The 72,089-nt window shown below is 35.7% G+C and overlaps 1 pseudogene; it reads right to left on the reverse strand.

Moving 5' to 3' along the window:
- Positions 1-15,472: 15,472 nt before the first annotated feature.
- LOC131036697 (proteasome subunit beta type-7-B-like) lies at positions 15,473-52,598 on the reverse strand (annotated as a pseudogene).
- Positions 52,599-72,089: the final 19,491 nt, after the last annotated feature.

Raw genomic sequence — 72,089 nt, forward strand, 5'->3', positions numbered from 1 at the left:
TCTTCTTTCTTCCTCATGAGGGTAGTCATAAACTCTGTGACCCTCTTCTCCACACTTAAAATAGGTTCCATAGAAGCCTCCTCTTCCGAATCCTCTACCCGATCTTCCTCTTCCTTTGAAATTTTGTTCTTTGGAATTGTAAAAAACATCGAACTTCTAATTTTTGTTGCTGCTATGATCTTCTTCAATTTGATTTTTCTGATTATTACCTTCATTCTTCTCTTAATATGATATACCCTTTCCTCTTTTCTTGTTTTCAAACCTTTTATTTAATCTTTCTTCAATTTTTAGAGAAAATTGGAATGCATCCTCCATGGTATAAATTCTTATTAAACCCAATTCTTCTTGGATGCTTGGTTTTATCCCATTGATGTAAAGGGCTATCTTCTCCTTATCAACTTCAAAATGGCTTGGTCTAATCATGATCTTGTGAAATTCTTCCATGTATTCTCTCATTGTTTTATTTCCTTGTTTCAAGCTCAACATTCTTTTTAATAAATCCAACTCATAATCAACAAGAATAAACCATCTCTTCATCTTTTGAACCATCTTATCTCACTTACAAATTTTACTTTTTCCTCTTCTCCCTCTTCCAATTTGGACTTCTTTCCACCAGATATTAGCATGTTTTAGTTTGGTTTTGGCAAACCTCACTTTGTCTAGATCTTCTATTTCTTCAAACTCGAAATACTCTTCCATATCATATATCCAGTCTATTATTTCTTTTGGATCCAATTTCTCATTGAAGAAAGGAACTTCAACCTTCAGTCTTTTCTCGATCCTTGTCAATGCTTTAACAAGAGGATCATTTAGAGTTGTTTTTTTTCCTTCATCTTTAGCATTTTCTTTTTCTTTTGAAGTTTCTTTAGTCTCATCATCTTCACTTTTCAGGTGCTCTCCTGCGAGAAAACCCTCTTTTGATTTCTTCTTGCAAGGCTTCAACTTGCCTATTGAGGGTGTTGGAATCATTTTCCATTGCACCAAAAGATCGAACTATTAACACCCGATACAAACACCAGATTTAATTCGACCCACGAGAGGTGGTTAAGCCATGTTATGAGTCCCCAAGGAGGTGTTGACCACCAAGTCAACAATCTCCCTCTTAGCATCGACTAAGGCTTCAGAACCTATTGAAGGGAGACTCAAACACATGACCCAAGGCTTTGATACCAATTGTTGGAATTGTTTTCCATTGTGCAAAAATCTCAAACTATCAACACCCGATACAAACACTAGATTTAACCCGATCCACGGGAGGTGGTTAAGCCATGTCATGAGTCCGCAATGAGGTGTTGACCACCAAGTCAACAGAGGGCTCTAAAATCATCAATTCAAGTAACATCTGGAGGATCTCTTCCTCCATTTCTATCTCCAGCTCTACCATAGGTACATGGGGCTCTTTTTGTATACATTTTCACGACACCCACAAGTTCGATCCTAGTGCAAATTGCCTCCCTTCAGCGAATCTGTTTGCACTATCATAATCTTCTAGCTTTGATACTATTGATGCAAGGTAGGAAACAATACCCAACCACACTCTTAAAGTCACACAACTAGCACCAATGAATACTCAAATAAATCAAGAAGACGCCACTAAAATCTGCATCAAAAGTTATTCTTCTATTCTGAATTCTCCAAATGAGTTTCATAAACTCTTACTAATCGGATTATAGAGATATTGCAGCATCATATGCTGACGAATACAACATGGATTCTAAAACCAAAATGATCAACAAAAAGAAAAAAAAAAAACAAGCAATAACAAGTACAAAATCTTGCTTCAACAAAACACCCTCATTCTCAAGCCTCCAGTCCTTGCAACTTGCAACAAAACTCTGCAAACTCCCAGCCAACTTTCTACTGCAAACTATTTCAAAAACTTGTTGATACATGCATTCCATCTCTCCCAACAAATAACTATGCCCATTTATCCATCCTTCCAAAGATCTAGAAGTTCCTTCTTTTCTTTCTCAAAAAACTCTTTTTCCCAACACCATCCCCTTTCTTACACTTGCAGACTATTTCTTTCCTTTCTAGTCTGCCAGCCCACTCCCTCATTGCCTGAATCGCTGCCACCTCTACTCCTAAAATTGTTGCAGAAAATGTTGCATACCACGACCCAAAAGCTCACCCAAAAAAAAGAAAAACTAAAATGCCCTCATCTACAATCATACGTTACTTTTAGAAGCATTACATATTTGCTAAAATTAGAGTCAACAAAGACTCCACTTCTCAAATAATTCAAATTTCTAACACCTACGTGTGAAGGGAAGTTTGAAAATTTAATTTGGGGTTCCCTCCACATGGATGCCCCTACATCAATACTCTCAAAGAACTTGCTCGATTGTTATGCTCCTAACTCTATAGTGTGTATTGTGTTATGAGTAGTCAACTTGTGGCTATCTTAACTCCTAAATAAGTTACAAAAGCATTATTATAATTATATATGTATCTAGATCATCCTAGGAGTTATACTTAAACATCTTAGTCAGCCTTAGTGGCATCCAAGGAATAAGTATGGTATATATAGGAGGTATAGGTTAGTTATTATCATCATGATGAGTATTGAGTTGTTATTGAAGACAATTCGACGTATCCCCTTCAAAGTGTATTAAGGGGTTTCCCCTCAAAGTGACATATTATTATCAAGTATTTACCACATATTTCTTATCATATTCTTTTATTGTGCAATGTATTTCACTACAAGTGGTATAAAGCATGATCTTGGCACTGTGAAGGCAAGACATTTCCATTTTGGAGGTCATTTTTGGGAAGTGCATAACTCTTAGATTTTGACAATTTTTTCCCAAATTTTAAAGGGTTTTGAAGAATCTATTGAAGCATCTTCATTCTAGATTTCAAAGGAATTGCAATAGAAATGAGTGAGTTATTGCAAACTTAGGGTTTCTGCCCAATATTTTTGGGGAAGGATATATCTCTCATATCTAAGCGAATTTCTTCCTAATTTTTAATGGGTTTTTCATGAAAATATTAATGAATATACAATAAATGTTTTAGAGAAATTGAAGCATAATTAAGTAATTTATTGATGAATTAGGGATTCCAAAAAATTCACTCCCAAAGTTGCAAATTAGCTAATTTATTGGATTTTTTCTAAGAAAGTGAGATATTAGCCATGGTAAGTTACAGAACAAAATTCAGATAATTTTAATTTGACTTGTGTGATTTTTTGCAAAATTAGCATGTTGGAACTTTACAACAAGAAATCGTAAAAGAAAAAAAAAAACAAGAACAAGAACAAGAACAAGAATAAGAAGAACAAGAACAAGAGGAAGATAAAGAGGAAGAGCAAAAAAAGAGCAATAACAAAAAGAGTAAGAGAATGAGAAAGAACAAGAGCAAGAACAAGAGCAAGAACAAGAACAAGAACAAGAACAAGAACAAGAACAAGAACAAGAACAAGAACAAGAACAAGAACAAGAGAAAGGGTAAGAACAAGAAACAATAGAAGAAGAAACAGAAACAAAAAAAGGAGATGAAGAAAAAGAAAAAGTTAGCATTGAGGACAATGCATTTGTAAAGGGGGGTGCAATGTTATGCTTCTAATCCTATAGCATGTATTGTGTTATGAGTAGTTGGCTTGTGGCTACCTTAATCTTAAATAAGTTATATAATAATTTATAATCATAAATATGTATTTGGATCATCCTAAGAGTTATACTTAAGTATCTAAGTCAACTTTGGAGGTATCCAACACATAAATATGGTATATAGAAGGTGTAGGTTAGCTACTATCATCATGTTAAGTATTGAGTTGTTATTGAGGACTATTAGAAATTTAGAGGTATCCCCCTCGAAATGGATTAGGAGGTTGCCCCTTGAAAGTGGCATTTATTTATCAAGTATTTGCAACATATTTCTTATTATTTTCTTCTATTGTGCAAGTTATTTCATTACATCAATCTCAAATGACAAACCAAGTAGAAAGGTACTAGTGGTCAAAGTTGTTCGCATTGAAACTTATTGTTTATTTTTAGCACAAGTAAATTCTTATTGACATAATAAGTTTTAGTACAAGGTTATGACTATGTACATGGCAAATTACAAGTGTATTTTGGTTCCTTGTATTGCCTTGTATACAATATTCATGGTTGGATGACAAGTGAATAATGTGTATTAATGATGTTAGAGCATTTGAGACGATATAGTTTTCATATTTGTATTGTAATGAATATTTGTCAAAATTAAGTGTAATAATTCTTAATATTTTATTACAAAAATAATTGTAATACCTTATTAAAAAACATGAGGACTATATTATTAAGTGGGTGCTTGTTTATGTATGTTGATTATTGAATTAGATTCCCCATGTGAATTTGTTCAAAAGCTCATTAAAGATTATCTATCGTAGCAAAAGGAGTGTACAAAAACTCAATACTAACGAGGGCTAGGTATTTTATTACATTTGATTTTTAAGTTTGGTGCCAAATCTAAACCATGAAGCTCATACAAACTCTAAGTTGTACTGAAACCATTTCTATTTTGTAGATGGGTCACAATAAAAAGAGAATCGAAAAGTCTTCAAGAAGTAAGAAGGCAATTAAAATCAAAACCACCAAGGCCTTGTAGTACCCATTGTGACCAATCCTAATATCAACATGGAGTCGACATCTAACTTTGAGACCTTGACAGTCAGCTTAAGTGACTGAAGCTTCAAAACAAACCAAAGGAAGTTGGAAACTCCAATGCAACTCAGCTAATAAAGGAGGGTCTTGACCAACACTAAAACCATTTATGTGTTGCAAATGGATCACAATAAAAAAGAACCAAAAACCCTTAAGGGAGAAAGAAGGTATTTCAAACCAAAAACACCAAATCCTTATAGGTCCCACAATACCAAGTCCAATGTCAAGATGTAGGTGATATTTGTATTTAAGACCTTGATAGTTGTCCTTAAGTGATTGAAACTTCAACAAGAATTGAGGGAAGATGGAACCTCCAATGCAATTCAGCCAATGAAGGAGGGTCTTAACCACATGACAAAGTATAAAGCCAACCCATAGGCCAACAAAGTCTTTTCTTTCAATTGTGGGCACAATGCACCCACCATGTCCAAGGAAGTAATCACAAAGTGTCTATGCATTCCTTCAAAAATAGATAACCAAAAAAACTTCTAAGCAAGAACCGAAAGAAATAAAAGAAGATTGTTACATGAAGAAATAGATTAAGATTATGAACACATATATATAAGCAATAACCCTAATAAATAGAAGAAAAATATAATTTAGTCCCAATCTTCCTCTATTTCTTCGAGTTCTTACTTAAAAACTTCCATATTTTCACTTAGAAAAGTGTAGATACTCCATGATTAATTCCTTGTAGATAGTATGTGCATTGCACCCAAAACCGAAGAGAAATACTTTGTTGTCTTAGACATACATTTGTATATGTAAGTATGTACGTGTGCGTGTGTGTGACTTCAATGACCTAGAACTAATAAGCCATCATCATATCAAATGTTATAAGTTGCTTTGATGGTGAATAAAATGTCTATTATATGGTTATGTCTTGTGTAGAACATGGATGCCTTTTACACTATATGAAACCCTTAATGACATTATTTATTTAGAAAATTATGGCCCTAAATAGAAACACAACTATCATCCAACTAGGTCTGAATTAGATAATGATGAACCAAGGAGACATGATGAGCAACCTATGTCTTCCTACATTGAGCAACAATCACTAGTTTTACTTGACAAGAAATAATCACAAGAGTTAATGACTCACATTAGGGCATCCCGATAAGTTTGAGATGGGTTTGGAGAGGACAGCTAAGAATTAATATATGACAATACTCTTTGTAGTGAAGCTACCTCATTGATGTTAATAAAGGCCTTCCACAAACAATGCATTGAACTTTGGAGATTAATAGAGATGCTCATTTCTTCCCTATATGTTAGAAATTAGAATCTTAGGATACTAATTTTTATAAACAAGATATAAAATAAATAAATTAAGAATCATACAACATAAATTAACACATTACACAAAATATACATGGAGAAAACCCTTTCGGGTAAAAAACCTCGTAAAGCATCATTTTATGAAAACACTTACAAATGTAGTCTATCATAACATAGACTAGAACCTAGGGATACTCCTCCAATACTTCCACATGGCCAATAATACCTCTTGTGAATAGTGATACAACTCACCATAAAGCTCCAAATTCACACACATCTCAAATGAGAGAGATCCTGCTTAAATATAGGAGGAATGGTTACTTCACTAGTCACTCCTTTTCAATAACCCCCATTCATAAATAATTAATAATCTAATAGTTATTAGATTACAATTATTTCAAATGGGATATGCTTATAAAGCATATAATATATAGAGTTTTATAACCTTAAATTAGAACATTATATATAAATGTTATAAGAATGTGACCCCTAATAACATTATGTTCTAACACTATATGATATGAATTATTTTGAATTCTAGTATAACTTCTAATATTTGGTTAAGCTAATTTATTGAGAATAGTTTTTTCTTTAAAAAAGAGAGTAAGAGTAAGAAGAATGAGAACATTTCGAACTGGAGGAGCAAAATCTAGTTTGGTTGAAATCCTTTGTGCCAATAGAAATACACTATTGATGTTAATAAAGGCCTCCCACAAACAATGTATTGACCTTTGGAGATTGATAGAGATGCTCGTTTCTTGCCTATATGATATGAAGTATTTTGAATTCTAGTATAACTTTATGTTAATTTAAGTGTTCTAGTATTTAGTTAAGCTAATTTATTGACTATAGTTTTTTCTTTAAAAAAGAGAGTAAGAGTAAGAAGAATGCGAACATTTCACATAGGAGGTGCAAAAACTAGTTTGGTTGAAATCCTTTGTGCCAATAGAAATACACCACTACCACCTCCAACAATACCCAAGAAGCTCCAAACAAAGATAAACACCCCTCAAGGAAAAACAATTTCTTAGGAACAATAAACTGAGGAGCTAATGAAGCAAAGATAGCAAAGGATTAACCACAATATTGGACTATGAACAAAGAACCACAAAATGGAGACAAATGATATCTAAGACCCAGATTTGGAGTTTAGCTCCAAAATACTAACCTACAATTCTTTGCCCTTTGTACAAAGTCCAAAAGTAAGAAAGGATCTCATGATTGAGAATTGGAGAATATAAAACCACCAAAGTATAATGGGACTAGTGAGGGACTAGTGAGGGTGATGTGGTGGAGGCACGGTTAATAGGAATGAATAATTTTTTTGAGTCAATGGACTTCACCTCTACACCAAGGCCTATGTTGTAGTATATCAATTAGAAAGGGCCACACTTCTTAGGAACAATAAATGAGGAGCTATTGAAGCAAAGAGAACAATGGATTAACCACAACATTGGACTATGAACAAAGAACCATATAATGTAGACAAACGACATCTAAGACCCAGATTATGAGTTTAGCACCAATACACCAACCTACAATTATTTTCCCTTCATACAATGTCAAGAAGTAAGAAAGAATCCCATGATTGAAAATTAGAGATGCACCCGCCAAAGTATAATGGGACTAGTGGGGGTAAAAGTGTCAGAGGCATGGCTAATACAAATGAACAATTTTTTTTGAGTTGATAGAGTTCAACTCTAACACCAAGGCTCGCATTACAGTTTATCAATTGGAAACGGATGTGTTTCTATGGTCGGATCATTTGTTAGAAGTAAATTTATGAGTGAGTTGAATCGGGAAAAGTTTGTGAAATGATTATGCAAGGAGTATTTATTACCTCTACACTATGATTAGAAGTTAACTAAATTTCATTCCCTATAGTGGGGAGCATTGTTTGCAGAAAAGTATAAAGCCAAGTTCATGGTTCTTCTTTTCTATGTCCACTACATGAAGGAGGAGGAAAATCATGTGGGATATGCTTTTGTTGGGTTTGTATAATGGCATTATCTGTGTGACTAAGCTCACATAGTCAAAAAAAACTCGAATCAAATAGTAACAGCAACTATCATCGTTGAAGAAAAATAGAAAAGCAAACATGAAAGAAGCCATAAGAGTTATGCTCTCACCCACATAGGAAGTAAGAAAGGAGATATCCAAAAGGTTCTACAAGCAAGAACAAATGTGAGGAAATTAAAAAGAAACAACTTCAAGAGGTACAATAGGATAACAAAACCAAGGACAATAGTACATCAAGGTCAAGGTGGCAATCACAAAATAAATTTGTTTTGCAAGCACCATCTCCTGAAGCAAGTGTCCTGTGAACCAAGATAGGACAACCAAGCCACCAACTAAGATCTATGCAATATTGATGAGTATGAAGCTGACAACCAAGCAACTCTAATAGAGCTTTACGGTATTTTCATGGACAATCTATTTCCATTTTGGCAGACTAGGAGCTACTGCTAATTTTATTTCTCTTGATGTTTTAAGCAGATGCAATGCTAAGCTCAAAATTTTAAATCAAGAATAGAGGGAGGTAGAGGTTGTGTCTGGTACGAATCAAAAGGCAATCTCTAGTTTGAATAAGCTAAGATAGACCTACATATTTTCAAAACCCATGTAAACTTGTTGGTCGCTGAGCTAGGATCTTATGATATAATTTTGGAAATGGACTGGTTTAAGCAGCATGGGACCACTTTTGATTACTGCAACAAGATGATAGACTGCTTAGATGATCAAAAGAATACAACAGTTTTCTATGGAATTTAAAGGCCAACAATTGTTAAAGCAATGTCTACCATGCAAGCCAGGAAACCACTAAGGAAGTGAAGTATGAAAAAGGAAAAAACAGTCAAGTTGGGACATGAAAGTGAAGATCCAATGCCCAATATAGAAGACCACCTACAAGAATTTGAAGATATGTTTCTTGACAAATTGTTGGGATTACAGCCTAAACAACAATTCAATTCTTCCATCGACCTTGTTTTGAGAGCTAAGCCTATTTCAAAGGCTCCATAATGTGTGAATATTGCAGAATTGTAAAAATTGAAACTAAGGTTACATGATCTAATAGAGAAAAGATTGATTCATCTCAATGTGTCATGTCTGGGAGCATTAAAATGGTTTAATGGAAGAGAGATGGAACCTTAAGGTTTTGTATTGACTATTGATTGTTGAATGAGGTTACCATCAAGAATAATTACTCCCTCCCTAAAATAGATCGCATGCCTGATCAAATGAAAGATGTCACAAAATTCTTCAAAATAGACTGAAGACCATAATACCTCCAATTAAGAATCAAGGATAGCATTCCTAAGACTGCATTTAGAACCAAGTAGGGACACTCTGAGTTCTTAGTCATACCTTTTGGTTTAACAAATGCGCCATTGACTTTCATGAGCCTTATGAACCATGTGTTCCATGATTTTCTATATAAATTTGTTCTAGTATTCCTAAGATGAAATCTTAATTTATTCCAGGAATCCATAGGAGCACAAAGAACATTTGAGACTTGTATCATAGAGACTAAGGAAACACAAGCTATGTGGTAAGTTGTCTAAATGCTCATTCATCCAACCCCAAATACACTATCTAGAACATCTAACTACAAACTAGGAATTTCAAAAGACCTCTCTAAGATCCATACAATCATTTAATGGCCTGCTACCAAAATATGTCAAAAGTAAGAAGCTTCATGGGCTGGTAAGATATTACTGCAGATTTATGGAGAATTTTTCTAGAATAGTCAACCCCATAACTTCACTTTAGCGGAAAGGGAAAAGGTTTGAATGGACAGATAAGTGCAGGTTTCCTTTCTAACTGAAGCATGCCCTCACCACTGCATTGGTCTTGCAAGTACCCAATTCAGAGAAGGAATTGGTAGTATGGATGAATGCCTCACTAGATGGATTAGAAGGTGATCTGAGATGCAAGACAAACGTGTGATCACCTTTAATTCATAAAAATTTAAGGACCATGAGCTCTATTATCATACTCATAATTTATGTCTTGCAGCAATTGTTCATGCAATAAATGTTGGCAGCAACCTTATGGGAAGACCATTCAATTAAACACAGATCATTATGAACTTAATATTTTCATATAACCTGATGTAAATGCATGATATAGGAGATGTTTAGAGTTTCGAAGCAATTAGAGATCAATATTTCCTATGTTTGAGAAGAAGATGCCCTGAATCATAGGGCCAGACTCGCAGTGGTTGCCAAAGTAAGCTTAATTTACAGGAAACCATCCAACAGATGCAGAAAAAGGATCCATTTTGCCAACAAATGAATAAAGAAATGCAACAAAGGCCAAACAATTCAGAATTTCATCTATGTTATGAAGGTATTGTATGCTTCCAAGGACAAATTTTGATGCCTAAGGAAAGGGAATTAACAATGAGGATTCTTCAAGAAAGCCATAATGTCCCCTATCAAGCACATCTTGTTGTACCTAAGATGTATGAAGATTTAAAGACCTTGTACTTCTGGCCAAGAATGAGAAAGGAGGTAGCTAATTTCATTGTCAAATGCTTGGAGTGTAGTGAATCAAGGTTGAACACTCTGCATGACTTGCTATGGTGCAAATGGTCAAACATTTTGATGAATTCTGTGACAAGCTTGCCTAAAACACATAATAAGTATGACAATATTCTAATGGTAGTAGACAAATTAACTTAAGTTGCCCACTTCATACCTAGTAATTTCAAAGAAAATGTGCAGATTTCAGAAATTAAAATTTGTAAAATATATAGTAAAGTTGCACAATATACCATAACTAAGTTCATTTTTCATCGGAACAAGGTATTAACCTCTATATTTGGACCTTTCTTTTTTAGCTGCTCTTGGTACCAAACTTAATTTTAGTAGAGCTTACCACCCAGAAATTGACAGTCAAACCAAAAAAGAGAATCAAATTTTACAAGATATTTTCAGGACATATGTGATGGACCAACCAGCTAAGTGGCATCAGTAGAGTTTTTTACAACTCCTACCATTCATCTATCAAGATGTCACCCATTGAAGTTCTTTATGGCTTGATGTAAAGAACATCGATTGGATGGGATGGTTTAAAATAAAAAAACGAAGTGACCATTGGACCAAATTTGCTTAACGAATATGACAAGCAAGTAAGATCATCCAAGAATGATTAAAGGAAGCACTACATCAATTTAAAAGTTATGCTGATTTCAAGAGAACACCCAATGGAATTTGTAGTTGATGATAAAATGTTATGTCATGTTTGACCACATAAGAGCTAAATAAGTTGGCGTCATAATAAGGGTGGTAGGAGCAGAGGAAAAGACAGATCCTCCAGGTGTGAATTCAGTTCCATATCTTGTGCCAGAAGCTTTCCCAGGGGTGGGTGGGAGGATATAGTACCTTGGTCAACTTAAAAAATATGGAAAAACGAGCCTCGGGGAATGGGCAGGCTAAACAAGTCCAAACCCTTCGAAATCCTAGAAAAAATCAGATGAGTAGCTTACAAACTAGCTCATCAACCATCTCTATCTCGCATACATAATGTGCTCAATGTGTCTTTGCTTAAGAAATATATTGTTGATCCAACAAATGTAATTGATTGCCGACTTCTATGCGTAGAAAGTGCTGGAGAAATCCAGCTCAATCAAAACAGTCTTTGATAGGTGCAGCACCTAGTTGTGCAACTAAAATATATGGCAGGTTAATGTCCTTTGGGGACCAATAATGAGCACGAGAAGCCACCTAGGAAGATGAAGAAACTATTAGGAAAGAATTTGCATGCTTGTATGGTGGCAGTGACGAGCCCGACACATCACCTACTACCAGACATTGAAGACTGGTAACACTTCCTAACAACCACTTGACACATCACCTACTACCATGACATTGAGGACTGGTAACACTTCCTAACAACCACAATTTTCTCTTTTTTCATGCAATGCAATAGAGCCTAAGAGGAAATGTAGGGTGACAAGTTCATCTCCCAACCTAATGGCAGAGATGTTTAACATGTAGATCAAAGATGAGGCAAATCATGCCATCAATTCTTCCTTTTCCAATGCCATACCATTTCATGTTGTTCCCTCTTTTCTTAAAGGATACAATGACTAAGGTAGAAAAAGCAAGGCCTTCATATGTGTCACCATGGGAGACAAAATTGAGGACCAATATCTTAGATAAAAACTATTCCAAAGTCAACATTCTTATGGAGGAAATGAAGGCCACATGAATCAAAAGCAAATGTAGCATTATCGTGGATAGGTGGACAAACATGAGGTCTCATCCACTTATCAATATAATGGCAACATGTGTAAAGGAGCCTTAATTCCTTATGAGTGTAAACTGTTTAGGGTATCACAAGGATGTGGAGTTTCAATTCCATATCCTCAAAGATGCTATGGAGGAGGTCAGCCCTAAGAATATGGTGTACACCATAACTAATGTGGCCAATGTGTGCAAGACAACAGAGAAATTAGTTGAAAATGACTACAAACATTTTTTGAACCCCTTGTGTGCATGTAATGAACAATGCACTAAAGGACATGGGGAAATTTGACTAGATCAAACAGGAGTATTTGATGCAAGAGGTGTGTGATGTTTATTTACAATCAACACACATCATATGAGCTATTCCATACCTACTCGAAGAGAGAGCTTCTGAAACCTATTGAGACCAAATATGCCCCATACTTTATTCTCTCAAAAAGGATGATTGAGTTGCAAAGGCCCTAGCAACTAATGATCATGACATGGGAATGGAATTGATGGACTGAGTTCATTTAAATGCAAGGGAAGACAACAAAAGAAGTGGTGAAGAGAAGCACTTGCTAGGTTGTTGTTCAAATACATCGTCTCCATCATATCTCCAAATTTCACAATAATCTGATCTAAGGACTCTAATGCTCCAGGCCTCAAGGGCGTATGAGTGCATTGAAAGCATTCTAGTCTAAATGAAGGCCATTGGACAAAAGAATGACCCCGCCTTTGTAGTTCTCCAATGAACAAATTCAGCTTATCATTCAAGAGAGGTGGAGAAATTGAACACTCCCTTGCACATGGTTGCCTATGCATTGAGCCCAAAATGACATATGCAAAAGCTTGACAAAGTTGTTCTTATAGTAAATACTAAGATGGAGAGAGGCTTCATGAAAGCAATTCAAAAGTTGTACAATGCCAAAGAAGTCACCATTGTCCATCATGAGTGGCCCAAGATTGCCACAATCAAGTGCTCTATAAAAGATGCAAAGTTGGATGAAGAGACTATTAGGATGATCCAATACTATCATCGAATATGCAAGGGCCTCATTCACTAACAATCAAACTCACCATTCACCTCTTGCCTCAAGCATCTAGTTCTTCTATTGCTGAGAGAAACTCATCTATATAAAGCCTCATCCACTCTATTAGAGGGAACAAGCTCACCTCTAGGAGAGCAAACATGCTTGTGGTTGTACATAGTGCCTTGTGTCTCATGCACTACAATACACTAATGCACAAGGAGAGTCCAGTAAAGCACAATGAGATGTCGAACTAGAGAAGCCAATTCGAATTGATGAGGATCAAGCTACACATGCAAGGTTGGTTGGGAAGATTCAGCTAAATGACTTCAATAGCTCCAAGCCTCCAACAATGAGGAGTTGGCCATAGCATTTGAGGAAGATCAAGCCATGGAGGCATTGGCCCATTGTACTTGAATGTAATCATAATCTTGAATATAATAATATATTAATCATAGATTAAAAATCACAAAAAAAAATTGCTGACTCACAAGTACTTGCAAGATAATTACATGGGTGACTCGCTTGTGATTTTACTCCCCAACAATTTTTTCTCTAGTTAACTCACAAAAAATCACAAATCCAAGCTAAAAATTTGCCCACCAATGCATAAATACATTCCACAACCAAGAAAGCATCACAATACTTTATTTTTTCACAATGTCTCCTTCCACCTCACACTACATTATATTAAAAATATTTGATACATTTGGAGTTGATTACGCAATGGTATGATTTGACAACTAACAAGTTTTTTGACAACATTTGCAAGATACATAACATTGTAACTTAACAATATCCCTGATTTTTTTTTGGTTTGTTTTCCCTCTCATTATGGAGTTTTATCGTTAATTTTTTATTTTCTCTGATATTTAGCAGCTAGCTATCTGCTAGGATTTACATTTTATAATTGTTAATTTTATTTATTTGTTCCATTATGCCAGGGTATCAAACTCAATTTCTTTTTCTTTTTAAGATATGGCATCTATGAACTAGGACTTTATTTTGAAGCATGGAACCGTGGAGGAAGAAATAGGAGAAGTAGTGTGTCATTATTGTCAAGGAAAGATCAAAGGTATCATTTGCCTCAAATATCACCGTGCATGGATCCCTAGAAGAGATGTTCCACTTTGTCTTAAGTAGAGACTGACACTGTTTGAGAAGTTATAGCTCTCATTTCTTCATATGAGAAGCGGCAGAAAATGTAGCAGCCACCAGCCAACATGATTTGTATTGAATCTTGATGCAATTCTAGCCATTGCGATCATACTGTTCGAAATTTATGATATATGACTATTGAACACTTGAACTTGACACTAATTAGTAATATCTGATACTTATAAATTTATGAAATATGCAGTATCATGAAATTATGAATGGTCAAAGGCATGTAACTATGTATTGAACTTTTTTGATATAAAATTATGAATGAATGAAAAACTACTAAGTAAGTTTGTACTTGTTAGTTATCACTTATGAGTTCTCTACAATCAATTTTAAGATTTATCATGATTTATTGTGCATGTTTTGTAAGATTATTGTGTAGTGTTTTTTTCTCTTCAAAAATACTGCTAGAGTTTTAGAAAGTTTTTACCAAGTTTTGGCAACATTTTGCCAAGTCGAGTCAAATTTGGGTCTGCCGAGTTCGTCTGAGTCATGAGTTTTTAAACTATAATATCGATATTTGGAATTTTCAATGCATTGTTTCATGTTGGTTCAACTGACACATTGTGTTTAGTAGTTTACAATTTAACTTTACATAAAACAGTAAAGACCAAAATAACCTGCATTGTCTAGAAAATTTTCTTTTATAACTAAATTTTCAAGTACTATATTGTATTTGAACAATTGTCCCCAGATTTGTGTTCATGGTTTCCTGTTTCCAAAACCCATGCCCACATCCCCCATTTCAAAACTCCATGGAACATTCCCTTAAAGTATAAAAATGAGCCAAAAAAGGAATATCTGAACCACTTCTTGAATGACTCAGTAAATCCAAACTCAAAACATGGCACAGCAAATGTGGCAGGTCATGATTACTCAAGATAAATTGCGATTATTTATAGTGTTATGCCATTATGCTCCTAACTAAATGTTGATATTTTATAAATGCCATTTACATTCTCAATCTTTTTAATTTGAATTTTTTCTATAAATTATATGATTTGTGTGCTTGAAACAAACTAAATAATAATTCCAAGTATTTAAAACTTTCAAGTATTGAATAGGCACAGTTATATGGTTAAGATTTTGTGAAGAATCAACATTAGTATTTTAAAAATTACAATCGGAAGCTGATCAATTGAAAAATTTGAACATAGACAACATATGTCCTATGAAAAACAGAAAAAGCTACTGAATAACCTCTTGAACTAACATATGTCCATGGATTTGGCAGCTGATGATTGTGGAGATATTCTGTTTGACCCTGTTTTTTAAACCACCAAAGTTTAGTAACACACAAATTCTGACAAATAAATTTTCCAAAATTAGCATAATTTCACTTTCAGAAAACTCCTTTTCTACCCAGGCTTTCATATCCCAACCTTTGTGATTACGCAAACATGCACATTACTGCCACTTCCTAAATCGTTGAAGATTCTAGAACGGATAACTTCACAAACCAACAATATTTCCTCCTCTCTCTGCAGAACAGCTCAACAGAAATGGATTATTATGCTTTACATCAATACACTTGTATATTTGAAAATAAAAACATCATCTAAACCCAAGTTCCATTAGCATTTGGACTATTTCTAATGTAATTGACAAATAACCGATTTCATTTCTAATGACTCCTATCCCTAAGACAAGAAAACTATATCCCTTATTGATATGAAAATCCTAGGCTATGTATGTATGTGCTCGGGAGGAAAATATGAATGCAAGAATTTGTCAACCAATACCTTTGAATCAGAATCTGTTCCTCCTAGAACTATACAAATTTGGGGTTTTGAATTACATTCAAGTCTCAAAATAATTTTTGAAGGAGCCATATTTGGTAGATATCATTACGTCTTGTGCCGAATGAGCAACAACATATCCCACAATGAAAATTTCCCAAGGGCATGGAAAATAAGTTGCTGGTTAAGAGATCCAAGGGTGGCTATGATATTGGGGGTATCAAGACTCTCTGGCGGGCAGTGCTACAGGTACTGTACTTATGCAGTATTTTTCCTTAGATGGCCACTTCACTAGAGTCTATGGCCACCACTTTGTGTTACTTAATCACTTCAGGCATAAAGTTAGGATTTCTTTTCCTTTCTACTTGCTTTCTTCCTTGAACGCTAGCATTAGGGGTCACAAAAAAAATCTTAACAATCCGGTGCTGCATGAAGGTCTCTTACTTCTTATCTTTGAACATTGTAAATCTCTTCCTTCATTGTCCAAACCCAAGGTCGGAAGCCCCCTGCCTCTTCCAAAGAGGCGGAGGATTTTGGGGAAGAGGAGTCTGATAGCCCTTACTCAGAGGGGGAGGATTGGCAAACGAAGGAGGATTTTGATCCTGTTTCCTTAGCTAGGGAGGGTAATGTGCCCAAAACTAAACATGTCAAATAGAAGTTGCCCTCCCCTGTTTTCAAGGATAAAGAAGTCACCGATCTGTCTATTCACAGCCTTTCTGTTGATTCTTTACTTGCTACCGATCAGGAAGGGAGATCCAATTTTCCTAGGGATTTGAATGTTGATTCTCGTCTTCTCCATTTAGACCAGGAAAGCCCCAATGATTTGCTGGGTATTGCTAGTAATGCAACGGTTGATAGCTGCAGAATGTATAAATGGATGTTCCATGAGATTAAGGATATCAACCTTAAGTTACGTGCTATCATCGGCAAACTGGATGATAGGAAGGAGGTGCCATGAGATGAAGATGAAGGTAAAAATCTAGTTGCATTCTTATAAAAGGCTGTTAAAGATGTGGAAACCATGAAGAATGATTATGAGGGGCGAGTTTGGGATCTTGAAATCAAAACTGAAAAACATTAATGACAGCCTCATTTCCCTGGTTACCATTAGCCACAAAGTTGTGAAAAACAGTGCTGACAGCATGAACACCATGATGGATAGACTAGAAAAAACCCATCTGAGCAGAAGCCAAGTGGTTGATTTGGAGGTTGGGGACAAAGGTAAACTGCTACAGAAGGAGGACAAGGGGTCATGCAAGCACACAAGGGCCAATTTGAAACGTGCTGCGGATCAGTCCACTCAGGAAATTTAGGAGTTTAAGAAGATTGCCTTGAGTATGTCTCAGTTGGAAGCTGAAGCTGCAGAAGCACTGAAGAAGCTTAAATAGTTCTTTTGATCTCTCCTATTGTTTTTTGCTGTCTTTTGTTCTTGTTTGGTATTTTGCTGATGGTAGGCTACCTGTTTTCTGGTTTTATGCTTTTGGCAGCATGATGTAAATTGGGTTTCGGGTCCCTTTAAAACCTGTTTGATCCTTAATTAAAAACAACATATCCCACAATACAATTACAAACTTAAAAATATAGAATGCCACATTACTTGTTAAAACATAAATTTGATTTTTTAAAATCATAAACAGACCCAATATTCTAGACTGAAAGGGAGAACATGAGAGACCCCACTGCCATCCTCCCTTCCACCCAATCCTCCCCGGTATTAGTCTCCAAAAGAGTCTAATGCATTAAACTACAATGTAATCAAGGGCAACCAAATGGGTGATGATCTATCATAAACCATAATGGAAACCAAATTTAATTCAAAATAGCATTCTGTTGTCTTGATACTGAGATTGATAAGCTGAAAATAGAAGGGCACATGATTTTACAAGCAGATCTATAGAGAGAGAAATTGTAAGACCTCACAGGTTAACACTCAGGTATACTCTAAAATTTAAGAAACCAATATGTTTTTGTTAAACGCAAGCAAAATTTTACCAACAACTATAAAGTAGTTCTTTTCAAGTTGGAACTGTAAAGAAGGATCTAATCAATTCTTAGAATTTGACATGATTGCCGATCACCCCTCAGAACTATGGTGCTTAAAAAAGGAATAATGTTGAATATAACTACAATTGCTCCTAGCCTCGTTATTGGTTGATAAAAATGGTAGTTTAAGCAAGTGGATACAAGGAGGGAAATATTAATCTATTTTATAAGGTTGCATTTCATTTCAAAAATTAGTACTTTATTCATTTCACCTTCTAATAAATGGATCCCTCCTCAAATCAACACCTAATAAGAGGGAAGAATTTGCCAACCTTGGCACTAAAACCAGGCTCCAGAGAAGCCAGATAGAAGGTGACCATGATAGAAAGTGCTGCACATGAGAAAAGGTGAAAGATAACAGAGAATATGGTGGACCTTTAGAGTTTCAGGCCATGAAAGAATGTTTTACCTAAGAATCCTATGATAAATGGTTGAACTTGAAGGACTATTATTCTAAAATTATAAAATTTATCTTTTACTTTCAGGTTTTTATCATAAGTAACAAGCACAATTATCCTTCAAGCGATAGTGTGGTTATGAATACCAGACTGGTAAAATGAATTTCGTTTTGGGTCTGACCCACTAGGAATTACTTGGTGCTACAGGTTCTTCTATGTATAAATTCATTCTTGATACCCTCTTGCTACTGTAAGCAGTTGTACTTTTGTGAACCATTGCCCTACTTGAATCATTTGTGGACATGGCTGCATTCTCCAGCAAAATGATATGTTATAATATCGCTATGTTTTCAGCACCGTAGGTGCAAGTGTTGAAACATCCTCAATCTAGTATGCAAAGATCCTCCAATAAAATGCATTCCAACACAGAGAGACTTCCAGCATATACATACATCTGTGAGTGTATTTAAGCTATGTTATTGGGTCATGTTTTGGGTACCATCATTATACCAAATACAATGGGTCTGGGTACAAGCACAGATCTCACGTAGGTTCACTCATGGCACAGTCCTGCTGTCCCAGGTACCCAGTGGTTAGTCTAGGTACCTAGAATCATAGCATACAAACTCACCAAGTACTCCCAAAAGAAACTAGTTGTCCCTGTTGGCCAAATTTGGTGAGTCACAGTCTCCAAACCCTGTCAGCACTTGCTAAAACTCAGTGAGTCCATGCAAAAAACTTTCTGAATGCAAAACAGATAACCATACACAGCAAAAAAGTGCCAAAAATGCAGAATAAACACTGAAAACGCATTATTTTCTCGCATTTGAGTATTCTAGTGAAAATGCAAATTTTTTATCCTTTTTAAAAATTATGAAAATGGCACATGCCATATGGTGTGTGGTTTCAAAGGTCTTCATTTGGGCTTGGTGGCTGGAGCTGGCCCCAGACCCTGCAAGGTGCACTGCCCTTGGACCCACAAGGGGCACTGCCCCTTGATCCTGCTAGGTGCATTGCCACCAAACCCCCACTATACTCATTTGATACATTTTATAGCCTTTTTTGCATAATTTTTACATTTTTTGCAAAAAAAAAAAGTATTTTTTAATTTGCTAAGTTCTTGCTGAGTTGAAAATTTTTAGTCTTCCAAGCTTGAGTCAAATCTGAGTTTGCAAAATATGCCCGGAACAGCAAGGTCATGCCCTGGGCAAATCTAGGCTAGACCTACCACATTTTTTTTTAGATGCCATGTTTCTTTTGCAATGCTATTTTGATGAATGCACGCGTTAATTGAGAGAACAAGGTTGTTCTCCTAGTGAACCTATGAGAATCCACGACTTTTAGACAAAGATATTACACTTCCTTTGCATTGCTATTTACCTCCGATATTCTCTTTTTGTATTCATGAACTTGCAATTATATCAATGCTTGCAAAGAAACCACCACCTCCAACATTTGATTGGATAAAAACTAGCCACGACTTTGAAAAAAACTATGAGATCACTATTTTATGCTCTCTTTACCTACCCAGGAAATATCTTTATTGTCCTCATACCCTTCTATCTTGACCCCACATTCTTTTTAAGTCCATCCAATGACCATTTATAGGAATCATCATACTCAAGTTGATTTTTACTTTGTAATGGATACATTGAGTCAATTCATGGTTGAGTTGATGCATATTCACTGGACTACTGCAAATCATGTGCTTTGATACTTGAAGTGCACACTTCATTATGAGTTGTGTTTTGTCAAAGATAGAGAGTTGATGTCACATGGTTTTTTTGAATCAGACTAGGCAGGTGATTCTAGTGCAAGGAAGAGGACCTCACATTTTTGTTTTAACTTGGGATTAGGTATGATATCCCGATTCAGCAAGAAGCAAGTAGCAATGGCATTGAGTTCAGCAGAGGCAAGCTGCATGACAGCCTCTTGCCTGCTAGTTGTGAGCCAAGAGTTGTGTATAGTGACAATCAAAGTACTATTGAGTTCTCTAAGAGTCCAATGTTTCACAATTGTTCTAAGCATATAGACATTTAGTACCATTTACTCAATGACAAAGTTCAGAAGGGAGAAGTTGTACTTGAGCATGTTCCCTTGGATTCACAGGTTGTAGATATTTTGATGAAGCCCTTGGCTAAGGGGATGTTTGAGATGTTGTGAGAGAGACTTGGATTGGTGGAGAACAATTTCCTTGAAACTAGGAATCGATATAGTTTTTACCTTGAGTTACTCAGCTAGTGTTCTCATGGTGATGTCACAATAGTGATAGCAGCAGCTACAGACCTATGCAAAACAGAGAGATCGGCATACAGAGGATGTAGTTGTATAGGAGAACAAGGCCCAGCTATGTAGGGAGTCTTCTTTGAGATAAGTACATAGTTAACTATTTGAGACTTGAGTGATTTGTGGATGTAAGTTAGTTTCAACTACTTTGATTAGGTGTTACAAGTTGTTAGACTAGGTTGATTGTGTAATGTCTCCTTTTGGGATATACTTGATTTTTCCCCAAAAATAACAATTCCAACAATACAACTTATTTACAAAGAGTATTCTATAAATAAATTACATAATTGCAATTAAACTTAGAGAAGATTGTAATTAATTCACATCAAGTAAATAATCCCCTATTGAAAACACAATATCCTAAATGCATTTGGATCCATTTAATAGCTTATTTTCAACAGCCAACCATATTAGGAATTCGATGTGAAAGTATGATAGGGTGCCGGGAGATTGTCCTCCTCAATCAAGCCCAAGGGCACAAAATGTGCCTCCGAGTCATTCAGCCCCTTGGCCCACAGGCATGGCACATCCAGCTTGGGGTTGGCATACTTGATGAGGGAACCGGTACTGCTGCATCTCCTATCACACATTTCACATTGATTCCAGATATGACAGCTTGTTGGAAATCAAATAAATAATTACTAATATTTCTTGATGAATTGGTAATTTAGTTTAATAAATAAATTAAAGCTACTTAACAGATTTATAGACAATACAATTTAACCATATTGCATACCAATCACCTTTCAAAATATCATAGATGACTGCACTTTTTCTGAATTAAACTCAGAATCAGAATTCTTATTCCAAATCCACTTGATCCTTTCCTTGCAAACTGTGGTGTGCTATTACGTATCCCTTAGTGGGGTAAGAATTTTTCTCTTGTGAACCACAATTATTTTTGTTTTGTCTTTAAGTCTTTCTGCAAGGTTTTGCACTATTTTTGCATTTATTGCTTTGTATGACCTTTGTAAAATCAAAGACACTTTCCATGTCCTGTCTGTCAATTTCTAATTTCGATCTAGCCTTGTTAAATTTCTTTTCTTCTACCCTTAACATATATGGTATAAGTTGACAGTATTATGACTTCTACAAAGTCATATTTTGGAATTTGTTCATGATTTAGATTCATTATATTCTGTCGGTTTCTATTTTCAGTCCGGATTTGTCCAGCTTGTTAAGATGCAATAGATATTGTGATCATATTGATTCTTGTGAATACTCTAGTGATTAAATTCTTTTGAAAAATATGATTCCAGTTTGAAATATTGACTCTTTAAACTTAACATAAATTTTTTGAGTATGTTTCAAGGTTTTATGTCTTTCTGCATATGGTAAGAGGATTAATGTTATTGATATAAACTACCTTAGAATCTTGATGAATGGTTATAACAATTACACTTTGAAAGGATTCATGGGTATTTGGGAGCATATAGAGCCTAGATCAATTTGGCATTTTCATGATGTTAAGTAATCATAAACGCATATGGAGTAAACATGCTGAAAACACATCAGGCATGAAGCAAACACATAAATACACATATGATACGAAGCCTACACATAAATACATGTAAATTGTAAAACACAAAGCATGCACATAAATACACATAAGACATGAAGCATGCACGTAAATACATGTAAGACAGAAAGCATATTGTAAAACACAAAGCATGCACATAAATACACATAAGACATGAAGCATGCACGTAAATACATGTAAGACAGAAAGCATGCACATAAATACATGTAAGACATGAAGCATGCACATAAATATACGTAAGACACAAAGCATGCACATAAATATACATAAGACACGAAGCATACATGCAAAAGGCGAACACATATAGAAGTGCATTGCTGGCCTACTTTATTATTTTTAATTTTTTTACTGCTGACTAATTAATCCTAATTGAATGGCAGTTAAAGTAGGTTTGTCCCTTCAGGCAGGCAGGATTAAAGCTCTGATACCAATTGTAATGTACCCCTTTGGGATATACCTGATTTTTGCCCACAAGTAACAATTCCTACAATACAACTTATTTGCAAAGAGTATTCTATAAATAGATGACCAATTCATCAAGAAATATTAGTAATTATTTATTTGATTTCCAACTAGCGATCATATCTGGAATCAATGTGAAACGTGTGATAGAAAGATGCAGCAATACCAGCTCCCTCATCAAGTATGCCAACCCCAAGTTGGATGTGCCATGCCTGTGCGCCAAGGGGCCGAATGACTTAGAGGCTCATTCCATGCCCTTGGGCTTGATTGAGGAGGACAGTCTCCTGATGCCTTATCATGCTTTCCCATCGAATTCCTAATATGGTTGGCTGTTGGAAATAATCTATGAGATGGATCCAAATGCATTTAGGATATTGTGTTTTCAATAGGGGATTATTTACTTGATGTTAATTAATTACAATCTTCTCTAAGTTTAATTGAAGTTATGTAATTTATTTAAAGAATACTCTTTGTAAATAAGTTGTATTGTTGGAATTGTTATTTTTGGGAAAAAATCAGGTATATCCCCAAAGGGGACATTGCAGATTGATTAGTCAGACTAGTTGATTGTTTAGTCAAACTAAGTGTCAATCCAATGAGTTATAAGCTTAACTTGGAGCTTTACTGGAAATCTCATGTAGCTTCTCCTAACTAAATTTATAGTACACTTGACTATTAGATGGGTGCTTTTTCTAATTTTAATCATGATGCATATAGAGTCTCTTTTCTAAAATTTCATTCCAATGAAGTATTTCTTTTCAGTTTTAAGAGAAGATAGATATAGTATTGAGAGTTCAGATCTGTGAACATTCAGAGTTCATATTTTCGGCAATATGTGTTTGTAGATTAGCATGCTCAAATCTGATTTCATTGGAATTTTTTCTTTTTAAGCTATTTGCAATTAGGACAAGATTTTGTGTGTAGAATCTGCTTACCATAGTCTGAAAACTAACAAGAGATAAGATACTATCAGAATAGATGAAGAACACAGTTTGTGCTTCAATGTGGAGAATGCATGTGAGTGATATTTTGTCCACTGAAAAGAGACATCGGTCTCCATCAATTGATGCAAACACAAAGCAATATCTAAATGACCAAAGATAAGATTGCAGTAGATGTTCACACAGCTAAGAAAGTTTTGCAACCATGTGATTGTAGGAGGTGGCCATTTGAAAAGAAATTTCACCATTGCAGGATCTACCTGAATGCCATGATCATTTATGAAAAATCCGCAACAGGCAATGGATATTTGACCAAAAGAACATTTGGGCAGGATTGCATACATTTGTTTTTTGAACTATGCCTAGAACATGTTCCAAGTGTTGCAGATGTGCATTCTAAGTGTTAGAGAAAATAAGAAATTTATCTAAATGGATTATTACAAACTCATCATAATAATAAATACAACATTAATTAGTCATATAAAAGTGGCTAGTGTATTTGTGAGGCCAAAAGACCCATCTTGGTCTTGAAAGTTGTCTTCCATATGCTCTCAACTTGAACTCAATCTGATGATATCTACTCAATTAATTAATTTGAGAGAACTAGTTGACTCAGAATTGAAATAGTATGTCATCAATTCTTGACATGGATAGTAAAACTTATTGTGATTTTGTTTTATGTCTGGAAAGCAATGCATAGACATCAAATTCCATCTTTCTTAAGGAAATGAGAAATTGGACATGCGAGATGAATTAGGTTGCAAGAAACCTTTATCTAACAAGTGTAAAATTTGCCATTTAATTTGATCACTCTGTAGCATAAACTATTGATACAACAGCACACTAGAAAGAGGAACAGCTGGAAGAAGATTAATTGTTATATAAGGAGGTAGTGTCTTATGTTCTTGATGTAGTTAAATTAAATTGTGGGCTGATAAATACTAATGCAGTTTCTGGTGTTTGATTCACTACTATACATGCTTGCTTGCAATTTGGTAGTAGATTTGTTATTCTTGTTGTTTTTGTGCACCTGATTAGATAAATGTTGTTATCATTACGTATGTACAAGAGTTGTAGGCATCATAGCATACTTGCCTATCATAATGATAGGGCTTACCAAGCAAAAGACCACAACAATCCATAGAGGTCAAATCACAAGTGACCCTGTCCACAAGCTTAGGACCAAAAGCAAAAGGTATGCTGCATGTGAGTGTAATCTTTGAGGATAAACCACCATCCTGGATGAGGGTCTATGGGCAAATGTAATTTGTCAATTATAGATCTCACAAATAAATGCTTCTCCCAGCCATTCTCGATGTTACAATTGACTGAAAAGTCATATGTGAGATATGCCCTAGTAACAAACAAATTGTTATGATCTGCTTGAGTTGTTTGATAATAATGCATCAAGGCCACCTTGTTAAGGCAACCGTTCAACTCAAGAATAGGTGTTATCATCATTTGAAGTCTCCATGGAAACACAGTTAGCTCCTCATTAGAAAACTGTGCAATCAATGCCTTCTTTACCTGAAAACGTTCAAACTTATCATGCTTCCTTTTTTAACAATAATTACAAAATTTGCCGAATTTGCAATCATGAGAAGAAAAATGATGAGCATGAAAAGAAGTTAAAGAAATCGATTATCCTATTGATGAAGACGAATGAGACTGTGAAGGTATTGATTTGGAGTTGTTAGAAGATGTTAAAGTATGGGACACTTTGAACTATGCAGCAATCTTTCCATTGGCTAGTTGAGCTTGATTAAAATCAGCATCTAAAGTCTCAATATGTGTGCTTGTAGACTGCTCTTCAATTTGAGAATGAGAGGTGCACCTTTTTCTTGCATATTGAACATTATCCTTAAACGGTTGAACTGATAAATGTATTCTTGGACTAATATTTGAGTTAAATAATAATGTAGTACACTAATAACTATTTCAATATCATAATTAAAGTAATATTATTAAATTAGATTTGTATTCTTCATTTCTAATCACAAAAAAAATTTCAAATTGTATCATTCATGAATTTGATCTGAATTTTTGCCAATAGTGACATGTTGTGATGGTTAAGTTGTTGTGTTGTTGTTCTTGCCATCAAAGTTCAAACCCCACCGGTTCATAGCTCCAGATTAAAAGCGTTTACCCCTTAAATAAAAAATAAAAAATAAAAAAATTCATCTGAATTTTTTCCTTGCCAAACTCGAAAATGAACACAAATCCAATTATACACACGCATGCATTTACCTATCCAGCACCAATTCTGAGTGGACAATAAAAACAAATGCAGATTTACAAAGGAAGACTTGCTAAGCAAGCACTTCCATAACATAAATTACAATCTAAATTGAAAACTTGAACACCAAAAATGTGCAACAAAGTTCACTAGAAGCAGTTTAGGCCAAGCTGCTGCAAATGAATAAAGTTAGCTGCAGTGCAGAGATGTAAATGCAAATAAACTTTGAACTTATATTTAGCCCTTCTTTGTATCGTGATTCAAACATTGCCATAGCAGCAAGAGATCCAGAACCAATTGTGGCAAAAGGTATAGTGTCGGTTGATCCACGAGGATATACCTGCATCCCAAAGAGAGAATATCTCTTAAACTGATGCTCACAATGAAAATGAAAATTGAAACAAATTAAAGAAAAGTAATTACAAATTTTGATTGTGTATAAGCTGCTTACCGCATGTAAGTGTGGTTCAGTAATATCCTTCCCACGAAGTACTAAGCCTGCACTGATGTAGCCTTCATAACTGTAATACCTGATCTAAACCATGGGCCTCTAATCTCGACAACATCACCAAGGTCCTAACCAAAGGCAATTAAATCAACTTTGACCACACAATTAATTAATTCTTCAATCATTAAATGTCACATGACAAGTGAATTATTTTATATTAATTAAATCATTCCAAGAAAATCAATTTGACCAATTATCCTATTTAATTTATTAAATATCCTAGCATATTTAATTAATTAATAAATTTGCTATTTAATCATAAGAAAATGAATTAATTTATTACAAAAGAGGAATTAATCACAAAGCAAGAGTTAAATTGAAAATAAAATAAAAGAATTGAATTGAAAGAGAAATCAAACTTGAGATATTATTTCTTTCTTCTAAATTGAGAATTTGAAATCAGAAAAACAATTAAAAAGAATTTAATCATTCTCTAAAATTGGAACTCAAAGCTTTTGAGAAAAGAAGTTCAGTTGCATTAAAAAAACTCTTTTCTTGAATAAATAAAAAAATTACCTATTTTTTATCTCAAGTGCATGGAATTAATTGAATTGTATTTCTAATGCAAACTCAAACTTCTTTTCTGAATGCACATTTCAATTAAACTATAATTGGAATCTATCTCAAGGTTAACTGGATCTGATTTCTCAATTATTTCAATTATCTTAAATTGTGTTTTTTTTTTTTATCTCTCTTGTGATTCTCTATAAATTCAGTCTTCATCTCTCATTCAAAACACCCTAGAGATTTATTGTTATTATGCAGTTTTTGCTCTGAAGTCATTGAAGATATTGTGCTTGCTTTTTGAGATTGTTGCATCTTAGTTTAATTTATTTTTGCATATTTAGTTCAATTATGATTGCTTGAATTCATATAGCTTACTATTCATCCATCTAGCATAATCTTGAATCCATTTAGCTTAATATCATGCTCATATAGATTAAATCTTTTGTTTTGGTGTAGTCTAGTCACTGGTATTGTTTATAAAAATCTGAGAGCAATCTTATACTCGCATCTTTTAGAAGGCAATTAGTCGATTTGTTATGGTTTTATTATTCATGCTTATATCTGTCTAACCATACATGTAATGACTTAATTGAAGTGTTGTGTCTTGCAACTTACAGATACTTATTCCACTTTTTCACACACACATTTATGGCGCCCACCATGGGGCAGAAGACTACATTTTTTGGCCTCGGAGACTAACATTTTTTTTTTCTTATTTTTTAGATTTTTATTTTTTCGGATTTTTGTCCATACAGTTTCTACAAATTATCGTATGAGTTTTCCCATAGTGTCGGATGACAAACTACGAGTATCATACGAATCGGTGAGATTGTCATACGGATCTGTATTTTTTGGTAAAAAAAGCAGATTTCATTCTTCAGGCTCTCTATTCAATTTTGATTATATTGACGCTAACCCTGGCTTGTTATCTATCTATCTGAGAAATTTTTACAGCCTAATCAGTTTTTGCAGAATACTTGTCGAAAAGTATGCTTGTCGCACAAAAACAATATGACTACTGATTCGTTGTCTTTGCAGGTTGCCTGAGGAGAATCAACCAAACATCGTGTATTCTTTAAATTCATTTTTAGGCACCTAAATTGCTATCTAGTTAAAGAACAAATCTGTATTTTGTGTTTTAAGAAAATTCTGAGAGGTAGGAGAGTATGCTCTTGTCTTTATAGATAATCAGAAATCCAGACCCTTGAGGTGTTTTCTTTAAGTTTGAGATTTGTATATCTTTAGCAGGCCTACCCTCCTGAGGAGCTAATAACTCTATCACCATTACAGTTGGTGAGAGGGGAATGGCCCAAGTGGGAACGACTAAACGCCAAGTACTCTAACCTAGTATAAAACAAATGTGATTTGATAAAAATCAAGTCAATGGCAGTGCTCAAGAATAGCTCTCCTCTATACCTTCGGGTATATTAAACCTTGGTTTTCAAGGCTAGGAGACCTCTTAATTGAGTTTATATCTCAACGCGCTGAACAGGTCCCTTACTAGTTCCAATTAAAATTAGAAGCTACTCGGTTCACCTCCAAAAGGGGGGATAATCTTTGTGCAAGAGAGATAGTAACTCTCCCAAGATACTTGTCATTTCGTACCCCCATTAGCGTTTGGAGTCGGCTAATACGGCATTGCGTGAGACTCAATGATCGTATTTTGATTAGCTATTGGGTGTGTACCTGAGTCTACAAGCAAAGGTTTTCTTCTCTCACCAATTTCCATAGGGTTTGCATGCTGTGATTGGAGTTATTATTCATATTACGTGTTTTTTGTGTTTTCATCCCTAAAACTAAAACTGGAATACCAAAACTGGAGAAAACAAGAAACAAACTCAGTGATCAAAACTTTGTCCGTGTCAAAACTAGTCTATCTTAGTCAAAACTTTGTCCGTGTCAAAACCAGTCTATCCTAGTCAAAACTATGTTCGTGTCAAAACTAGTCTATCCTAGTCAAAACTATGTCCATGTCAAAACTAGTCTATCCTAGTCAAAACTCAGTCCACCTCAAAACTGGTCATACTTAGTCAATGGAAACTCATAATTTTGCCTATGTCTAATAAACAGTCGTACGAGTCTTCTGATTTATCATCCCATTACATATCTGTGTTGTACGAAATTCCATCAATCCTTACAGTCTATCGTTTGAACCTGCATTCTATATCATACGAGACCTTATTATCTGTTGTCATGTTTAGGAAACTATCATTTGAGCCCACATCCTGTGCCATACAATAAACCATTGCATTGATCAGTTTGTCATTTCAGACTTATCCATCTGTCGTACGGTCTTAGGAAGCAACTCGTACAAAACACTATTGTCATCGTCATAAAGCTATTAAACTGTTATTTGGTCCTGTAAAACCTGTTGTACAAATCTTTGATTTTGTTAGTCTAGAATAGTCAAACATGCTTAAAACAGTCTACAATGAGCGTAAAACTGGTTATCATCATTCTGAGCATAAACAGATCAAAACAGTGCATTCCTACCTCAGTGTTGCACGATTTTGTCAATCATCTTTCAGCTAGTTCAATCAACCATTTATCAAATTTAAGTCACTTAGATAACGTCTTACACATGATAGATCGTTCCTAAAACCAGACTAAGTTTTAGTCACTTCTCTTAAATCAAACTAGGTAACTTAGATAAATGTCTTACACAGGATAGATCTTTTCTGAAACCAGACTAAATCTTAGTTGTTTCTCTCAATAGGTACATTAAATGAACAACTAGCTCCAAATTTGATCTTGACTTCTGCATCACAAACAACTTTAGGTCACATAAGTCAGAAAAATGCCTATTCAAACCAGAAGTTCTCATAAGAAGGTTGCCGAGGGCAAAGGACAGTCTTTTTCATATCAAAATAATCAATTTTACTTAAAGGATCCTCTCACTGATAAACCTTCAACATCAGATAGGCCAGTTTATGACCAGTCCTTGTCTCCCACTATATCTGGAACAAAACAAGAAAGACAAGTTGCTAAACATAAAACTTATGACCATATCAGTATCCATGATACCGACAGTGATTCCTCATCAAGTGAATCTGAAGCCTCTGAACCTCTAGAAATCAATATACATAAATGTCAAAAGGATAAAGACTTCTGAAAAATGATGAAGGTTATCATGGCTAGAGAAAAAGAAGACTATTTTCTAGAACTAGCAAAACAAGGCACTAAACTTCCTACTGGTTATGACGTGGAGACCCTCATCACTAAAGAGGAAGAGACGCCATTAGCAATGGTAAACAAACAATTACAAGTGTTATGAACTGAGATCATAGAATTGAAAAACAAGGATAAATCACCAAAACAATATTCTCTGGACACAATATGCCCATTTCCATTTGACAAAAACATTTACATGCCTCCATTTCCTTCATGAGTGGAGATCCCAAAATTTGACAAATATGATGGCAACTCAAATCCCCAAGACCATATTAGAGAATTGTGTTCCTTATGTATGGAGTTCATGCATGACCAAACGTATCTCAAGCGCATTTTCCCGAGAAGTTTAGGGGGGGCAAGCTATGGAATGGTTCTCAAGCCTACCTATGGGAATAAAAACTTTTCAAGAATTAATTCAATCATTCCTACAACAATACTCCTATAACATTCAACGCCACATTACTATGATAGAGCTTTGCAATACCAAACAAAAAACAGGAGAGTCCTTTCTCACTTTTCTCCAATGATGGAGAAAGATGTTCTCTAGATATTCATGGCCTATTCCAGATTCTAAAAAGATGGATATCTTCGTCAACAACTTAATCCCTGAATTGAAATACAGTATCCAAATGCAAGTGCATCCTTCATTCAAAAAAATGGTAGATAATGCCCTCAGGATGGAAGATGTGCTTATAAAGAAGGGAGATATCTCACTTTGGAAAGAAACACAACCGGGATTTAGTTCCAAAGAAAAGAACAAATATTGGAATATGGCAAAGACAACAACAAAAACGTTGTTAATGATGGAGTGGTAGACACTGTTAAAGCAAAAACAAAATTCACGATATTTAACTTGGCTAGTGGCACGCAAGCACTCAAAGCAACTGAAACTGCAGAAGAAAATCTTCCGAAGAAAGTAAAAGAGTGGTTCAAAGAGAAACCTTGGCTTTCGAAACATAGATGTGAATTAACTCCTCTGGAAGAATCATACGAATCCACTTTCAAAACTTTATTGGCAAATGATCTGATAACCTTACCAGATAATTCTAGGCCATATGATCCCAAAGTCAAACCAAAATGGTGGAGAGAAAATGAATACTGTGACTACCATCGAAACAAAGGTCATAACACAAACAACTGCATGAAGCTCAAGCATGAGATTCAAGATCTCATAGACGCTGGTAAAATTGTTATCAAGAATCACCCGACAAATGATGATCACAAAGCTTTTAAGGACCTTTTACCTATTTACGAACAAGGTGATTCCTAAAAGACAAAAGGAGGTGCCAAAGTAAATTACACTTATACTAGCAATGACAATGTGATCAACATGATTGAGTCTTCCCAACCTAAATATTGCAATGTGATTATAATCAAAGACAAACAACATGAATCATAGCATGCAAATGCTATGACCCATACTCAAAAGAAAGCCACTCTCCAAGGAACTATTTCTTCAACTCCAGCTCAAACAACATCAAACCTACCAGCCTTGTTAAACAAACAAAAAGATACAACATTTCATAGATTTAAACAACTTACTTCATCATCATCTTCTAGATATAGCATTGTCGAACAACTGAAAAGAACGAATGCTCAAATCTCCATCTTTGAATTGCTTAAAATCTCTTCTGCTCATAAAGAGATCCTAGACAAAGCGTTGCTCACAACTAATGTTCCAAAAGATTTAGATATTGATCGATTTCAGTCTATGGTGGGTCATCTGACTTCACCTCACTATCTGACCTTCTTTGAAGAAGATGACAACTCGCTAAATCATCCACATAACCAACCATTGCACATTGAAACTATGATCCATAAACTTGTTTGATAGATGGAGGCGTAGGGTTGAATATTTGTACTTACAATCTGCTTACACAACTAGGATTTTTTGAAAATGTCATTGATCCGGCCAAGAAAATAACAATTAAAGCCTATGATGAAGAAGAAAGGACCTCTAAAGGTATGGTATTATTACCAATCAAGGTGGGACCTGTAGAAAGAGATGTCATTTTTCAGGTACTTGATCTTGCTCTGTCATACAATATCTTACTGGGCAGGCTGTGGATTCATGAAATGAAGGCAGTTACATCTACATACCATCAATGCTTAAAATTTCCTTATAACAGAGTTGAAGTCAGTATTGATACAAATCTCCCCTGTAATGCATTGACAAAAGGTGTTGATACCTTTGTGCCTCATAATAGAGAAGCCTCTACAAATGAAAGTCCAAAAGCTCTGATGAAGGACTTAGAAAAGAAATTGAAGATTACAAATACTGGCATGGATGGCTACAATATAGAACCAGTACTTTCATTAGTCTCTTTCCCTCCATCACCAAAACAGTTGGGCAAACCATCAGAGGCTATGAGAACATAGACTTTAGCTTCAAATATCATATATGATGGTCTTTTTGTATAGTCTTCTACTTCCCTGGCAGATGAAATAGAAGAGGATGTTGTTCTTAAGTGGCTTTTCAAGGAAGATAGTCAAAATGAGGAAGTACGACATTGTGAGATTTCTCCAACACAGTATGGTCCAGGGTATAAAATGATCCAACGTATATGATATTCAGGTACCGGTCCTCTGGGCAAAAATCAAGAAGGTATTATTGAACCCATTTATCTACAAACAAATTCTGCAAATGACAAAGCGGGATTGGGATACAATCCAGGAAAGACATCAGACCAAAAACATGCTTCTAAGTCCAAGTGGAAGAAAAAGACATTGCATTCAACATCATAGGAAGTTAACACTCAACAAACTCAAGCAAAGTGTGGAAAAGAAAAAGAGAAACTAGCAATCAAGAGAGAAGAAACAGTCAGTACTCAAGTTCTGATGGTGCCAGCTACAACAATACAAGGAGTTGAAGTTCTAGAAGATATGAGAGACGAAGTAGAAAGAATCAAAGAATTGTTTGCACCACTAAAAGTTCCAGTCACATACACTGGTAGGCAACAAGTAGATGATTCAGAAACTGACTCAAATAAGTATGAATGGGGTCTAGACCACCTCTCTGATACATCCATCACAGAAACTCCAGAAGAGTCCAGTGATATCATAGATGACACTCAAGAGTTGATGCGCTTAAAGCTAGAAAAGGAGATACAGGAAATAAGACTAAAAAGACAAGAAGACTATGAACAAAGGCTGAAAGAAGGAAGAATACCAGAAATTTTTTCATCTATTATATACCCCTCTAATAAGACAGAACAAATCATGTATGGGACTACACAAGAAGAATTGGAAGCTATAGAAGTAGAAATTAGTTTAGAGGAAGTTGAATGGAGTAGATGACAGGGACTCACAAAACCATCAAGGTTATGTCAACAGGTATGTCAGATACAAATGATAAATGAGCCAAATCTTGAAGGAACTTGCAGCATTAAAGATGTAGGTGTTGACACCATACATACATTCGCTCAATCACTTGAAGAAGACTCGAAAAATTTATCTGATGACTCTGATGACTCTGACAATAGTCCTATTTATGACAATATCTACTCAGCATCAAACTATGAATCCTCTGATGTAGATGATGAGAATCTGTCTACTGATTTGTTACTGTCGAACCACGATATGAAGTCTAGTCTAGCATAGAGAACAATGCTACAAGTAGGTCTATTGGATTAGGTCAACTAAATATTAACGTGCACTTTAATAATCATGTTCTGACTCTTCCTGGTCTCGAGACATTTACACAAGGTAGTCTTCTAGAACTCAACTTTTTGATTCGTAGTTGTGATGACAATACTATGAACTCCCTCGAACCTGTCCACACTCTATCCTTGGTACATCCTGAATTAATTGACTGTAGTCTACAAGACCAACCCATGAATGTACCTACTTTTGCTAATGACTACACGCTAGCCTATTACATCAACACAGTTGAACACATGGCCTCTTCCACAAGCGAACAGAGTGAGAATGTGACTGAAATAGATATCAAGTATCTTAGTCACAAAAATCAGAAAAATAAAAATAAAAGATCTGATGGCGAAAACCACATTGTCGCAGTATCAGAATCAAAAAAAAGAGAAAATAAAAGATGTACCTAAGGGTGAAAACCTCTCTGAAGCGCCTGAAGGTGAGATACTTGATATACTACCAAGTCATTTTCAGGAAAGGTCTTCTATATTGATTGAGCCAACTCAACCAGTGAACATTGGGAGTCAAGAGACACCACACATCATTCACTTAGCTCAATCACTATCAACAGAAGAATTGAAAGATTTCACTCATCTCTTTTTAGAAAAGAAGATCAATTTTGCATGGACGTACTTTGATATGCCAGGCCTGGATCCTGATATTATCATGCACCATCTTTCTATCACACCAAGAGTTAAACTAGTCAAGCAAAGAATCTGTAAGATGCACCCTCACATGGCACTACTAGTCAAGGCTAAGCTAGAAAAATTGCTAAAAGATGGATTTATCAGAGCTATAGACTATGTTGAATGGATTTCAAACATAGTACCTGTATCAAAGGCAGACAAATCTATTAGGGTTTGCACAGACTTCAGAGATCTCAACAAAGCTTGTCCAAAGGATGACTTTCCATTGCCAAACATTGATATGATAGTCAATATAACTGTTGGGTATGAGATGTACTCACTAATGGATGTATTCTCCAATTATAACTAGATCAAATAGCTCTTGGGGATCAAGAAAAGACAGCTTTCACCTGTGCATGGGGAACCTTTTGCTGGAATGTCATGCCATTTGGGCTAAAGAACATAGGAGCAACTTAGCAAAGAGCGGTAACTACTATATTTCATGATATCATGCATAAGAATATGGAAGAATATGTTGATGAAACTTTAGTGAAGACTATGAAGAAATCCACGCATATTCAAGAGCTAGGCCTTATACTAGACAAAATGGAAAAATTCAAACTCCGGCTCAATCCAAAAAAGTGTGCATTCGGGGTAACATCAAGGAAATTACTTGGCTCATCATTTAAAAGAAGGGAATCGAGGTTGATCCTGAGAAGGTCCAAGCTATAATGGAAATGCCACCTCCGAAGAACATCAGTCAAATGAGAAGTTTATAGGGATGTCTCCAATCAATTAGACACTTTATTTCTCAACAGACAAAGCTCAACCTTTCACAAAAGTATCGAGGAAAGGAGTAATATACAACTGGGAACGAGAATGTGAACAACACCTTCAGCAAATCAAAGAATACCTGTCTAATTCACCAATATTGATGCCACCAATTTAGGGTAAACCATTGATCTTATACATATCAGCTATTGTTTCATCATTGGGGGCACTTCTAGCACAACAGGATGAAAATAAAAAAGAAAGAGCTATATATTACATCAGTAGAACAGTGGCGTCTTATGAAATGAACTACACTATAATAGAAAAAGCATGCTTGGCATTGGTCTTTGCATCACAAAAATTGAGACACTACATGTTAGCACATTCCATCAAGCTAGTAGCTAAGATTGATCCGCTCAAATATCTTCTCAACAAAGCAACACTTACAGGAAGATTGGCTAAATGGGTCATGGTTCTTACAGAGTTTGATATTGAATATGTAGACCGCAAAGCCATCAAAGGACAGGTGATTGCAGATCAACTTGTTGATGCTCCACTTGAAGACAGTCAACCGCTGCATATAGAATTTTCAGATGAATCAACAATGCACCTTACTCAACAATCATGGAAGATGTTCTTTCATGGGTCTTTCACTCAAAATGGTTCTGGTGCTGGAATACTTTTTATTACTCATCAAAAGTATTCAATCCCGAAGGCTTACAAGATTCTTTTCCCTTGCACAAACAACATTACAGAGTATGAAGCTCTTGTAAACGGGATCAAGCTGGCTATCGAATGGAAGGTTCTAGAATTACACATCTATGGAGATTCTCAGCTAATCATCAATCAAATTAATGATACATATCAGACTCGAGATGAGAAAATGATGCCTTATAAGAGAATGGTGGATGATCTCAAGAAATATTTTACTTTTGTATCATTCCAACAGATTCCCAGATCCACAAATAAAGTAGCAAATGCTATGGCCACCTTGGCATCCATACCAGAGTTACAAGAGTCTAATTTTTGCTTTGAATTCATGGTGGAAGAGTTACATTACCCTTCTTATGATTCTCCTGAGTCCCAGATGGTTTTTTCTATTATTGGACATGACTCATCTCGCTATAGCCATATTTACTCTTATCTACGAGACCAAATCGTCCCAAAAAATCCTACCCATAATGAGAAAAGGAACCTAACTCGAAATGTTTCACGGTATGTCATCATCGCTAACGATCTATTTAGGCGAGGGTTGGATAGTACTTTGCTTAGGTGTCTAGAAACTGAAGAGTCCCAACGTGCATTATTGGAATTCTATGAAGGTATTTGTGGATCTCATTCGAATGGTCTTACTTTAGCTCGGAAACTACTAAGGGCTGGCTACTACTGGCCAGACATGGAGAAAGACGCTATAAAGTTTTCTAAAACTTGTGAGAAGTGTCAGCTATATTGGAATCTCATACATGATCCAACAAGGGATCTCATACCCTTCATTACACATTGGCCTTTTCAGCAATGGGTGTTTGACCTCATTGGTCAAATATATCTTGCATCATCCAACAGACACAAGTTTATCATAACTGCCACTAAGTATTTCACTAAGTGGGTAGAAGTGGTTCCGCTCATCAAAGCAACCGATAAACAAGTAGCTCTATTCATCCTAAACCATATCATTTGCAGGTATGGGATACCTTTGTCCATCGTGATTGACAATGGAGGACAATTCAAGAATAAAGATCTAGATGAGCTCTGTGAGAAATTCAAAATAAAACAACACTAGTCATCCATATATTACCCTCAAGGAAATGGACAAGTTGAGGCATCTGACAAAAACCTGTTGACTATCTTACACAGAATAGTAAAAAAATCTGGGAAGGATTGGCATGTGCAGCTCAATCCTGCATTATGGGCTTATAGAACAAGTATCAGAACACCTACTGGGGCTACACCTTTTTCTTTGGTGTATGGATCCAAAGCAGTATTACCTATTGAAGTGGAAATACCATCTCTAAGATTTTCTTTACAAGTTTTTGTTACTGATGAAGACTATAAAATATCTAGATTGTAAGAACTTGAATTGCTGGATGAACGTTGGCAAGTGGCGTTTGATCATCTGAGAGTGTATCAAAAGAGAATGTCCAGAGGTTATAACAAGAAGGTTTGACAACAAGAATTTCAGGTTGGTGACCTTGTTCTGAGAGAAAATCCTTAAAATTGATAGTTTTGAGACAACAAGGGGAAGTTTGAACCCAACTGGCTAGGTCCCTACATCGTCACTGTAGTCTTTGGCTCTGGTGCCTATCAGCTCTCAACATCAGAAGGAGAACAACTCCGTGAACTGATCAACACCATCCACTTGAAGAAATTCTTCACTTAGTATTCTCTGCTCCACCAACCTGTACAACTAAAAAGTCCTCAAAAGAAAAAAAAAATCAGAAAAAATCTTGGAAAGAAAAAAAAGTCCAGAAAAAGTCTTGAAAAAGAAAAAGAAAAATCAGAAGAAATCCTGAAAAAAAAAGAGAGAAAAAGAAAAAAAAAGAAAAAAAAGGAAAAAGAGAGAAAATGCCTTGGTGAAAACTTGGTATACAAGCACCTTGGTTTAAAAAAAAAAGATCTTTGCCAAGAAGGTGAAAACCTAGCAAACATGTGCCTCTTGTACTCAAGCACTCCATCTATCAACGCAACATTGGCATTCCCGCTTTCATGCATCTTTGCTATCACTTGTACATATATTTTAGTCGCTTTTGTGACATCCTAGTTCTTTTAGAACCCTCATGGCTTGAAATTGATCAATGTCCTAGTCTTAGGGTAATCGACTAAACATTTTATTGATGGTCTGATGAAAGAATAAGTATATGGTAGAATACTGAGAGGCGGGGGGGTGAATTAGTATATTGAAAAACTGATACAAAGTTCCCAAATTCAAACTCAGTCAAACAATGTAAGCATATCTCAGTCAAGATCAATATTCATAGGAATAATTGACATTAACCAGTTTAACTATTATGACAACTTTAACAGTAAACACCTTCAATATTGTAAACATCAACAATGCTTAATCATAACTCAACATATTCATCTCTCAATGCTTATACTTAATATGCCTTATCAAAAGTTAATCAAATCAACAAATAAGATCACAGCCACAAAAACATTCACCACTTGACACAAATGTTTATATGTGAACAACCCAAATAGGTAAAAACCACAGTGAGATAGGACTCACAAGGATAAATATTTGAACTCTTTCGAAGTTCGCCTTGTTAGGAGCCAAAGCCTGTTAGAGCTTTACAATAAGTCCTAATAAGAACTAATTCTGGTTAGGAATCACCCGGTTAAGGGATTTACAAATATGCCTTGTTAGAAGCACAATACCTTGTTAGGATTAACCTCGCTGGAGGATTTAAGAATCCAAGCTAATGGACCACCTTGTTAGAGGATTTAATGAGTAACCAAGCTTGTTAGAGCTTACTTGGTTAAGGGATTTTACTTCTGCTGTAATTGTTAGAAAACAACAGGTTTTCTTGATCTGTTTGAGTAGCACTATCTTTGCTTGATCAGATCCTTCTAAGATTTAATTTGCCTTCACTCAAAGTGCAGATCCATTCACTGGTTGGGCAACCACACACTCAACAGGTTTTCCATCAACCTTGCCAACAACCTTTTCAAACAACTTCATCGACCTTAAATACAAATCAATTAGGCCGATAATACAACAAAAACCTAATTCTCATCATTGAGATTACAAACCAATCTTGACCGTTAGAAATCATAACAATCTCTTCACATTCTTCAAGACAATTCCAACCGCTACATGATCACCTCTCCATTGGATTTTGTAACCCATCACATGTTGTGCATTAAATGCAATCAACTTTGCTCCTTCCCTAGACAATAAGCAAACATACCAACCAATTTGAATTTCTCCTCATACAGTGATCACACGTGTCTCCATCATTATCACTCATCAGATAATAAACCAACAAACTTGATCGGTTAGGGTTTAACAGCTGATAGGGTTTACCAGTTACATTACATAGAAAGGTTTAACCCTTCACACCGGTTCAACTCACAAACTTTACATACATCGGTTACAACATCTTGTACAACTCTCTTCTTACCGGTTACAAGCCAATATAAAAAAAACAACAATATCAACAATAACATGAATACCTTTTACCGGTTCAATTGACATCAATGACAACATATCATTAATGCAATCTCTTATGCAAAATGCCAAACAAACTCAAAATGCCAACAATCTCCCTCTTTGACATTGATGGAAATACAAATATCAACGCCTTTGATTGCTGCTGAGATTGGTGAATAGGAATCCTGGTTTACATTACCAAGTATTCACCTTGTCAGACACATAATTCTTCTCCTTAATCACATAATTCTTCTCCCCCTTTGACAACAATGCCAAAGTGAAAGTAAAACATGTAATTCTGTTCTCACTATGTATCTACATCATTCTGCAACTTGATGCTCCCCCTGTGGAATACATCCACTCCTTCATCAATCCATATAATATTCTACAAGTGATTCAGGGACTGATGAAATCAGCATCATGTTCAACCGACTTCATGAAGAGGGACAACCCCCAATTGACTTCTAAGATACTCAAAAGTGGTCTTAGGTAGAGGTTTGGTAAAGATATTTGCAAGCTGCTCCTTGGTAGAAACATGCTCCAAGATAACATCTTTACTTTGAACTTTTTCCCTCAAGAAGTGATATTTCAATTCAATGTGCTTAGTCCTTGCGTGCGAAACAAGATTTTTAGAAATGTTTATTGCACTTGTAAAATCACACAACATCTTTATAGGTTCTGAGATTTTCATCTTCAAACCTTCCAAAATGTGCCTCATCCACATAGCTTGTGTGCAATTCATATAAGCTGCTACATATTTAGCTTCAACAATAGATTGTGAAGTGCAGCTCTATTTTTTACTACTCCAAGAGACTAGCCTTCCTCCTAGAAAGAATGCTCCACCGGTAGTATTCTTCTGGTCATCAATATTTCCTGCCCAATCAACATCTATGTATGCCTCCAAGTCAAAATCTCCACCATATGGATACCATAATCCATAATCAATAGTACCTTTCAGTTATCTAAAGATTCTCTTAGTTGCCATCATATGTGCCTCCTTTGGATTCTTCTGAAATCTAGCCACAATACCAACTGCATGGGCAATATCTGGTCGACTCTGAACAACATAGTGTAGTTTGCCAATCATTGACCTAAATTCCTTTTCATCTACAGACTTAGATGCATCTTCCTTGGACAATTTACAACCTGTAACCATTGGGGTTCCAACAGGTTTACAGTCACTCATACCAAAAGTCTGCAAAACATCCTTCACATACTTGGATTGAGTAATGAAAATACCATTCTTCATCTACTGTATCTATATGCCTATGAAATTTCTTATTTCCCCTACTAATGACATCTCAAATTCCTTCTTCATTTCATCTGCAAAATAATTACTCATGTCATCATTTCCTCCAAATATAATGTCATCTACAAATACTTCATTGACCAGTATATCATCTCCTTCAGACTTGAGATGAATGTTGTTGTCATCACTGGTTCTAGCAAAGCCTATCTTCATCAGATGAGTATGAAGTCATTCATACCATGCTATGGGAGCCTACTTTAGTCCATACAGATCTTAATGCAGTTTGCATACTATGTATTCCTTATTTGTCAATGCATAACCATCAGGCCGCTCTATATAAACCTCTTATTCTAGTATCCCATTCAAGAATGCAGACTTGGCATCCATCTGGTATACTTTTAACTTCTTATGAGCTGCAAATGCAAGTAGATTTCTAACACCTTCTAGTCTTGCTATTGGTGCAAAAGTTTCTCCATAGTCTTCTCCTTCTTCTTGTGCATAACCTTTGCATACTAATCTTGCCCTATTGCGAACTACAACACCATCTTCATTTAACTTGTTTCTAAATACCCATTTAGTACTTATAACATTCTTGTTTACCGGTCAGGGTACCAGGGTCCAAGTGTTGTTCCTCTCAATTTGTTCCAACTCCTCTTCCATAGCTTTCACCCAATGATCATCACCAAATGCCTCTTTAACATTTCTTGGTTCAAAGGTGGATATCATGCAAGAGTTCTCTCTTATTCTCCTTCTAGTTAGTACTCCAACATCCTTATCACCAATTATCTATTCAAGATTGTGATTCAGTCTCACATACCTAGGAATAACATGATCATTCTCTTCAAGTTCAACTTCTTCATTGTCATCTTCCTCTGAATTTATTTGTTCTAGTTGAACAAGTACATCAAGATTTGCTTTACTGGTTTCTGATTTAATAGTTTCAGGTTCTAAAAGCAAAATGCAAGGATCTTCATCCTTCTTCTCAGAACTGGTTCCTTCTGATATTTCAGGACATTCATCTACACGAACATCAGCACTCTCAACAATTTTTTGTGTCTGGTTGTTGAAGCATTTATAGGCCTTACTCTTGGTGGAATAGCCAAGAAATATGCCTTCATCACTCTTAGCTTCAAACTTGCTTATGTATTCACCTCTTTTAATAAAACATTTGCTACCAAATATTTTAAAATAGCTAACATCGGGTGATCTCCCATACTAGTACTCACATGGGGTTTTGTATTTACCTCTTTTTACCAGAACTCGGTTCATTGTGTAGATAGTTGTACTTACAACTTCTTTCCAAAAGTTTTTTGATACACCTCCTTGTATCAACATAGTTCTAGCAGGTTCAACCACTGACCGGTTGTTTCTCTTTGCTATACCATTCTACTGTGGTGTCCTTGGTGCAAAAAGTTGTTGCTTGATACCATTATCATTACAATATTTAGTGAACTCTGCAGAAGTGAATTCATCACCTTGATCTGTTCTTAGACATTTTATCTTTTTGCCACTCTCTTTCTCTACTAAGGCTTTGAATGCCTTGAATTTGTCAAAAGCTTCATTCTTATCCTTCAAGAATGTGACCCACGTCATCCTTGAACAATCATCAGTGAAGATCATAAAGTATCTACCACCTTGAATGCTTCTTGTTCTTATTGGTCCATATAGGTCTGTATGAACCAAATCTAACAAGTTCTCTGCTGAGAAGGACTTGCTCTTGAAAGTTGAAGAAGTCATCTTTCCTAGTTGACATTCTTTACAAAGAGCATTAACTGGTTTGTCTAGCTGAGGCAGACCTCTTACTATCTTAGACTTGCTTGCTTTAATAATATTGTCAAAAATTATATGAAAAAATATCCTATGCCAAAGCCAACTATCATCTATTTTTGCAATCAAACAGTTGCTTACTTTAGGATTGAGATGAAATAGATTACCTTTAGTATGTTTGCCAGTTGCAATCAATTCACCTTTGTTGTCAAAGATTTTGCATATACCATTTTTAAACTTCAGTGGGTAGCCTCTGTCATTAAGTTGTGCCACACTTAACAGATTGTGCTTTAGGCCTTCAACCCAATAGACATCATCAACATTGCTCTTCCCATTAAGAGAAATAACTCCCTTACCTTTTACCATATAGGGTGAGTCATTGCCAAATCTGACAACACCGCCATCAAATTCCTTCAGGGAAAGAAATTTGCTCCGATCACCGATCATGTGATGTGAACAACCACTATCAATGATCCAATCATCAGAGTTATCCATTCTGGATACTAGTGCCTTCTGAACTGATACTTCTTCCTTAATTGCTACAAACATAATATCTTCACTAGCATCATCATCAAATTCATCATCAGTAATACCGCTGTCAATAGCTACAAGACAATCCCTCTTGCCTTTACCCTTGTACTTCTTATATTTGTCTCTCTTGTAATCATTTTCACCATTATGGTATTTTGCTTCTATATGACCAATCTTGTTGCATGCAAAACATTTTAAAGGTAGCTTACCTCTATATTTACCAGTGCCTCTAGGAAGACGTTTTGCCAACAATGCTTCAAGTTCCACTAAGTTGTCTTGATCATCAACATTTCTGCTGGATCTAGATTCATAACTATGGCCGGTATCTCTACTTCTTCTCACAGATGGGTTAGAGACAGAAGCTCTAAATGCAAATTTTGATTTCTATACACTACCATCATAGCCATTTAGTTCAAAAGCAGTAAGTTTGCCAATAATAGAGTCAAGAGTTACCTTTGTCTTGTTAATGGATTTCAGCTCCTGAATAGCTACAACTTGGATATCATAGGCCGGTAGCAGGGTTCTCAGTACCTTACTAATTATGGTGGCATCTTCCACTTTCCCTCTTGCACTCTTCATCTCTTCAACTATCTCTTTGATCCTTTGACCATACTGCTGGATGTTCTCACCTTCAGACATTCTCATGTCATCAAACTTGCCTCTTAAACTCTCTTCTTTAGCAATCTTGACATGCTCATCACGGCTATAGATATCTTCAATTTTCTTCCATACTTCATATGCAGTTTCAAGACCATGAACATCTACATATTCAACATCAGACAAAGAACTAATAATAGCTTCTAATGCCTAGTGATTTTCTTGTTGTTCTTTCTTCTGATCATCAATCAGGGGACCAGTAGGTGTAGTATACTTATGTTCTATATGATCCCAATACTGACTATCAAGACTCTTAATGTAAATCTTCATTTTGTCACTCCAAATTCTGTAGTTATCTCTGTTAAACTTCAAACCTTCTTTCTTCATCATGGTCTACAAGATCTTTTCCTCAAGTTGTTAGGCTTTTAGATTAAGAGGACCTGAGATGCTCTTATACCAATTGATGGTATGATGAAAGAATAAGTATCCGGTAGAATATATTAAGAGGGGGGGGGGGTGAATCAGTATATTGAAAAAGTGATACAAAGTTCCCAAACTCAAACTCTATCAAACATATCTCAGTCAAGATTAGTATTCATAGGAATACTTGACATTAACCAGTTTAACTGTTATGAGAACTTTAACAGTAAACACCTTCAATATTGTAAACATCAATGATGCTTAATCATAACTCAACATATTTATCTCTCAATGCTTATACTTAATATGCCTTATCAGAAGTTAATCAAATCAACAAATAAGATCACAACCACAAAAGCATTCACCAATTGACACAAATGTTTATATGTGGAAAACCCAAATAGGAAAAAACCATGGTGAGATGGGACTCACAAGGATAGCTATCTGAACTCTTTCGAAGTTTACCCTCTTAGGAGCCAAAGCCTGTTAGAGCTTTACAATAAGTCCTGTTAAGAACTAATTCTGGTGAGGAATCACCCGGTTAAGGGATTTACAAATATGCCTTGTTAGAAGCACAATACCCTATTAGGAGTAACCTCGCTAGAGGATTTAAGAATCCAAGCTAATGGACCACCTTGTTAGAGGGTTTAATGAGTAACAAAGCTTGTTAGAGCTTACTTGGTTAAGGGATTTTACTTATGCTATAATTGTTAGAAAACAACAGGTTTTCTTGATCTGTCTGAGTAGCACTATCTTTGTTTGATCAAATCCTTCTAAGCTTTAATCTGCCTTCACTCAAAGTGTAGATCCATTCACTGGTTGGGCAACCACACACTCAATAGGTTTTCTATCAACCTAGCCAACAACCTTTTCAAACAACTTCATCGACCTTAAATACAAATCAATTAGGTCGGTAACACAACAAAAACCTAATTCTCATCATTGAGATTACAAACAAGTCGGTTCAATTTTGACTGTTAGAAATCATAACAATCTCTTCACATTCTTCAAGACAATTCCAACTACTACATGATCACCGCTCCATTGGATTTTGTAACCCATCACACGTTATGTATTAAATACAATCCACTTTGCTCCTTCCCTAGACAATAAGCAAACGTGCCAACCAATTTGAATTTCTCCTCATACAGTGATCACACGTGTCTCCATCATTACCGCTCATCTGATAATAAACCAACAAACTTGATCGGTTAGGGTTTAACAACTGATAAGGTTTACCGGTTACATTACATAGAAAGGTTTAACCCTTCACACAGGTTCACCGGTTCAATTCACAAACTTTACATACACCGGTTACAACATCTTGTACAACTCTCTTCTTACCGGTTACAAGCCAATATAAAAAAAACAATAATATCAGCAATAACATGAATACCTTTTACCGGTTCAATTGACATCAATGCAATCTTTTATGCAAAATGCCAAACAAACTCAAAATACCAACATTTACATGTCCTAAGCAGTATCAACCAAGTCAAATTTCTATCAGTGATACCTGATCATCCACTCTGAGTCAGTCACCTGTCTCCTACCTACTAAAGAGTTTTATCACTGAGTACACAAGTAGACCAACATTATTGAAAACAATCACTAAACAGTTTGAGCTATGCATGACATTTTCTTTGTGTGTTGTCTTTTATATTGATTTTCGATTATTATCCCTCTGAGTAACTCGAGGAAGCCTATCTTGAATAAGAGGAGCAAGGTTTAGAGGCATAATATTTTCTTTATTTTCTGCTTGTAGGAATAATTTTGATGATCTGGAAACATCTAATCAGCTGGGTGTCTATGATAAGTACCTTCACATCAAGGTGAAATTGCCACACATACCTCAACTCTGCTTATTTGTATGCTACGGGGAGGTTCTCATCATTTCTTTGTCTGTTTTGAGCAAATTTCTTTAAATGTGCAATCTAGGTCCATGCATAATCTGTCCAAGGATATGAACGAAAAAAGGGTCATTGCGGATAAGATAATTAATATTTCACATGGAAAGGAAGGAACTCTAATCTGTTTACTATGTTTGTAAACGCTCAGTGATGAACATTAAGCATTTCAAATCCAGTGACTAGTTTTAGTTTGCATTCATTCTGCATTTTGTGAATTTAGAGTGATTTCGGTATGATAACAATGATCTCTTTATCTTCTGAATGAGAGTTTGAAGTTTCATCATTTCTAAGCTAAGTGGTCTCTCTTTTTCATCATTTCTCCAATCGAGTACTTGTGTATTGAGATGTTAGCTACATACATAAGCATTTTATACGGATTCATACATTCATTTGCATTCATCTTATTGCATAGAAAAAAAACAAAACGAAATTGCATTACTCATTACTCATTTTCATCATTTATTTGAATATGAAAAGAAACAAAAACAAACATCCATATTCATTTGCATTACATCCATACTGAAAAGATATGCGTACATATAGAATAAAGCATATAGAAAGACATCGCATAAATCGATCGACACAAATACAATGAAATCAAATCAAGATCTCATAAATATAATGATAAAGTCTCAGGGTACAAAATAATGTCCATTGACATATACAAACTCCCATCAGAGGAAGAATCATAAGGGCTACAAAAAATGGGCGTGTCTACACAAAATCTAAGAGCTATAAGAAATCTAGCTCTCTACCTTTCTCTCATCGCCAAGTGGTGGAGGAGGTGGAGCCTACTGACCAGGATCCCGATGAGGTTCTTGAGCTCCCTCAGACCGTGCCATGTACTGCGAGTAGGGTACAACCTCTTGTGCTAATGGAACTGCTACACTATAAGCCGCAACATAATAAGTCGCCCGACTGGTTTGGTGCAAAACCTCTTGCTGAAGAGTGTCTCGCTCTACCCTCATCTCTGCGACCTGACGATCGCACTCTGCTCTGAGCTACACCAGCTGACAATCACACTTAGCTTTGACCTCAGCTAACTAATGATCTCACTCATCCCTAAGCTCTGCTAGCTGTCAGTCTCACTCCACCAGATGTGTCTGTGCCACTGTAAACTATGACTGCAGACCTGCGAAACATACTCTCATCGACCGTGCTGCATGTGCCCCCTGCTCCCTCACATGCTCTCCACCTCTATTGCTGCCTAAATCTCCACCTCCAACTCCCCCTGCTCATCTCTCTTATGTCTTATCTGCCTGGAAGCTACTCGCTCCTCCTTACCTACACCCTCCACTACCCTAATACCACTCCTCCTCACACCAACAACCCCTAGAGATCCACCCTCTCCTCTCTACTATTATCTCCCCTCAACTGGTACCTTGTTGCTGCTAGCACTAAGATCACCAGCTGGCTACCTCAGAGCCTCGACTCTCTATCCCTATCCCTGTGCCTATGTAGGGGCATCATCCTCAATCTCCTCTATCAGAGGTGCCTGGTCCACCAGATCTATGAATCTAGGGAATGGATGATGCTGGAACCAATCCCTGTACTAGGGCAATACCCCCGCATCTGCAATATCCTCTAAATAGTCCCACCTGAGCCACTGCAACCCAGTCAACTCCTGCATTCCCAAGGCGTATGATAACCTAGGTCCCCACCCCTGTCTCTCCTCCTCGACATAATGCACGTATGCAGTAAACTCTTGCGAGATCCCCTAAGGTCTACCATACTACCTCATCACTCAAGTAACCACAAACCACTTGACCACTGTCACTGATCTGCCAATGAGAGGCCGAGTCATAAACAGGTCTCTACGCACAACTCTCTGGTCATCCCAAGGCTCAAGACCCCTGTAAGGTTTCCTTATGACAACTATAAGATCATCTAGCTATCATCTCCAGTACTCTATCTTTCCCAAATGGGGTTGAGTAACATATCCAGAGTATCTATATATGATGGTTTGTTGTGGATCTCTGGCATCATTCACAATCGGTCTACAAACTGGGAGGTGCTCCCAGGCCCATACTTGTAATATCAAAACCCCTGTAGCCATACTCTTCCCCTCCTGGTAAACCACCTCATGCATCTCATGATACATGTGCGCTAGAATACAAGAACCCCGTCCTAATCTCTGAGGGTGCTCCACAAGCCTCTCTAGCATCCTGCCCTAGCCGCATAAGAAACACTGATGTCCCTTGTCTAGCATAAGGAAACAACCGATGAATCTTGCTAGGATGCATGCTAGTGGAAACTTCTCACTATACTTGGCCATCATGTCATCCCAACTGATATATTATGTCAGAATGTCTACATCATGAAATACCTACCTCAGAGCTAGTAGGCCAGGACATTGTGCTGAATCATAATCCACCTTATCCCCAGTGAATGGAATCCTGAGAATCCTATATACATCCTCGGGATTGATAGTCATCTCCCCAACTATCAAATGAAATGTGTTATGCTCAGAATGGAATATCTCTACAAGCGCAGTGAGCATCCCATGGTTTACACGGATATCAGGCATGTCAAGAAGATGAGTAAACCTGCATAAATCAATATGTGCCCTATCCACATTAGATAACTCGTGAACTAGTCTCATAGTCGGTGGATAGACACATCTGAAAAGAACATGAGGTAGTCGAACCTGCAAGAATCAAACAAAAGATCATCAGAAAACATTTCAAATTATGCTATAAGACAAGTAAAACATCATGCAAATCCAAAACAATCAATTGCAAAATCAAATTTTCAAGTTTGCACCCTTAAAAATGCTCACTATTTTTCAAATGATATAATACAGTAGAGGCAGAAACTCGTATGAGTCAGGACTGGGTATAGGACGACAAAAGACTCTGATATGACACAAAACAAGCCTTCGAATGACAAAATGGTCTCTTTTGAACAAGCTCATACGATACAAGGGTAGGTGTAAAACGACAAAACTAATGGACTTAAACAACAAAAGAATACTAAGCAGTTTGTCATACAACACAAGATGTCGTCTCACATGACAAATCGACAACACCCGAGTTTTACAAAGCTAAAAATTAAAAAAAATCAACAAAAAAATTCAAAATTGATGAAATAAAAGGATTAAGATCGATCACTTACCGCTGACTCATAGTTCTGAGGTCGATTATGTCATCTCTGGCACTCGAATAGATGCTCTTGTGTGGGAACCACCATTTTTCTTCGCAGAAGGCTTTTCAAATTTCAAGCTTAGAGGGTTAAAATGAATTGAAAATGACACTTTGACCCCTTATATAGCCAAAACCTAATTTTTCAACTTGCTCTGATGGACATGAAAATTGTACCCTTAGCTAATTTTCCCGTCCTGATTCCATTTTCGGGATCGAAATCAAAATTTGAGATCATTCTCCTAGTCAATTTCAATACAATTTGAACCACTTAGTGCTTTTCATTAAAAGCTCATTCTTTCTTCAAATCACACTCATTTTCTAATGAATCAACGCTCAATCTCAATTTTATTCTACAAATCAACTTTGTGCTCAATTTCTCATAATTCAACAACAAATCTTCAAATATTCCTCTGAATCACTTTTCACGCTCAAATTATTATCATTGCCAAAAATTGCCTATAATCATCATGTACCCTCGCTATCTTTCGATTTTGCTCCTGAGGGGGCATAGTCATGACCTCATGACCTCACATCTTCAATGTCGAGATTTTTTTTCAAATCTTCATCAAAAGTCGAGCAAAAATATTTTCAACTAAAGAAAGTCAAACAAAACCTTATCGCATCTCAGCTTCATCGCTTCATATCAAGTTGAGATCTCTCGATCATCTGAATCAAATCAATCACTAGGGGCATATCAGTTTCATCGCTTCAAATCAAGATGATATTTGTCTTCATCTGAATCAATCTCTTAACGTTAATCAATTTCATTGCTTTTCATCAAGCTGATTATTTGTTTAAACTCAATCAAAAGTTTAAAGAGTATCTTTGATCACACGCTCAATCTAAGTAGGTGTTCAATTTTATCGCATCAAATCACGCTGGACAGTTTATCTTCGCTCATCATGTCTTGATCCATCAAGTTCAAGATTAATTTTATCTTCGCTCACTGTGTCTAGTTCAACCAAGTTCTAGATCAGTTAGATCTGCTTCTTGATCAATCAAGTTCAAGTTCGGTATCTTTGCTCTCTATCGTTCCTAGTTCAATCAAGTTCGGGATCGGTTTCGCTTTAATCAACTATGTTCAGCTTCATCGCTTCAAATCAAGCTAAACACCTCACTCTTCATCTGGTTCGTGATCTAAACCATGGGCCCCTAATCTCGACAACATCACCAAGGTCCTAACCAAAGACAATTAAATCAACTTTGAGTACACAATTAATTAATTCTTCAATCATTAAATGTCACATGGCAAGTGAATTATTCTATATTAATTAAATATTTATTTAATTAATTAAATCATTCCAAGAAAATCATTTTGATCAATTATCTTATTTAATTTATTAAATATCCTAGCATATTTAATTAATTAATAAATTTGCCATTTAATCATGAAAAAATGAATTAATTTATTACAAAAGAGGAATTAATCACAAAGCAAGAGTTAAATTGAAAATAAAATAAAAGAATTGAATTGAAAGAAAAATCAAACTTGAGATATTATTTCTTTCTTCTAAATTGAGAACTTGAAATCAGAAAAGCAATTAAAAAGAATTTAATCATTCTCTAAAATTAGAACTCAAAGCTTTTGAGAAAAGAAGTTCAGTTGCATTAAAAAGACTCTTTTCTTGAATAAATCAAAGAATTACCTTTTTTTTTCCTCAAGTACATGGAATTAATTGAATTGTATTTCTAATGCAAACTCAAACTTCTTTTCTGAATGCATTTCAATTAAACTATAATTGGAATCTATCTCAAGGTTAACTGGATCTGATTTCTCAATTATTTCAATTATCCTAAATTGTGCTTTTTCTTGATCTCTTTTGTGATTCTCTATAAATTCAGCCTTCATCTCTCATTCAAAACACCCTAGAGATTTATTGTTATTATGTAGTTTTTGCTCTGGAGTCATTGAAGATATTATGCTTGATTTTTGAGATTATTGCATCTTAGTTTAATTTCTTTTTGCATATTTAGTTCAATTATGATTTCTTGAATTCATATAGCTTACTATTCATCCATCTAGCATAATCTTGCATCCATTTGGCTTAATATCGTGCTCATATAGATTAAATCCTTTGTCTTGGTGTAGTCTAGTCACTGATATTGCTTATACAAATCTGAGAGCAATTTTATACTCACATCTTTTAGAAGACAATTAATCGATTTGTTATGGTTTTATTATTCATGCTTATATCTGTCTAACCATACATGTAATGACTTAATTGAAGTGTTGTGTCTTGTAGCTTACAGATACTTATTTCACTTTTTCACACACACAATAACTACTAAGAGGCAATGGACAACTGCAACAACAAATCATACAAGACAAAACAAAATACAATAGACCTTAAAAATAATATCAATGAAAAGTAAAACAAACAAAAATGGATACATGTTAGGAACATGGAAAATCCCCCAAATAGATGGGATTTTATAATAGTGAGGTCACTAACAACCTGTGATTCTCAACCAATTGCATAACCATGCAACTCCAGTTGGGAGCTAACCATATTTGTCAACAGAAAGAGAGAGCATTCAGTAATTCATTAAGTAGCCTCCAAGTAATGAAAAGTCATATTCATAGTGGCAACTCCAACCATGAAATAAGTACTAATACAACTATTATCTGAAGAACAATAAAGAAAAAGAAAGAAAACCTATTACTACTTCTGTATCTGCAGCAGTTTTAGCACCACCGCGGTCAGGTCTGGAATTTGACAGGCTATATGGTCATTTTTGCACTTTTAGATCATGTATTACAACTAATAAAATTAGTGGACCATATGTATCGACATGCTATTTTTTCCAAAAACTGTATATATGACACTTAAAGTTATTAATAAGCTGTAAAAAATTATAATAAGTAATATATATTGATATATATGATTTTACAACTTTTATTATAAATATATGAGTTTATTTAGAATATTTTAAAATGGTAGGATTAAGATATAATTATTTCTAATTTTTATATTATTTTTATATGAATTTTTAGTATATTTTTTCTTATATAAATTTAGAAACTTTGTCAATTTGTTTGTTAATATTTTTTATAAGATTGTCTTAAATATCAATATAGAAATTTCTAACAATTGAAATGATAAGATATAATCATTTCTAATTTTTTAAAGTATTGTAATAAAAAAATCTAAAATAGTTTCTATTTTTATAATAAACAAGATTTTTGGGTGTGAATTTAGAAACTTACAAGTAAATTTAAGATTTTTCAGTGCATTACTAATTTATCATTGTTTTTTAAATTTTTACATTTTTTTCCATGGAATTAATTCTATTCACGACAATTGAATTTTACTGGAACTTCAATTCTGTGAAGCTTAAAGAATTTATATTAAACTAGTCACAAATTTTAAAAAAATTGACACTTAACATTTTTTTTTAAACATAAAACGAAAGGCATTAGAATGACTAAACCATCATAAAAAAATCATATTATAGGGGTGGCCGTCAAATTCCAGGCCTGACTATGGTATATATTTGGTGCAATATAGTGTATTTTTTCACAGTTCTTATCACACACTATTGGACCTTCAGAGGCTCTGTGTCAGCCTCAAGTATGACTGCATCTTGAGTTGGAAACATTCTATTTTAGTAAGGTTTTTTTTTTTTGTATTCCAATAAACATTCTATTTTAGTAAGGTTTTTGTTTTATATTCCAATTCTGTAACAGCTGCCCTTCAGTTGCTACTAGTTTTTTTTTGTTTCTTTTAATTTCTTAAGTACCAACATAATCAACCAAGCTTCTTGTTCTATCTTAGAAGTGTCATCTTCGTAATTTATTTGATCACTATAGTGGTGACAAACCTACATCATCACTTAAGCTTGCACATAAGGTGGTAAAGTCTTGAGGTCAGGGTCCCCATCAGACCTAGACCTAAGTCTCAAGGGTTCATTCTCAATGACCCTACCTATGTATCCCTTCGAGGGAAGTCAAAGGCTTCCTAGTTCATCCTTGAAGTTTAGAGGGAGTTCATTCTCTCCTCTCGTATGAGATCTATGATCTCTCTTTAGATCGGAACTATTTATTAAAATTAGACCACCAATAATAAAGCAATATCTAATTGCCTTCTAGTAGTATACACACACATAATTACACAGGGGGTAACACACTTCCAAAATTCCCAATTCCATAGAGAGTGACTCGAGAATTTTTCCCTTTAGCTCATACACATCACACACACGACGACTAGCTCTAGCTTATGTCATATACACAATGACTAGCTCTATTATAAGTCACTTATTCATAGGGACTAACTTCAACATACACCACTCATATAAAGTGACTAGCTTTACTATGTGTATGCTTGGATTTGTGGTGATCAAAATACTAACATTGAGATCAAAAAGGCCAACATACCAATGAAACTTTTGAGTACAAAGATTAACTAACTTAAACTAGTTTAAACAAGTTAACTTCCTAAGATGTCTCTCATTATTCTCTATCTCATAGGATCCCTAAAACCAATGTTTTGCTCTCAGATTATTGAGCAAATGACTTAGGAATGACAACTCCAAGAATGAGTGATATTGTGATCTATGTGTCTGAATGCAATGTAAGATCTATATGATATGTTAAAGCCATGATACTAAGCTATGATGAAGATAATGATATGATAAAGATATTAACAAACTATACTAACATGATATACTAACATAGATATACTATGATATGAAATGCTTCTAAATGCTAAAATGTCATTCTAACAAAGAGAGGCTAAAATGTTGATATAATTAGACTATAATGTAGATGCATAAAACTTGGACGATGGATTATGAAGAAAGGGAGATCTATTTATAGAGGAAATAGGGAAATAGATGGTTAACATTGAATAATCTTAACAAGGGCTAGGATTAAAAGATACTCAATCCATGTTTACAATTTTCACCAATGAAATGGTGACAATTGTCAACAAGAGGTGGCTTGAGAGGAGATGTAAGAGGCATTAAATGCTTGAGAAGACATGAGGGTCACCCTAGGAGGATGTGTTTAGGGTTAGGTTAGGGTAAATTAGGATTAACCAATGAATAAAGCTTTTACCCAAGAGGTAAACTCTTGTGCAAGGGTTAAAGGGATAACTAGGGTCAAAGCAATGAGTGATTGATGAGACCCCTAGGTTAGATGAGGGTTAAGTTAGGTAGAAATTCTCTAACCAAGGGGTAAGGTTGAGTTAACCATTAATGGTTTGTTGAAGGTTAACTTGTAAGAGCCTTACACATTTGGGGAACTCAACAAGTTAACTTGTTGAAAGATAAAGTCTTTAATGCATTTATAAGACTTTCTTCCAAATTTGAGAAGTGACTTCCCCAAATTTAGGGATGTGATATGATTGGAAGAATTAAGGCTAGTTAAGTGGGATTAGGGGAATTCTAGAAGAATGTTTATGATGCAAGTGGTAAATGTAGGAAGATGCAAGTGAGAGGAAATAGGATTTTAATTAAAATAAAAATGTTTTATTTCAACTAAAATGGATGCAATTTGCATTTGTAGGAAAATGCAAGTGGGTGGGGGGGGGGGGGTTATAAATAAATTTGATTTATTTATATGCAAGGATGATTTTAATTAAATCTAAATTTAATTAAAATGCTAAAAAGGGGATTTAATTAAATAAAGTGATTTATTTAATTAAAGGTTAGAAAGTGGTTATATGAATTTAATTAAATAAATTGAATAATTCATTTAATCAAATAGATGAAAATGGAGAAATTAATTAAATAAAATTTAAATAATAGGGGGATGTGGTTTAAATAAATATTAAATATTTATTTAACTAGATGGTCAGATTTATACGTCTACATTTTGCCCCTTTGAAGTGACGTGTGTGCACATGTTGATTCAAAGAGAATCGCTTGATATGTTGCAAATTTTATCGATATGGTGTCGCATGTCAAAATGTTTAATATGATGCCCTAGTTGCGCATTTGATGAATGATATTGATGATTCCCCCTCAGGAGATGAATCAAGGGTGTGTTTGATTTTTGACCTTTTGATTTTTGTTTTGATATGATAATGTTGACGATGCTTGAATTTTGGATATGCACAATTTGATTCATCTCCCGAAAAATGATGTTGATAAGGTTAATAAATGAAAAAGTGGAAAAATATATGCCCCACTTATTAACCCTCTCTATGACCCTCTTAAAAAGGTAAAAAGTGAAAAAGAAAATGCATTTTACACTTGTCTTCTTGTGATTTGTGCATTTGGAGCTATGACGACGATGTTGATTCCTTACCATTCTCACTATTTTGAGCATGTCAAGCGATATCAGAGACCTGTCATGTATGGACCACTAGTAAGTGACCCAAATCCCTATCCTTTTGTACGATTTTCATAGCTTTTTGTCACATTTTTTTATTTTTTAGGGTTGGATTTTCATGCTTTAGCACGTAGGAGTAGGTCTTTAGCGCATACGCAACACAAAATAGCGCATTCAAACCCTAGGTTTAGGTTTTAGCGCATGCAAAGGATAGGTTAGCACCTAGATTTGATTTAGCACATACACAAAACATATTAGCGCATTGGATTTGACAGTTAGCGTGTAGGATTAGCACATAGGTCGATCAAGATAGTGCAATGGAGGCTTGTTTTATCGCATTGAGTGATTTTAGCGCATCTACCATGAATTTTAGCGCATCTACCATGAATTTTAGTGCATCTACCATGAATTTTAGCGCGTTCACCAAGAGTTTTAGAGCGTGTAGATCAGTTTAGCGCATTGAATGTCTGATTTAGCACGTGATGCTGAAAAATGATTTATGTTTGTTGGTTAAGATGATTTTTTATTTGGAATGATTGAGATATGATGTGATTGATGCGTGTAGCTTGTTTTGATGTCGATATGGGTTTGATGGAGTTGTTTTTGCCTGATATGGGTCTTTGGATTTAATTTTTTTATATGTTTCTCTGATATGGTGTATTGATATGAGTCACAATATGGATCACGATATGGGTCGTTGTTTTGATATGAGTCACGATATGAAGCACTAATATGGGGTACTGATATGGTTCACTATTTTGTTTCACTGATATGGATCACTGATATGGGATAGTGATATGGGGCATTGATATGGGATACTTGGATATGAATTTTTGGCTCAAATTTCTTGATATGTTGCTATGATATGAGATTCTTTCATATGTTATTCTGATATGTTTTTGATGGACTTGAAAAACACTAGGGGGGGGGGTGAATGAGTGACACCAAATAAAACACTACTTCAAACACTAACCGGTAGATGAACTTAGCAAAGCTTTTAAACACAATGCATGCAATCCAAAATGATATAACAACATCCACAAAAAGTAAAGAATCCACCATAACACAAGTGTTTATACGTGGAAAACCCAAATAGGTAAAAACCATGGTGAGATGGAACTCACAAGTTAACTATCTGCAGTAATAGATAACTGACCGGTTAAGGTCTACAAAGTGCTCTGCTAGGAGCGAATCTTGTTAGAGATCCCAAAGCTTGATTAGAAGCTTATACCTTGTTAAGAGCAGTACCCTGTTAGGAGTAACCTCGCTAGAGGATTTATGAATCCAAACTAATGGCTCACCTTGTTAGAGGGTTTATACATTGAAGCTTGTTAGAGCTTACCCGGTTAAGGGATTTGATTCTATTGTAATGGTTAGAAAACAACAAGAATGGTTTGATTTGTTCTAACTACCACACTACTTGCTTGATCAGATCCTTCTAAGTACATTCAACACTGCTTTTCCACACACTCTTCAACAAAAAATTTCTCTCTTCATGCATACCATCATCATAAAAAAGATTTACTGAGATGTCAATATATATAGACATTCAGATCTTATATCGGCCAAAGGAAATCATGACACAATTTCCTAGGTGTAGTGTATCTGGACAAGTGACCATAACTCATCACAAAAATTACCGCCAAGTAGTCGGTGCTGGTAACTCATCACAAAAAAAAACAAATACTAGTTGGAACAATTAATACCAGTTTGAATAAAACATATGAACCGTTGTCCTTGAGTCTCTGCTTGATCTCCATCTTGATCTTCATCTTGATGCTGAATTAGTATAACCATAGGTTGTCTCTTATGCACATATTGGTTGACACAAAGTACCAGTTAGAGATAAACCTCTAACATACCGGTTGATAGTGTAAACAATTGAAGTTACAACGGTAGTCAATATAATCATATATTTGTGTGAGAGTGTTTCATCAATGACAACAAGTGATGAATTCATTACAATCATCATCAAGCCAATAGTTTCATCGATATGTTGTTCTGATATGGGATACTGATATGGATTACAGATATGTTGCTTCAATATGATGCTCTCTGATATGGATTTGATTCATTGTTGTGTTTCTGATTGTGTCGATATAATTTCCAATATGATGTTGATTTGATTCCTAATATGAATTCCTATATGATTTTGATGTTGTCGATATGATGCTCTTGATATGATTCACTGATATGTTTCTGATTGACCTTGATATGATGTTCGTGATATTACATTTACAATGTAATTGATTGAGTTGATTTGTATTGATAGAATTGATTGAATCGATAACTAATGATGGATATGTTATGATTTGTAGGCAATATTAGGTGTGCTACAGTCTCGGGAGAGATTCTCAAAGCCATGGGGACTGATCCCTCAACTCACACAGGCAGAGAGAGATATTATTGAGAGATGTGGATTATCATCTCTTCTTGACATACCTTGGTATACCATTAATCGGGGTTTGTTGACAACTATGGCAGAGAGGTGGCACAACGATACCAACACCTTCCATCTGGCGACAGGGGAGATGATGGTGACTTTTGAGGATTGCTACAGGATCCTACGGATTCTAGTGGTAGGCGACTTGCTACCTTATGAGCAGACTAAGGAGGGTGGTAGAGAGGCTCTATGACAAGTATTCTAGGATGACCACATCAGTGGTTATGAGATCCCATGGTAGGAGATGTTGGATCTAGATTATGCTCCACTTACATCAGTACTGGCAGGTTTTATTGGTGGTTTCTTATGTCCTGATCATAGGTCGAAGGGACTAGCAGTGGGATGGGGTTTGGTTTTGGAGGACATGGTGATACAGGGTAGGAGCTTTGCATGGGGGTCAGGTATATTGGCCCACCTATACAGGGAGCTCCACCAAGTTGTGTATCAGGGATACACTAGTCTATCAGCAGGAGTCACATTATTACAAGTGTGGGCCTGGGAGCATATAGAGGTGACACAACCACTTGTAGATAGAGATGAACCAGTTGGTCGTCTGTATGCATATGGATATATAGGTGTAGTTGTCCAACATAAGCTAGGTAAACTAGAGTACTGATGACGAGTTTTGGATGATATAGACACAATCATCTAGAGGCCGTATATGGATTGTGAGGTATGGGCTGAAGATGGGCTAGAGATGCCCTATATATATGTGTGTGTGTGTGTGTGTGTGTGTGTGTGTGTGTGTGTGTAGGTATTTGATCAAGCATAAACCCTTTATCATTGAGAGATTTTTGCATAGTCGGGTCTACAGGTAGTATGGGTGATAGCAGGGGATACCATAGGGAGCCTGTTTATATGCTCATCGACAATAAGTGCAGCGATGGCCGAGTATATGAGTTCAGCGGACCAGATTTGGGATTATGGAGCCAGAGTGGTAAACACAAGGATGACTGAGGAGTACTCAGCATACTAGATTGCACATGTAGTGGCCCGGTTATCCGATCCAGCAGAGCCAATGCTGACTTTTGATGATGAGTAGGAGGAGCGGCCGTAGAGGCAAGGAAGTCATAGGCGTAGATAGGATGATGAGGGGGATGATGATGATGAAGGTGATGATGTGGGTGATGGTGGTGGTGGTGGTGTTTTATTGCCAGGGGTAGTTGGAGGTGCAGTGGGAAGTGTAGTGGGAGGTAGGCGGCCTACACAGAGGAGGTGATCAGATGTTCTTCCTCCATCGGCTCCTCAAATAGTGATAGGTGTAGCATGGACTTCCTTCCAGGTTCCCATCTAGATTAGGGTTCCTTCCCATCAGCACGATGCACAGATTAGGGCTCTTCATATCTTTGTGCAGTAGTTGTAGGCACAGGTTTTGGCACAGCAGTGACAGATTGCCCAATTGCAGACCGAGAGAGATACGACGATGGAGCAATAGGGATGAGCAAAGGCCCTTGTTGATAGACAGATAGATCATCCCCAGACATCCCTCTTAGAGACACACTTAGGGATATACAGTACTCATCTAAGGAGGTCGAGTACTACCGATGTTTATATGAGGATCTGGTCCCTTGAGAGAAGAGAGCACCGAGTTACGCTTCACTTGCATCCACCCGATCTAGATGCAATCATTCTAGGATGGAGAGAAGAGGTGTGACAAGACTAGTACGACGCGATCCTCCTGGTGGGGACCTAGGAGCGGGGACATCTTTCGTGAGACCCTCTGCCTCTAGAGATAGTCATACTTGATTGTCTCATTTTGTGATATAGATCATTTTTGATGTAATCATAGACATACATGATATTTTGTTGTATATTTTGACCTTGTTTTGAGATTATATGAGATATGCTAGTGATTTTTCCTTGATCCACATTGTGATGTTTTATGATGTTGCCTTTTGTGATGATGATGCTTATATATGGATGATCTCATGATGATGATTTTGTAGATGTATTGAGCACATGATGTATGGATGAATTTTTTTTTTCTTGATGGCATTTGTATATGCATGTTTTTATGATGTGATGATACATGGATGAAATGGATGTTGGTTAGATGATGATGGTTATGTATATGTTTTTAAGGTGATACATGCTTACCTGATTTAAAAAATGTCGATATGATGATAATTTGTGTTTTTATATGATAAATGCATTTATGTGATGGTTGTATGATATACATAGGATGTGATGATAATGATGATGTATGCAACTAAATGCACGAATGAATGCAACTAAATGATTTATTTGATTGTCTCTTGCTATCATTCCTTTTAGCCAACTATTTGTGTTTTTCTTGTCATCATTGAGCTTTTGAAATGTTGGAAGTTGATACAAGAATCATGGTATAATTGAACCATAATAACTTGAGTATAACTTACATGAGTTTTGATATTGCAAAATGACACAAGCGTCGAGGTATAATTGAACCAAGAGGACCTGAGTGTTGTTTGCATAAAATAGACAAGAGTTGACCATTTTTATGTGAAAAATGGGAAATGTCTTCAATGATATGTTTCCAATCATGTCTCAAGACAAATTTGCATCATATGAATGATCGCCTCACAAATAGAAAACCAAATAAAATATCAGTCTCCTTCGTTGCTTCTCTAGCTTAGTGCATCCTTGAGTTGCTCAAGAGATCTAATGATTCAAAAATCAAGATACAAATAGTCAAAACTTCACGCTAAGTGTAAACAAATCATGATTCAGAATAGATCATCCATCATGTTGATTCTGACAGTGATTCTGATTTTAAGTCTGATGGTTAGTTTTGACATTTGTCTCTGTGGTATGCTTTGATCCTTGTTTGTGATCTGTTCTGTCTGTTTGATGAAAGCAAAATGCCCCCATTGAGATCAGGATTTTGCCCCCAACTATGGATAATTCTTTCGATGTGGATATATACATTGATCACCAATCCATAGTGAGATATTTATGTGGATAACTGTTTGGATAATCAATGACAGTGACTACACTAAGTGTGTCTAAGATTTTGCGATGTGTTTACAAAAGCTTTGTGATGGCCATAGGCTTAGTGCAAATGAATACAAAAGATATAATATGGGTACATACAGATGGAAGAGTCGATCTATCACAATTAGTGTCTGTTGCCAAGCTTTCACTACTTTTTTTAATTGGACATTTTTATTTGTTTTTTATTTTTTCTGTATTGTTTCTTGATGTTTTAATTTTTTTGTATTTTTTCCTTATCCGTGCATTAGATAACTTAGGTATAGAACTTTTTGAGATGCACACTGTTGATAGGTTCGTCAAACAAGTCCCCTTCTGATGTAGATAACTGATATGCCCTTGATCCATAAACAGATATGATGACAAAAAGACCTAGCCAATTTGGTTCAAACTTGCCCTTCTTTTCCCGATCCTATTGATTGCAGGGATTTTCCTTTAGTACCAAGTCACTGATTTGAAATGCTCTTGGCTTTACCTTGTGATTATAGCTCTAACACATGCATTACTGATATGTTTTGAGGTGATCAAAAGCACGTTCTCGACGCTTATCTAGAAGTTCCAATTCTTGTAGTCTGTTTACCCAATATTCCTCATTTGGAATGTGTCCTTTCAGTGATACTCTGAGTGATGGAATCTCAACCTCAATAGGCAAAATAGCCCCTGATCCATACACAAGTGAGTTTGATGTAACTCCTATAGGTGTGTGGATGCTAGTTCTATAGGCCATAATGCTAGGTTGAGTTGAATATGCCAATCATGTCCAGCCTCTTTCACTGTTTTCTTGAGGATTTTCAAGATGGTTTTGTTTGAGGCCTCTGATTGGCCATTCCCTTGTGGATAATATGGTGTGGAGAAATGATGTTGGGTATGAAATCATTCGCATAGTTCTTGCACATCTTGATTCTTGAAAGGTCTTCCATTATCTGTGATAATAGAACTAGGAATGCCATACCGACAAATGAGATAATTCAGGATAAAAGAGGATATTTGCTTGTCAGTAACAATAGTCAATGGGATGACCTCTATCTACTTTGTAAATATTTAGTGGCCATGATGATAAAATTATGTCCATTTGATGAGGAAGGATGAATCTTGCCCACTAGGTCGAGTCCCCATTGATAGAATGGCCATGATGTGGTGAACAGTTGTAGCTCTTGTGCTAGTGGGTAAAAGCACAAAATTGTCATGTTTTAGGCCAACTTATCAACACAAGTGAATTTAAGTAATTTTAACTACAAATTAATTTTAGTCAAACATATGGTCTATAGAGATTCATTATAGCTATCTTATATTTGGGCCAAAAATTTTCCAATTGGAATTGTCTACTAAATGTATATTTTGTACAACTTTGGGTGTAATTACCAATTTTTTTAATTTTTTTTTGAAAAACTTGATGTTTCAACAACTCCTACTCTTATAAATAACATTTTTTTTGAAATGTAAAAATACCCTTTTATAGATCTATAAGTGAATTTTCCAAAATATATATCTTTAAATATTTTAATTAGTTTTTATATTTTATATTTTATTTTTATTGAAAGTAGGTCATCAACACTAGAATATAAGGTTGATTATCTTATAAAGGAGAAAAACTAAAATTATTTTAAATTTTGAAAAAAATTAATGCACTAGAGAAAAGAGTCTATGTTAAGATGATATAACTCCTTTATAATTTGGATAAATAATTAAGAAAAAAGATGACACAAAATAGAAAGAGTTATATTTCAATATACACAACTTTTCAAATGTATTGAAAAAAATATATACATAAAAATAGTTAAAAATATATTTATGCACTAAAGTTTCAAGTTATCAATATACACAAAAAAATTGAAGAAAAAAATTAAATTTTATTATATAAAGTGGGACGCCTCATGTAACTTCAGTTTCAACATTTTGTCAACAACTAAATTATAGTGTTTACTTTATAGGAAAGTATATTCAAATGATTTTGTAAATTTTTAAAAAAATTACAAACATAAAATACACAAAAAAAATATACATTTTATTAGTTTACATCATTTCAAAATTCAAAACATATATTTCACTTTCTATTGATTCAATTTAAAAATTTGAATGTATTGGCCATTTCCTTTATAAAAGTGTGACACTACTTTGTGCTTTTACCCTGGTGCATGTATAAGATTGCCATGAATTTGACATTTTGGACATTTTCTGGCAAACTGATATAATTTTTTTTCCATGGTCGGCCAATAATAGCCCATCCTTAGAAGTTTCTTCATGGGATTAGGACCACTTGAATGTGTGCCACAAATACCTTCATGAAGTTCATGCAAGGTAGTTTCAGATTCATTACGATCAAGACACCGAAGAAGAGTATCATCAAGACCTCAATGGTAAAGTGAAGCAGTCACTAGTGAGGAGGGACCTCAAGGATATCAGTCCAAACTGGTCAGCAAGAGTAAACACAATGGAAACAAACAAACATGATGGAGGCAATGCAGAACAAATAATTTTATTGCATGAAATTTGATTACATCCAACCGGTGACAACGGGGTTACAATATACAGACACATAGGTCTGGTAGAATAGGTCACATCAGGACCTTGAATCGAAAGATCTATCTTCTAGGCACAGTCCAAAAGGGATCAAAACCTAACGTGCAAAATGAACAAGGTTGGCCTTTGCCAAGAGATTCCTCCAAAAAATCCAAAGGAATTTGTAGAAGGTTGGCCACACGCCAAGAAACATTGAGATCAACATCCAAGGCTTTGCAAGCTTTGAAATGGGGTCTGGTAGATCACCAGAATAGGTCTTAGACAACTGGTAACAAATGAACAACCGGTAACAAGAAATTATCAAGGAAACTGGTAGCGATATCTTGCCGAAAAGTGATCCAAATGAGATGCAACTTGAAAGAAAGAAAGATGATCAAGTCTTCAAGTATAATCCAACTCCACAGGATTCGGTGAGCCAAAATTGAGACACACATAAAGGAAAACTGAAACTGCAAATAGAAAACAAAACATAAAAGAAAATGTTTTTGGTTGATGCAAGATTTTTGTGAACCGAGGATGCTCTTGCATCAGACATCTGGGGTTAATTAAAAAGTGAGCCTCTCACTTTGCTGGGGTCAGAGGGAAACCAAGGCGGTCTACCTTTGCCTAAGAAATCTAAGATGAATCTTCAACTGGTCTACTCTTCCACTTCACAAGATATTATTTGTACTGACTATTCCGGGTAATACGCCCAATCGTACTATCCAAAATCTCTTCAATTTGATCTGGTTCCTTTCAGGACAATTGTTTCTCAAGGTCTTCAACACTATCCTCACTAAATTTTGGTTCATGGTACTCATGAAGATCTGCAATGTTGAATATAGGTGAAATACTTAGACTATCTAGTAGCCCTACTTCATATGCATTTCCAGAATTGAACTTCCTCAAAATCTGACAGGGTCCAAACTTCTTCATCTGCAACTTATTATAAGTTCCAACTAGGAATCTCTCTTTTCTCAAGTATACCATCACTTCATTGCCAACTTCAAATTCCTTATGTCTCCTCTTCTCATCTACCTTCTCCTTATATTTTCTATTCATGTCTTCCAAATGTTGTTTAACTTGAATATGCAATGCTAGCATGTGATCTGCAAATTCTTCTACTTCTGAACTCTTTCGGTCTTCACTGCTAATGTCTCTCAATTCTACTATTCCTTTAGGATGCACTCGAGTAATAATCTCAAAAGGTGTTTTTCCGGTACTTCTATTCACTGAATTGTTATAGGCAAACTCTGCTTGTGTGAGGATCAAATCCTAACTTCCGGTTTTATCTCCCACTAAACATCTCAACAAGTTTCCCAAACTCTGGTTAACTGCTTTGGTTTGTCCATCAATCTGTGGATGAAAAGTAGAATTGAACTTTAAATCTGTCTTCATCTTTTTCCAAAGTGTTCTCCAAAAGTAGCCAACAAACTTAGTATCTTTATCTGAAATTATGCTCTTAGGTAATCCATGCAATCTCATCACTTCCTTGAAAAATAGGTCTACTACAAGTAATGCATTTGATGTTTTCTTATAAGGAATGAAATGAGCCATCTTTCAAAATCTATCCACTACCACAAATATAGAATCATTCCCTCTCTATGTCTTAGGCAATCCAAGTACAAAATCCATGCTTATATCCTCCCAAGGTCTTATCGGTACTGCCAAAGGTTTATACAATCCCACATTCTGACTACTACCTTTTGCATCTTGAAAAAGTCTACAACTCTGCACATATCTCTTAACATCCTTATGAATCTGGGACCAAAAGTACTGCTCACTCACCAATGCAACTATTTTATCAATGCCAAAATGTCTAGTTAAACCTCCACTATGCTTCTCTTTTATCAGGTTCTCTCTCAGGGAACTCTTAGATATGCATAACTGAACTCCCTTGAATAACATCCCATCCTGAATGAAATAATTCAACCATTTGCTCTTATCAACCATAACCGGTTCTCTACATGCTTTCCAAGATTGTACAAAATCCGAGTCTTCACCATACAAGGTCCTCAAATCTTCAAAACCTAATACTGTCACTCTCATCTCTATCAACAAATTCCTTCTCCTACTTAATGCATCAACAACTTTGTTAGATTTCCCACTTCTATGCTTCAACAAAAAGGTGTAACTCTGCAAGAATTATATCCATCTCATATGTCTCTGATTCAACTTACTCTGACTATTCAAATACTGCAAAGCTTGATGATTTGTATACAATACAAACTCCTTAGGCAACAAGTGATGTCTCTATTTCTTCAAGGCTTGAACTATGGCATAAGATTCCTGATCATACACTGAATATCTCTTTTGGGCATCATTCACTAATATATGCTACTACTCTCCCTTCTTGACTCAAAACTACTCCTTCTGTTGTTCCACTTGCATCACAATCCACTTGAAATACCTTATTGAAATTTGGTAAAGTCAACACAGGTTGCTCATTCATTTTTTGCTTCAACAATTCAAAACTTTTATTTGCTCCGGTGGTCCACTTGAATTACTTCCGTTCCCCTCTCACGGTCTCAGTCATAGGGTTACAAACTGAACTGAAATTTCTAATAAACTTCCGATAAAGACTAGCCAATCCATGAAATGATCTTACCTCTCCAATGCTTTTCGGTGTAGGCAACTCAACAATGGCTTTCGCTTTCTCAGGGTCCATCTTCAAACCATCCTCAAATATCACAAATCCTAAATAGACTAACTCGTCCTTCATGAAAGTGCACTTCTTGATATTAATCGACAACTTCTCTTCTCTCAACCCCTGCAAAACTTGTCTTAACTGCAACAAATGCTCTTCTTTTGTCTTACCAAAAATTAGAATGTCATCCAAATACACAATAACAAACTTATCTAAGAATTTCTTTAATACCTCATTCACCAACCTCATGAAAGTACTTGGTGCATTAGTAAATCCAAAAGGCATCACCAACCATTTGTATAATCCTTCATTTTTCTTAAATCATGTCTTCCACTCATCTCGTTCTCTAATCCCGATTTGATGATATCCACTCTTCAAATTTATCTTTGTAAAGTATTTTGCTCCACTCAAACAGTCCACTATGTCATCCATCCTAGGCAAAGGAAACCAGTATTTCACTATGATCTTGTTTATTGCTCTTAAATTGGTACACATCCTCCATTCTCCATTCTTCTTAGGTGCTAATAATTTTGGTACTGCACAAGGGCTCAAACTCTCCCTGATAAAACCTTTCTTAAATAGCTCTTGCACTTGTCTATTCAGTTCTTCATTCTTTGTCGGTGTTAATCGGTGTGCAACTTTGTTAGGCAAACTAGCTCTGGGAACCAAGTCCATGCAATGACTAATACTTCTAACAGGTGGCAATCCATCAGGTATATTATCTGAAATGATGTCTTCATATTCCATCAGCAAATCTCTTATCTTTGTCGATTGTTCTCCTTCTGGTTCCAGTCTCTCAGTCTTCTTAGGAATTAAGGCAAAACACACATTTTCATGTCTTAGTCCATCCATGAATTTTCTTCCATCTACTAAAAAGATTGTGGCATTTGTATAGACTTCACTCTTCAAAGGTAACAAGGTTTGTTTCATCCCATTGGCCACAATAGTGTATATATTCTTCCTCCCATCATGTATTGCATGTCTATCAAACTACCAAGGTCTTCCCAACAAAAGATGGAAAATATCCATAGGCATAATATCACAGAAAACTTCATCAGGATAATTCCCAATTTTCAATTTTACCAAACACTCTTCACTTACTAACAACTTATGTTCATCCTGAATCCATGCTATCTGATAAGGCTTAGGGTGTTTCAATCTTTCCAATTTCAACTTATTCATCATCCCTTCTGAAACAAGATTATTTGAACTACCACTATCAATAAAAACTTTACAACACTTACCGGATACCTTACATCTAGTCTTGAACAGGTTCTTCCTCTGCAAGGGTTCTTCATCTTCTCCAGTATGACACAAAGCTCTCCTCGTCATCAACAATTATCCATCTTCTAGTTTATTGTTTGATCTGGTGGGGTATTCTTCCACCATTGCTACTCTTCCGGTAGCCTCTGTCTTCTTACATTCAAATGCATGGTGTCCTTCTCCTCCATATTTAAAGCAGGTTCCTCTAAATGTCCTCTTGGCTTGTCTTCCAAAGTTCTCATTCTAGTAACCATCCAGTTCTCTCCTCTGGTAGAAATTTGTATCATCCTTCTAGTATGAATTACCTTCTTTTCTCACTTCCTTTTCCTTGTTCTGATCTATACTAGTTCCTCTTCCTCCTTGAAATCTTCCTCTGATAAACCTTCCACCTCTACCTCTCTGTATCTGCTCATGTCTTTTGTTCAATTTCTCTTCAACCTTTATTTCTTACTGGTAAGCCTCTTCAACACTCTCCAATTTGATCATACTAAGTTCATCTTGTATAGACATCCACAATCCATTCAAATATCTTCCAATCTGTTCAACTTCATCATCAACATGTCTGGTTCTGATGTTCAACTTGTAAAATTCTTCGGTGTTCTCCTTCACATTAGATTCTTTCTGTCTTAGATTCTACAACTTTCAAATTAAATCCACTTGATAATTCACTGGGAGAAACTTTGATTTCAACTTAGCAATCATCCTATCCCATGTCTTAATCTTTTCTTTACCTCTTCTCTATCTATCAACTTGCAAATGCTCCCACCAAATAGATGCATGACCTTTCAACCAGGTACATGCATATTTCACCTTCCTCTCTTCTGTAGTGTTTTCAAAATCAAAACACTTTTGCATCTTCGAGATCCAATCCATCAATTCATTTGAATCTAACTTCCCATATTATTCAATGGGGAAAAATGAGGTTTAGTGTTCACCCTACTCAAAACCCTTAAAAACATTTCTTCATCTGGATCAACTATCGGTAGGTTCACTTGTTCTGCCAGGGCTTCTTCTCCTTCATCTTCGCTCACATCCTCAATATGTCAGCCTCTTCTCTGGGCTGTCTCCACAGCTTCTAATAGGGATGGTATTCCTTGCAACATCTCCATCATAGAAAGGTCTACATTCCCACGCGCTCCACCATTCCTAGTTCCTCTTCGTGCCATTGGTTCACACTGGTCCTCTGCAATTGCAGGTCAGATCCGCAATAAACCACCCTACAACAAAATTTCAGGATACACAACCTCCTAAATGAAACTTCACTCTGATACCACTTGAAGCAGTCATCAATGAAGAGGTACCTCAAGGAGATCAGTCCAAACTGGTCATCAAGAGTAAACACAATGGAAACACACAGACATGATGGAGGCAATGCAGAACAGATAATTTTACTACATGAAATTTGATTACATCCAACCAGTAACAATTGGGTTACAACATACCGACACATAGGCCTGGTAGAATAGGTCACTCCGGGACCTTGAATCGAAAGATCTATCTTCTAGGCATAGTCTATCTATCTGATAATCCTTGATTCTCCAATTGATTACATTCAAAGCATGATTACAAATATATATTGATCCAAAGGATCCAGTCAGCCCAAAAGGGATCAAAACCCGAAGAACAAGACCTAACGTGCAAAATGAACAAGGTCGGCCTCCACCAAGAGATTCCTCCAGAAAATCCAAAGAATGAAACATAGAAGGTCGACTACACACCAAGAAACATCAAGATCAACGTCCAAGGTTCTACAAGCTTCTGAATGGGGTTCTGGTAGATCACAAGAATAGGTCTCAGGCAACCGGTAACAAGAAACTATCAAGGAAACCGATAGTGATATCTTGTCAGAAAGTAATTCAAATGAGATGTGGCTTGAAATCAAGAAAGATGATCAAGTCTTCAAGTAGAATCCAACTCCATAGGATCCAGTGAGCCAAAACTGGGACACACAGAAAGGAAAACTGAAACTGCAAACGGAAAAGAAAATGTTTTTGGTTGATGCAAGATTGTTGTGAACTGGGGATGCTCCTCCATCATAAAGTGTGTCTGCAGTTAGGTTATAACGGCCTTCTTGATGAATAAATTTGTGTTTCTAGTTTTGGGATAGGTCCAATGGAAGGATATTGTCTTTTAGGCAGGTGTAGATCTTTCCATAGAGGGGTGAGTCAAAACCGACTATGTGGCATATGACTTGGGATTCATAATTTTCATAGGCATTGGAAAACACTTGTTCCACTAGGAACTCATAACTATTTTGTTGGTCTGGTATTTGCAGGAGTGAGGTAATGATTGCCATGGCGTCCGCAACTTTTTTTTTCACCCTTGGAATCTGCTCAAATTTGATGTCCACAAAATATTTCTTGAAGTCATCCACCATGTGTTTGTAGGGCATCAACTTGTCATCCTTTATTTGATAGTCATCATTAACTTGATTAATGACCAATTACGAGTCTCCAAAGACTTTCAACTCTGCGATCTTCCACTCTACGACCATCTTGATGCCTATGACTAGAGCTTTGTACTGAGTAATGTTATTTGTGCAAGGAAACATTAATCTATAAGATTTGGGAATAGTTTGTCCTTCTAGAGTGATAAATAGAATGCCGACATCTGAGCCATGTTGGGTGTATGATCCGTCAAAGTACAAGATGCATGGTTTTGTTGATACTATGAGAATATCTTTATCTAGAAATTCCACATGGATTGGATGACTATCTTGTAATGGTGCCTCCGCTAGCTAATCTGCTATAGCTTGTCCTTTGATAGCCTTTTTGTCCATGTAGTGAATGTCAAATTCACTTAGAATAATGACCCATTTAGCTAACCTCCTTGTGAGAGTGGATTTGATGAGTAGATATTTTAATGGATCGATCTTTGCTACCAACTTGATTGTATGAGCTAGCATGTAGTGGTGAAAATTTTGAGAAGTGAACACCACTGCCAAACAAGATTTTTTAATGAATGTGTAGTTGAGCTCGTATCCATTCAATGTCCTATTGATGTAGTATATTGCCCTTTCTTTGCTTGTTGGATCTTCTTGTGCTAACAATGCTCCTAGTGATACCTATGTAGTTGATATGTAAAGAATAAGAGGTTTTTTGGCTATTGGTGGTACCAAGATAGGTGGATTCATCAGATATTGCTTGAGTTGGTGGAATGATTCTGTACATCGATCTTCCCATCTGAAAGGGACATTCTTGTGGAGTAGATGAGTGAATGGATGACACTTGTCGGATGGTTGAGAAATGAATCTTCTTATGGATTGTAGTTGTCCTTTTAGAGATTTGAATTGGTTGATATTTCTATGAGGTGGCATCTCCATGATCGCTTGTACCTTTGTGGGTCCACCTCGATTCCTTTTTCTAAGACTATGTATCCCAAGAGTTTTCTTGATGTTACACCGAAGACACACTTCTTAGGATTTATTCATACATTGAATTGCTCTAACCTCTTATATATTTTATCCAGAATCTCTAGGTGTCCTTCTCTTGTGAATGATTTAGTCAATAAGTCATCTACATAGTCCTCCATGAATGTGTGCATCATGTCATGAAATATTATGGTCATTGCTATTTGATAGGTTGCTCCTACATTCTTCATGCCAAAAGGCATGACATTCCAGCAATAAGTACCCCATGGACAGGTAAATGTTATTTTATCTTGGTCCTCGGGTGATATTTTGATTTGATTGTAGCCTGAGAAACCATCCATGAGTGATAGCATAACATGTCCTGCTGATAGATCTACAATCGTGTTAATGTTGGGTAAAGGAAAGTCATCATTCAGATAAGCCTCGTTAAGATCCCTGAAGTCTATATAGATCTTGATGCTCTTATTTGGTTTAGATACAGGCACAATGTTAGAGATCCATTCTACATAACCGATGGGTGAGATGAATCCTACATCAAGTAACTTCTTCAGTTTTGCTTTAACCAATATGGTGACATGTGGGTTCATTTTCCTCAGTTTCTGTTTGACACGCTTAGCTCTGGGAGCTATAGATAAGTGGTGCATGATTAGATCTGGATTTACCCCTGGCATATCTGCATAAGACCAAGCAAAATTGATTTTCTTTTCCTTGAAGAATTTGATGAAGTCAGGTCTTTATTGTTTTGTTAGTGATTATGCTAGGTGTATGGATCTTGCTACTGCTTCAGTGACGATATTGATTGATTGAGTTGGTTCAATAAAAATTGGTGATCTCTCCTAATAATGTTTAGGAAGAGTTTCAAGTATCTCATCCTCAAGCGCCTCAAAGAGGTTTTCACCATCAGATACATCCTTTGGTTTTACTTTTCTATGATCTAATATTCCCATTAATGGTTTTCACCATTAGATAAATTTTTTATTTTATTTTTGCGACTAAGAGACTTGGAATTCTCCTTATTGAGAACTTTGTTATGAGATTCATTGGTGGAACATGTTTCTAGATTCACAGAACAAAAGTATTGGACAATGGTGTCAACATCTGGGAAGATAGGTATGTTAAGTTGTTCAGGTTGTTCCCAGTCTATGAGTTCAGGATGTATGAGGGGTAAGGGATCATTTGACAAGTTAAGGTCTATAGCAGTGAGGGTCATGATGGATATGTTGTCAAAATTGGCATCAGTGAGGCCAAATTCAATGATTATACCCTCTTCAGAATCTATTTCTCTTGGAACCTGATCATCCTCACGAGAATCATTGATATGTTGTGATCCAATTTTAACTAGTCTAGCTCTTGAACCTTGTCCACCATAGGGTATGGGTGTATATGTGTGGATTATATCTACCTCAATGTCCTCAGTGACATCAAAGCAAGTATCCCATTCATATTCATTTGAGTCTATCTCAAAATCATTTTCTAAGGCTACAACACTATATCTGATAGGAATATTGTATGGTGAGAAGAGTTCGCTAATAATTGATACAAGTTTTGTCGCTTGTTTTGATTTTGGTTTTGTGCTTGCATGTACTCTTCAAGGATTTGTTCATAAACAAACTCCTCCCTTTGAA

Source organism: Cryptomeria japonica, chromosome 10 (genome assembly GCF_030272615.1).
Source record: "Cryptomeria japonica chromosome 10, Sugi_1.0, whole genome shotgun sequence".
NCBI classification, from domain to species: Eukaryota; Viridiplantae; Streptophyta; class Pinopsida; order Cupressales; family Cupressaceae; genus Cryptomeria; species Cryptomeria japonica.